This window comes from Cydia splendana, chromosome 7 (genome assembly GCF_910591565.1).
Source record: "Cydia splendana chromosome 7, ilCydSple1.2, whole genome shotgun sequence".
Classification (NCBI taxonomy): domain Eukaryota; kingdom Metazoa; phylum Arthropoda; class Insecta; order Lepidoptera; family Tortricidae; genus Cydia; species Cydia splendana.
The window spans coordinates 20,676,842-20,743,364 of NC_085966.1; the positions used below are offsets into that span (position 1 = coordinate 20,676,842).

Consider the following 66,523-nt stretch of genomic DNA (forward strand, 5'->3'; position numbering starts at 1 on the left):
TCCTATTGCATAATTAGTTAGCAAAATTAATAAGTAAGCAAAATTCCTTAGTAAATATTACAGTTGCGTAAGTGTTGTTAAAGTATGATGGGCTTCTAGTTTTATAGATATTTCCTATTTTCTATATTACCCCGCTTTCGAAGTGGGGAGTAAAATGCTTTATTGTTAAAAACAAAGAAATAAATAAACATAATAAAACTTAAAAACCTACAGATTAAAAAAAAATTGGCCCAGAACGCCGTCAAGGGACAAGGTGCCCAGAAGGCTGGCCGTATTTCCCCGCTGTATGGCGATACTAATACGCTGGGCGAAATAGTGGCCAGCCCTCTGGTCACCAGTACGTCTACCATCAGTTTTGACATTGACATCTACGTAACTTACTTTCTATGCATCTCGCTCGTACTCGCATATTAGTGCAAGCGAGATGTACAGAAAGTAAATTACGTAGACGTGAGCGTTATGTCAATGTAAAAGCTGGTGGTAGACGTACAGAAGCCTCTATTAGGCGCGCCGACAAGTCTTTGTACATTATCGAAGATATCGCAATGCAATTGTGTTTAATTTAATACCGGTTGTGGTATCTATAGTTATTACGGTTATTACATTGCCATACTAAAAGCTCTCACAGCGTTGCGACATCTCACTCACGCTTATCAATTACTCTAAAATAATTACCAATAAATATCTCGAAGGACGCCCGTGTATGTACTAACATCTTAAAGTTACCATCGGAGAGCCTTAAGTCTTCCCAATACGGTTCAAAAATGTTCATCAAGTGTGGACTATGGGACAGTCGCCATCTGATATATCGGAGCAGCCAAGGTGGTCACAAAAATATAAACACGCCTCTATTGTCAAGGCGCTAGAGTGCGTGTTCAGATCTTTTTGAGCGCCACGGCCGCTCCGATATATCTAATGGCGACTACACGTCTATAATCATAACCTGTCACGACATTTTACAGGTTAATATATGCAAATATGCCTGCGTGTGGGTACCATCGTGATTTTAACCATTCGTAGACCTTATTAAGAAGATTTAGGGTATATTTTTGGTCAGTTCGTATGTTATAGAGGCGATAGGCGACACTGACCCACAAACCTATCTACTTTCAATTAACGTTTACTTTTTTAAGCCCTTGAGTGAGGAATTTAATCGATAATATAGTATGCCAATTAAAAATATGTTTACGTAATGTTTAATACTTGGTAATACTCAGCCGTGCATACTTTACGTTTTAGTATAATTATTTATTTTTACGAGAAACATAGAACGTTTTTTTGATTTCATATAAAACATCTTCATATAAAACTCTCAGATATAAACATTGGTTGGTGTAGCTAAAAATAAAATGGCTAGAATGTGAGGATGGCAACGATGTACCTAGTACCAACGAAAAGTTTACAAAATTGCGTAATTACCATATTGAAAAAATTTAAAAACGTTTCATATGTTTGTATGGGGATCGACATTTTCCGTTTCTAAAATGAAAGTTTCCTTAATTTCCCATTAAATTTCCTAAAATTGTTAAGTTTCGTATTTGTTTTGAACGCCTATTGTCATTCGATAGCGTGACGGACGTACGCGTTTGCATTAAATCTAATTTTGTGTGGTGCTTCGCGCTAACAGCGCACCAAGCGGAACGTTTTGGAAACTGAAAATACCATACAAAATGACACTTAACGCAAACGTGTACGTCATGTCACGCTATTGAATGAAATTAACACTAGGGATACAGAACTGTGCTATTCTAACACTCTTTGATAATCTAATATAATAACTCAAACTATCTCCATACCAATTTTCATGTAACTGCCGTATTTGAACTTCAAGGTATTCACAAGAGACGACACGTGTAAATCCATTCTAGATACGTTATAGTTTAGATTTCAACTAGTTCTCTTTTGCAGCTCAATTCGGGCAACCAGTGTCACTTTTACGTTAGATAGAGTAAGATATCTATTAGATGTGAATTGGATCTCTAAGTCATATCTTGTGGAAATCGTTCAAGAGTATCTCCAGAATCGCATAAATGTCAAATTTGACAGGTTAGATCTTAAACATACCGTTATCGTATCTTGGTGACGTCTAAAAGATATCTAGCAGATGTCTATTTCAAAATCCGAATCGGGCCCTAAATCTGTTCAGTAGCATAAACATGAAAATGTAACACATGCAGATTTTGGTATTTATAATACCTATACAAATACATAGTAGGGCTGTGACCTCCAACTAAATCAAACATAACCACACACCCATCTAATCGATAAACGAGATCAGCTATAATCAAAGCAAATTTAAACGTTTTTTACGCGCATACGCTTAAAGTATAGATTATTAACTAATGGACGTAACAGCCCTGAAAATCTCTACCAACATAAGACGTTTTGAAAGTAAACATGTTGAATACAGGCTGCGCTAACAACTCAATTAAATTCGATTTAGCTAATAACTTCCTGTCTTTGAGCAATCGGACGGCAAACAAAACGTATCCTTATTTGGTATTGCGAGAGCGAGACGGATGTGTTGTTACTGTCCTGTTCTTTGGATAGTTGTTTGTAAAGGAAAGACGTTCGCTGCCGCGGTTATGACTTTTTTTTTTCTTCAACTTACTGGGTCAAGCAGATCTTGTCAGTAGAAAAAGGCGGTAAATTTGAAAAATGTAGGCGCGAAAGGATATCTTCCCATAGAAAATTTGAATTTCGCGTCTTTTTCTACTGACAAGATTTGTTTGACCATCTATAAATCTGCAATCGGCTGTTCTAGCCATAATCAGATGTTTTTTTTTATAAGTTGCTATTTAGGCTGGTGTTCCACTGAGCACCATCACCAGTTTACGTGGGGGCTTATTGTCTCTGGTCTAGCCCTAGGATGTGCCATCTTTTTAGCCTCGGTATGTAGTCTTGTTCGTTTAACAGGTTTATGGCGGTTATGACATGACGTTCAATCCGTCATTCATATTATCAAGAATATTGACAGATACTGCGGCCGCATCAATGCCACCACAGCCACAGTAATGGTAACATTCCATTTCTAACCGCAGCTGCACTACCAGTACTGAACGCGTCGCTGTCATTGTCAATTTCCATAGTAAAATTGACAGTAATGCAGCTGCGGTTAGAAATGGAATGTTACCCTAATGTCGCAACAGCAATGCGCAGTTGACATTCGAATGGCACTTTAAGTGCGAGCGAGACCCTTTAAGCCCCGGCTCGCAATGTATTTCGCGCGCGGCAAATAAGCGATAGTATTCGTATCACACAAATATCAAAACCTAACATTTTAAATTCTAAACACCGCTGTAATTAACATTTAGGTACGCCGTTTTTCTACATATATATTTATTCATATACTCGTATATATTTATTGATAATGGTTTGCAGCTATCCTTCATTTTGACATTTATGTAGGTTGGTTAGAAAAAGGCAAAATATAACGAACATGCTAAGTTTTTTGAATAGGTGGTTAGAGTACCTATACCAAAAAAGTAGGTTTCTTACGTGGGAGTAGGATCACTTAAAATCATAAGTAGGTAACTCCCTAAACTGTTTAGATCATGAAAATGTATGCAGGTACAAGAATTTGAGCGTAAAATATTCACAATCTGTATTGGTATGTTAATGTAACATTTAGCCGGGTATGTTTAGCTCCTAATGTCACTTGCCGACAGTTCAAAGCGTATTAAACAGGAATGTTGTTTTTTTTTTCATTAAATTCCGAAAGAAGGTAAAATAGATCGATATGTGTGGGAGTGGTGTGGGTAGACCACAATAATAACTAGCAGCTTATCACTTAGGTACTCTGTCTTGATGACATTATTGTTGGTAACAGTGCCAAAATAGCGAGAATTAAGCCAAATAAACACATTTATATGGTAAATACTCCATAGTAGTTAAAATGTAATCGAAGTTATTTTTTATTTAAAAAACAGAACAAAAAAATAATACGAATAGAATAAATAAATAATAAATAAATATTATAGGGACATTTTCTTACACAAATTGACTAAGCCCCACGGTAAGCTCAAGAAGGCTTATGTTGTGGGTACTCAGACAACGATATATATAATATATAAATACTTAAATATATAGAGAAAACAACCATGACTCAGGAACAAATATCTGTATCATCATACAAATAAATGCCCTTACCAGGATTCGAACCCGGGACCATCGGCTTCATAGGCAGGGTCACTACCCACTAGGCCAGACCGGTCGTCATAGAAACACCAATTTACTCGTAAGCTAGGTACCTCACATACAAACGTAAGCTGGAAATATATTTATACTTTTACAACAGTCAAGTAGCTTACCAAAATGCGGATATTTACTTCGATTCTATCTTTGTATAAGTTTGTATTTTACTGACGGCCTCCTTTGGTGTCAGAAAAAAATCAATCACTCGCTGACAACGCTCGATAAATTGGAATAAGGAGCAAGAGCCTCGTTTTCAGGCAGAAGATAAAGATAAGAAAAAGATAGTTTATTATTCAAGTAGGCATATTAAAATGCGCTTATGAACGTCAAATAAAGCTGCACCGGCTCCAACCCTACACCTCTGCCTCGAGAAGATTTAAATCCTCCCTCAATTGGAGGAAGGTATCCCAACATGGAACACGTCTTTTCAAAACATTACATCTTATAATTAACATGCATTACGAGTTACGAGTAAATAAAACAAAATACAATTTAAATTACTATAGAATTCATGTGCGATTATATTAATACCTACAGTAGGTATTTTTCTTTATAGAAATTTGATTTAAAAATGTATGTATATGTGTATCAAATCATACAAATACGTAGCTCTTTCAGAAAACATATCAAATACTTAGAAAAGCAAAAAAATAAATAAAAGAAATGATATTAGATGAAATATATTACCTACATATGTATATATAAATCTGACTGATTGTTTGATTAGATTGATTTAGTTATTTTTGGCCTTTATTCGACTCACAACTAAATTCAAACTAACATTTTGACAGCTAAATGATATCTAAATCGTATTATTTTGTTCCCATTGGCCAATTATTTGACGACGGATCCTATTCGCTAAACTAACGAGTCTGACCTAATTACGATATTCAAACGTAGCTTAAATATCGCGTTAGTATATCGTCAAAAGAGAACGAAAATAATTTGTCATCGCCTTCACCTGTCACTGCCGTATGTCATCGACTCGAGAAGTTCACGGCCGGGGCGCGACCTTTAGGCACTCGCCTTTCAAACTCACTCGCTCTCTGCATACGAGCTAGGTACATTCCTACTTTAAACATCTCAAATTAATTTTATATGAATTTAAAGTTCCTCAAAATGGTCCCGGGACTGAATTTCTATGACGATAACCCGGCTTTCCCATTCCCTTACCACTGTCACTGTCATGCGTCACTTTCGCACTTACATACTTGTAAAGCCCCCTCCACACTCGTGCGCGAATCGCGGCGCGAAGCCGCGAACGCGAGTGTGGCGTCGATGTTCGCAGACAGCGAAATCGACTCCATACTTGCGTTCGCGGCTTCGCCCGCGATTCACGCGCATAGTCTGTAGTTAAGAACGTGACAGGCTTGATGACAGATGATAAAAAACTGACCATCTTAGCCCTACTGATTTTGTATATAAAACAAAAGTGAACTACAACTAGCTGGTCAAATGAACTGCATTCATTCGAACTGCATTAAACATCTCAAATTGATGTCATATTGGAGGTTAACACTGAATATATGAGAAATTATGAAAATGTTTCAATCGGTCTTCTTTTATCTCGGCATTTTGCCATGGCTCATGGGAGCCTGGGGTTCGCTTGGCAACTAATCTCAAGAATTGGCGTAGGCAATAGTTTTTACGAAAGCGAATGCCATCTGACATTCCAACCCAGAGGGGAAACTAGAACTTATTGGGATTAGTCCGGTTTCCTCACGATGTTATTCCTTCACCGAGCAACAGGTAAATATCAAATAATATTTCGCACGTAAGTTCCGAAAAACTCATTGACGTACGAGCCGGGATTTGAACCCGCGACCTCCGGATTGAAAGTCGCACGCTCTTACCGCTAGGCTACCAGATCTTTTTTTTTTTTTTTTTCAATCGGTAAAAAAATTATATGATTTTAAACCCGCTCACAAACGAGAATGCGTTAAAAAATGTGACCTGGGCTACAACCGCGAAAATCGAAGTTCGCAAATTGCGGGCATTTTTCTCTGGCACTCTAATTACGCCTTCATTGGAATAAAAGTGAAAGATCCCCGCAATTTGCGAATTTCGGTTTTCGCGGTAGCCCCTCTGTAGTGGAAAACCAACTTAAGAGTTCGAATGAAGCTCTCAGTGTGAGGCAAGCGGCGCGATTCGGGAAATGAATAAGAGATTCTCTAGATATGAAATAGTAAAGATATGTGACGTTCCACGGCAAAAGGTACCATTGCCCCGGCTGAATATTGGAGCGGCGTTAATAATAGCGTAAGCGCCAGCCGCCATAAGGTACCTTTGCCGTAGAACATCACATATCTTTACTATTTCATATCTAGTGAGTCTCTGAATCATTTCCCGAATCGCGCCGAACGAATATCACGTTATGCACGGTTACGACTTACGACATTTGTAAGCGCACTTCGTTCTCTCGTGTTACTAATGATAGTGTCTACATCTACAGTTTACAAGCCTAAACCAACATTAGCGCATTCAATATACAATTATACACTATTATACACTTGACCAACGGCATTGACCCTTGACCAAAACCTTTTGGCCAACGTTTTGATATGGCGGTTGACTTATGTCAGAAGTGATGAATGGGCTTACATTTTTAGACCTGGCTCCAATTTCACCACGGTGACAGGTGCGACAATTGTAAAACATCACTGTTGCTGACGTCACAGGCATCCGTGGGCTACGGTTGCCGCTTACCATCGGGCGGGCCGTATTCCTGTTTGCCACCATCATTGTTTTATTAAAAAAAACTTTATTATATCGGAAAAAAACAGATATTTCTCTTGCTAAGTTTATGACAATTGTCACAAGAAACACTACAATTGTCACGAAATTCCGACATATAACTCATTACCTGTCAAGAATTACCTACAATTCTTCTAAATCTTGACAATTGTCAGAAACTTCGCAAAAGAGATATCTGTTTTTTTCCGATATAAGTAATAAAGTTTTTTTTAATAAAACAATGATGGTGGCAAACAGGAATACGGCCCGCCCGATGGTAAGTGGTAACCGTAGCCCATCGATGCCTGTGACGCCAGCAACAGTGATTTTACAATTGTCGCACCTGTCACCGTGGTGAAATTGGGGCCTGGGGTCGCAAACCGTGCCGCGCGAGCATGCGTCTCTTTTGACGAATAATTGCTGGTCTTACAAAAAAGTTACTAAGGTTAAAGCCTGATTGGATCAACATTTGTAAATCTTTATACAATCCCGTAAATTAAAATGTTTATACTTGAGTGTACTTCGTCGTAGTTACGTAGTAGAAGTACGGGAAGAGATATTAAAGCGGAATTTGCGCGATTAGCGAAATCATCCAACTCATTGAGGGTAGTAGGTGTAAAAATATATAATAGCTTGAGCCCGGAAATCAAAGAGGCAACTTCTTACGAGTTGTTTGTCCATAAACTAAAAAATTACTTGATTGATAAGGCCTTTTATAGTATTAGTGAATTTTATGGGTATTAATTAATTTTTAATTTATTTGGTCATTATTATTATCGTGTAATTGACTTGTGTATATGTACAGTTGTAGGTTTAAATAGTTTTAGGTGTGTATGTGATTTTATTTTTATGTTTTTGACATGTATGTTTTTACCGTATTAAACGCTCTGAAACTGAATCTGAATCTGTTACATATTTGTTTAGGTTTTCAATAATTTCGATGTACAGATGCAGTATTTCCACGGATTATTTGTGTATTTATACGTGTTTCTATTTTTTCCAGGTACTTTTTCTCATGAAGATATTTTGCCGAAGGCTGTATGTAAACATAATAAAATATAATACGTATGGTGAAATGGTAAATATAATGGTAATGATAAATTCGGTCAGCATAAATATCGGAACATTATTCAAAGATTTAGTAGTCTTTTTTCTGACTCGTCTTCAGGTTTTGATTTTACCAAACAAATAAAATAAATTGCGGGTCAATTTATGTTTAATCATTATACTTCTTTGTATGAGGAAAAATAAAATACCTACCCGACAATCCATCACAAATAAGAAATACGGGACAAAAACAAAATTAAATAACCAACAAAAATTGTACTCAGTTTGAATGGATAGAGGTTGCATGCCTGTCGCCTGTGTGTGACCTGTTTTTCAATCAACTTGTGTGTGTATGTAACATCATTATATATACAACATTTGACGTCATATTTAGGGTAATTCTCTTGCCAGTTCTGTACAGAACTATATAAACGTAAGGCAAATGTAGATTATTTTAGTTTGGACCACAAAACAATAATACTTAAAAGGGGATCTCGACGTAAAAAAGGTTGGACACTCCTGTATTATAGGCTTCTACTTCCAGCCTTCAAGGATTATGTCTTAAAAAGTGATAAATTTAACAAAGTTGTTGTTTATTGGTTAACATAACATTTGAAACATAAGAGTATAATAAATACTTCATAATGTTACGAGAATCTCACTCTCTTTTGAATACTACTCCCAGTACGATCGTAAAACAAAACAGTCATTTCAAAACATTAGCAGACTATTTTAAATCCAATTCCAACGTGTTAAGGTTCTTTTTAGTAATCATTACGTTAACGACTTAATGCACTTTGGTTTTGGCGAGGTGTTGTACTCCCGTTGCGTAGCAACGCTACGTCGCAGGCTCCCGTAGGCGTAGGCGGCTACGCGTGACGTAGACGGGCTACGGATGACGTAGTTGAAATTTTCAACCTTTTTGAAGGTCACAGTCTATATTTAAAAAATAAACTGCACTTATAATATGTTGTGTAACAAAAACAAAGCATCCTTTCACGCGGCAAGGTCAGCTTTGTTACTAAAAATCGAAATCTGCGTGCAAAACGATAACGCGATACATTTTATCAAAACGTATCAAGTTATTAGAGTTGAGACGGATATATATAATTTTTATAGGTGTGAGCAGGACGGGAGTTGTAGCAACAAGTCGCGTTCGCGTTATCGGCAGTGACGTCACGACCCTTTCACTGGCGCGAACGTTCTCACGACGTCAGTCCACGCGGCTCGGTCACGGCGTCCACCCGTCTCGCTGTGTTCCTAAAACGACTGACGCGCGTTCCATATTCAAAAATTTAAAAAGTTTTGACGGACCTGGATTCTAGGGAATTTCGCCATGGGTGTTATCAAGGTGTCCCCCGATGCTGCGTCTCTGATCTCCGTGTGTGACATGCTCGACGATATGAAGGTGAGTGCGTATCATGTAATGATAGGCGCGCGGCCAATTCCGTATTAGTGAAAAGATTTTTTTCCGATGGTGTAAAAGGAGCCATACTCGAAAAAGCCGGGTAGAATTTAATAGCGACCTTTAGGTAAGATGCACAGGAAAGATAAATTTCTGTGGGCGGTTGCAAACTTGTTTTTAAGAGTTGCCGATAATTTAAAGTTACAATAGTTATTAATTAAGTTGATATAAGGAATAAGGAATGCAGTTTCCTCGCCATCTGCAATGCTGCTATATCAACTAAATTTACTAACAGAAGAACACTACATAATATTAAATTTTATTGTGCAAATTGTATTATATATCTGTGAGTTCCTGTTATTAACTCTATATTGCAATTTAAAATGTTAAATGTATCGTTTATACCCGTCATAATTCCCTGTATAAATAAATAATATAAATAATATTCTATTTATGTATATAATCTACCTACCTACAAAATAAGTAGTAGTGTTTGTGTAGTAAATAAGTCTGTGTTGGCGTTGTGTCGCGAAATCTAGACATTTTGCGCCGTACTGTGTCCTTCAGTGTCCAATCCAATTGTTTTATTCCTACCCACAGAGTGCGAAAAGATTGTGTAAATCGATTCGCGATCGATTTAAGTCTGCTTTGTCTTTGTACATTGTTTTATCAGCTTTTCACATCTTGTTTGTGACAACAATTAAATTAATAATGATTGATTGTAATCTTTATATTATACTCGTATCTCGAATAATAAATCTTCGTTTCCAAGGTTATCAGTGTGCTATATGTTTTCTCAATGTGTTATTTTATTTCATTAAAGTGATAAACTACCAATATATATAAAATAACACAGGTAACAATACCCTTTTTTTCACACACCTCCGAAAATTTAATATAATTTATCTACATACAGTACACTAAACTATTTATTGTGCAAACTCCTAGGAATTCGTATAGGTTAGTGAGTTCATATAGAATTCGTATAGTGTTGCGTGTTATGTCAGGTTTTCCCACCATGTTTGAAGTCCGATTGTTTTTCGTCGGTCTCGCGGAAGTCTGACTTTTTCGTGTTTTTCACGCGTTTGTGATCTCCAAACACGGCTGTTTCTATGTTTAATGCATTTTCCGGACGTGTCGGCGAATTTAACCGACTTCCAAGGAGGAAGTTCTATCCTCGTAAGACCCAGAGCAATTTTTGCGCTTTTCAATTTGAAACTTCCCTTAATTTTTAACTAGCGACCCGCCCCGGCTTTGCACGGGTTAACAAATTATTTAGGTTCCTAAACCTTCCTCAAGAATCACTTTATTGATAGGTGAAAACCGCATGAAAATCCGTTCAGTAGTTTTTGAGTTTATCGCGAACATACAAACACACAAACAGACAGACAGACAGACGCGGCGGGGGACTGTTTTATAAGGTGTAGTGATGAGTTCGAAACTCGAATTTAATTTGTCTTGTACAAGTACGCCGGGACTGTGTTATTAGTCAAGAGTAAAATAATAAAATAGGTGACCTACTTATTAATGGGCCGTTACTAAATTTGTAAGATTTTTTTGTCTATAATTAAGTAACCCCAATTTTTGATGGCTGAGAAATATTGTTGTATTCTCGTTTTGGACTGTTTAGTTAGAGTATTACGAGTACCACACTACCTACTACCAAAGACATATGTAACTTCGTATAAGACGAATAAAGTCTAAGGAAAAAACGTGCCTCGGAATTCAAGTAAAAGTCATTCTCGAATAGATGCCGCACACACCTTTAGCCTATCCTCGGCTAGATGGCGTGACGACACCGTTTCATATTTAACAATTTTAACACATAGATATCAGTGAATGAACATGGATCAAAATGATATAAAAATAATAAAATCATTTATCCATATATATACATTTTTTGATAACTTTATACGTTTTCATTTTGAGTTTTAGTCGTGTGTCGATAGATGGCAGTAAATTTACAGTGACTACAAAATTTACAATGACAGGACCCCTCTATACTATCTATTCTTTTTGTCTGTAGGTATATGCTTAATCATTTAAACATGTAAGCGTTAAATGTATGAATCTAATTCGCGAACGGTAGAAAGTTTATAGAAACGAAACTCATTTGCGATTTTAAATATGAAATGAGGTAACAAAGAAAATGTTAACTTTCTTTACATAGACTGGTATTTACTGATACCGGTTCTGATTAAGGTATATAATTCGTAATATAAAACTTTAAATTAATAATTGTTTTTTAAACTGTTAAAGAATATATAGGTATAGATTTTACTAGCCGAAAAAATGTAACTGGATCTAATCTGTAAATACGGATATTATAATGAGGATCATTTGTATCCACTAAACATTAAAACGCTATTAATCAGATGAATTTAGATTTTCTATTCCGGTATTTAATTTTTGTGCAACGATTTGCTAGTGGTAACTATGTTATGCTAGGTCACACAGTTTTATTCTTCTATTGGCCAGACGTATTACCCTCTTTATAAATTCTACGATATTTAATCTACTTCTTCAAAATAATGGTATTTCATTATTTTTCGTTCATGCATTTCACTCGCACTTTTTCGTACATAATTATATATACGTACGAGCGAGACGCACGGACGAATGATAACAAAACGACATACTGCCCGATTCGAACTTTAAGATACGTCAAATAACAGATCTAGAAACGATATGGATTAGATGTGTCAGTGTCAAAAGTGACGTTTTTGTTTGAAGAAACGTCACATTTGTCACTGACATATCTAATCCATGTCGTTTCTAGATCTATTGGTTGAGGTATCTTAAAGTTCGAATCGGGCCGATAATTTTGACATCACAATATAAGTATAGATTGTTAAGCTTTACACAGTGTCAAATAACAGTGTAGACTGTAGACGATAGAACATTTAAAGAGTAGGACCCCCGTGAGAAGCCTAGTAACTAGAGCGGAGTGATGGTATGCTTTGCATTATTCATTATTCATACTTAGTTATGTCACCTAAGGTTACAGAAGTTAAATGAAAGTTGTTCAAGTGTTTCGTTTACTAAAGTTTGATGAGCGAACATTTAATTTATTTTAATGCTATTGTAGACCCACATAATCGCGTAAGTAAGTATTAGTAAAATAATACACCTATGAAGGATCTCTGATAGGTATATTCTACTACTACACATACGTAATTTATCTTTGTATTCCAGATAGGTACTAAAATTTTCTCAAATTAGTTCAAACCTTCTGTCGTTTTAGTAGGTACCGTAAAATGGGGTGAGTAGGGTTCATGGGGAGAGTTGGGTTATGAATGGGGAGAGAAGGGATGAAAGGGGGCTGAGATCGGATTTTAAAATGGAGCTATAGTAATATTCATAATAAAAAAAAATCGATCCAACAATCTTCCAAAATCACCTTTGTATGAAAACCCATCTCACCCCAATTACGAGAGACTACAGGGTGGGGTGGGATTTCCTGTTTATCGTCAAAGTTATGAAATGGAACTACGCAAAATAAATTAAAACTAAAATACAAAAGTCCGGAACACTTATTATATACAACATTCAGTTTGCATATGTAAAAATAAAATGTTATCGAGGTTTGAATGTCAGTTTTGCGCCTACTCACCCCATTTTACGGTATAATACTTATTGGTGCAAGCAAGATGATTGGGCAGTAAGTGTAGTAACTTAGCAACTTGAACTGTCATTTTAGTATCTGTCCGATTAGCATGACTTGTGTTGTCGCGCGCGACTCCGTAGCGCGATTTTGCAGCACATATTTTCACAGAAAGTATAGTCAACAACATTAATAGCTAGACAGGAATATTGAAGGAAAAAAAAACTTAATAACGTGTAAACAAGAACGTGTGTAACAGGCCTATTCGGATTTCGAGATAATCACAAGATCTTGAGACGATTTAGAGATCAACTAGATCTACAGTAGATATCGACTAGATGTGACTTGGATATCTAAGTCATTACCTACTTGTCCAAATCGTTCAAGAGGACCTCCAGAATCGCGGAAACGTCAAATTTGACATATCTATCTTACAAATATCTTTAAATTATCCGTATCGTAACTTGTTGAAGTCTAGTAGAAATCTAATTCATTTTCCGAATCGAGCCGTAAATAATTTCTAACACCTCGCCCGCTTACTATAGGTATTTAAATTTTAACAACAGAAAAAGGGCCCAACCCAAAAAAAACGTAACCTGGTTATTGTTTCTCAAGCACTAATAATTGTTTATTCTCATTTTCGTTCCGTCACGTGATTTGCTGAGTGTTAATGGCATTATTAATGGGCAAGTTTATCGTATCGGTGACGCCAACAATAAAGATAACTATAAGAATAGCGTTATTATACCTACTACATGTTTGTTTACTTGAAAGTTAAAATAATATATTCGACGAGTAGGTAAACTAGGCTGAACTGGTGTTAATAAACTTTTATTTACCCGTAACAATAAGAAATAAACAATATTATGATGTGAATAAATGAAAATTGTTGTTATAGCTAAAGAACTTATTTATTTTAATCAAAAATTATCTTCCGATTCGTTATTCTATTATTTACCTACGTTCTTTATAACAATCTGATTAGATATGGTTGATATATTCATTCGGTATATTTATTTACTTATTATATCAATATATTTATTTACTTATTATAATAAATAGAACATAGTTCGGACGTTTTTGGACTCACGCGGAATATTAGCGTAGCAAAGTAGGTTTGTTACAGTTTAGTTCACAAACATCTATACAAGCCAACGTTCCAAAAATATATTTACACGCCCCTAATATACTGACAATAAGTTCGTGTCAATATATTTTTGGAACGTTGGCTTGTATAGATGTTTGCGACCGACCGTTTACAACTTTACAACAACAAGCCAGCGACAACATTGTAAGTGGAATAGTACGGATGCGGTGTACTTATCGCCGAGCGTGTCGTATCTGTGGCTAGCCACTTGTTAAAAAAAAGTTAAATTGGCCATGTTCTGTAGGTAAACAAAAATGCGTCGTACACAATCGTATTCAAATTGCTACAGTTAGCTTACTCATCTATTCAATTTTGCGTGGGTACCACTGTACTTGGGCACATACAAATCACTTAAATTAAAAGTTCTAAATCTGTGTATCCTCCACTAAACTCACTCCTATAAAACAACTTACCTACCAAGTGTATACTTATGGCGTTATTCATAAACGCGTTACTGACCTGAATTAGCTATGAATCGTTTGTCTTTATCTGTCATTTTGACTTATGTATTTGTTAGAAAGGGATATAACATAATTTAACTAAATCAGGCCCGTAAAGAAACGAATAACCGCGGTTACACAAACTTCCTAGTGCTAGGTCAACTTTATGTGCTGCCAAGAAGACATATTGCACTATCAGGTCACTATAAGAAATCCCAATTTCCATATCATATTTGCGTTTACATATTTGTCAACACGACTATGTGGCAACTGTGCCTACAGTACACAGCAGCACAGTTCTTTGTTAGGGAGGGAAAACCCCAATTATTCGGACTGACCATCATGTGATTCATGTGACATTCAGTTGAGCAATTTGAAACACGAACCTCCAAATAATTTAGAATATTATTGCCTTGACATAACTAATTTTATGCTTTGTGAAAGCTGGCAATGTTGGAATCCTTGGGGGATGCCTGTCCCCTTTGTCTCGGCTGAAGTTGATGGGCAATGGAATTTTTACGATGGAACGTCAAGCAGAATCCAAGACATTCGTTTTAATTAGATACCTAATGATTTCTTGAGTTAGGTAACGTTTCTGGTCCAGGCGCGATTTCAACTGTTTTTTTGTTACTTTTAATTTATAGTTTAGTTTTTGAACTTTTCTTGCTTATACTCGTTAACTTTTCCAATTAAAAATAATAATTATAAAAGTCCTCTATCTTACTATAAAATTGTGTTAGTTTTAACTTAACGTAAAACCGGGTAAGGTATGTGTCTTAAACATCTAGGAATGATAAAGGAGCATTCCACAAAAAAGTTTACCTTCTCGGGGACGTGACGCGTATTCTATTAGTAGGTAAGTACCTTAATAACCTGTAGAAATTTATAGTACGAGTATATACGGTTGTATTTATGGCTAAGCTATCAAACGTTATCATTCCAAATACATATGTATCGGCGGTTGTAGCATTATTTGACATTCATACGCGCATGATATGCATTCTTGAAAAATAAACTATCTTTTTCTTATCTCTTTATATTTATCAAAAGTGCATAGATAGATTGGATAGATGTCGACCGTAATGCCTTAATATTACGGTTGAAATGAAACATCTTCATGCACTTTTGAACGCCAGTGTACCTGCTCGAATTTTTCTGGATGCTCCCAAAGTGGGTCGTTATTCTACTGAATATAATCAAAATAGAATTTAGAAAAGCCCGAAAACAATGGTATTCAAGAAATTTAAATTCCCTTGATTATCTCATGCATTTTATTGAAACGTTTCTCGATTGAAATTCAACGATATGAGTAACGTGCCTTCCAAATTACATCACTTGAATAATAACTCTGTGCGTAAATGTTCGAATTTACATTTTTGTCGGCGTGCGAGGATGTTTACATGGGCTAACAAAGAATTGGAGCGTCTTTGTGCCTTGTTTATTAAGAACAATGTTTTTATTGTCTTAAACTTTGATATAAACGTACTTGATTTTTTATTTGCAGTGATTATAATCAGGTTTTTAGGTACCTAGTGACAGATGTACCCCCTTATTCATAAACGTCTACTAAAGTTGACAAGCCGATAGGTAATAATCGTTTGTCCCTTTCCATTATACCAATACCTCGGAAAGGTACAAACGATTATTATCGGCTTGTCAACTTGTATAAGGGGGGTAGTGCATAACTATTTTCCTTCATATTTTCACGGAAACGTACGTGCGTTGCTATTCCAATCAGTCAGTCTCGGTACAAAAGATACCGAGGTTGATTGAACTAGCATGACATATATGAACGTTTCCGAGAAAATACGAAGGAAAACAATTTTGCACTAAATCTGTAAACAATTGTTCATACTCTAAAATTGTTCTATAACAAAACTATCTCAAACTGATTTAAACCTTTGTTGCAAGACTAGTTAAAATTTGCATAGAATGTCAACAAATATTTTGTTGTTATAAACTTTTTGATAACAAGTCCCGAGATGGATGTGATCTACATTTTTTATACCTTAAGTATGATTATCGTTTGCTCATCCTCAATTGAGATAATAAGTATTGTATGACCATGATTCAACTGTGTTTAAGTGCCTTAAACACAGGAAAAAAGTGGCATTTTTTACAACTCATCTTTGACGGTTTACTGTGCCTAATTACTAACTATATACTTACCCATCCAGTCATTTGGCGAAGTTATTACTGGCCAATTTTCTTCGTTGCGCTATCTCGTTTCGTCATATGGCTTTCATTCTTTAAAGTGTGATAATGTCAATATACTCAATATGTACATTGTATGGGTAAGTGTGGCTGTAATGTGTGAAAATTGCCCAAGTTATTAATACTTAATACAGAAAGGAAAACGTCAACAAACATTGACCAATAGCTATTGCTAAATATTTTCTTGATACATCTTCTTCGCACCTATAAAATGGTGCGTATAACATAACGAAACCTACTCTAATACCAATTTTCACATTCAAATACAAAATGCATACTATGGCGCATCATATTTAGGCATTAAAAGTCAAGCAAAAATTAAACTTTAAAACGATGGTATAAAACCGATATTGCAATAGCACACATTTGTTTTTTAGCAAGTCACATTTTCGTTACGTCGTAATAGTTTAATAGCGATCTATGAGTCATGAAGTTGAAACTGAAATGGTTCCAACTCATACTTTTGCGTCTTTCTAATTTTGACTTTATTTTCACTTGTATAAAGTTTATATTCGGTATTTATCTTGGTTGATCTAAATCTGTATGCTATCAAATGCCTGGCCTGTGAACTCTGACTGTGGACAATGTATTGCGAAATACGAGTACGATTTCCACACGTGCAAGTGCATAGCTACTGTTTCTTTCTAATAGCTGTAGTATGAGTATGATAGACATAGACCGCGGCATCAGCTACATCCATTTATTACCTGTATGTGTTACCATTTGTCGATCATATCAATTCGTCTCTTAAAATGTTTTAATTTCAATAACAAGAACACTATAATTATAGTTATTTCCACAAGCATAGTTATTCAAGTAACACGATCTAAATTTAAAGGCAAATATAACATCTTCAAGTCTCGTGAGTCTCGTGACGTTAATTTTGGACCATTAACGTTTTCCAACGTCAAACGTTATGTAACGTCAACAGTTTTATCAATATTTTTATACTTTAAACGCTCGGCTGACCTTGCTCGTCGATAACGGCCATTATTAAATTATCCGAGAATAACTGGGACAGAAATAAATTGGCTCATTGTTTTACATTTGACAGGACAAATATTTGTACTTTTGTCTAGACAACCAGCTTCTGCCTGCGATTTGGTCCGATGGTGATCTTACGCTATCTTATGTCCTTCTTCGGGACTGAAACTATATCCATGCCATGCAATTTCATCTAAATTTATTCAGCGGTTTTTGCGTGAAAACGTAACAGTGTTACTTTCGCATTTGTAATAATATATCTTATCTTATTGTATTTATTGTATTTATTTATATCTTATATTTTTAAACGAGCAATTCTTGTATACCTATATATTTATTTATACATTTCGGGGATCTCGGAAACAGCTCTAACGATTTCGATGAAATTTACTAATTCGGAAAAGTTGCTAGCCATGCATGGAAATGTGGCTTAAATGTACGTCTGATTATTCATTTTCTTATCGATTTATAAGAACTATATACATTATCGGGTTGTTAATTCGTTGCATATCGGTATTCAAAATATTTAAATCATCTGGGACGAGAATATATACCTATTCCAGAATATTAAAGCAAAAAACTTGCGTAAAAACCATTGAAATACATTTATTCCAGATTTCAAAGCAGGTTACGCCTGGTTACGCCTAAGCACATACCTACATATGGTTTATGTTTTTGATGGGTTAGGTACTAATAATAGGGTAGTTTAACCCCACTGTTCTACATTTTTGAACAAAAGATGATGCCATGCTCAACAAACCAATAACGGCGCGATTCGGGAAATGAATTAGAGATTCACTAGATATGAAATAGTAAAGATATGTGACGTTCCACGGCAAAAGGTACCTTATGGCAGCTTGCGCTTACGCTATTTATTTACGCCGCTCCAATATTCAGCCGGGGCAATGGTACCTTTTGCCGTGGAACATCACATATCTTTACTATTTCATATCTGGTGCATCTCTAATTCATTTCCTGAATCGCGCCGTAATTCGGCAACAATGTAAAGAAAAGCGTAAACACATTGTAAAAGTAATGTATAGGCGCATCGTGCGCATATCGGTGCGCGCACGCGACATTTTCACTGCACGAGGCGCGCGCGTGCGCTTGGACTTTACGTTTTCATTGCGCGTAAAAATCACGTCGGAAGGTAGATTGATTTACGTACACTCGTACTCACAATTGGTGTAAACTGACTGCTAGTGTGTATTCCATGAGATTATCGGCGTTATTGTATAAATCTTGTACTTTATATGACTTACATTCGTATTTAGATTTTAATAATTAGATCTGTTTCAGTTATGGATATGTTCTAATTACTTATTAAAATCCGAATAGGTACGCCGGTTACGGTTGCCTAATTAAAAGTCAGTTTACAGTATTAATTATATTTTCACATAAATACGGCTAATTATTATTATATAAACATATTTTTTCTGCCGTTATTTTACTTCCCCTATAGTTCCTATACTATACACATACAGACATAATTAAGCATAGAGTGCTCACTCCATACATTTGTTTTGTTACCATAACGCCTATTAATTATTTTCGTAGTCGACATATAACTCAACAATATATGATGATCTTCTGGGCTACGTAGACCCACCTACATAGGGGCTGTTCATAAATTACGTCATCTATTTTTTGACCCCCCCCCCCCCCCCCCCCGCCTAAAATCATCCAAAAATCATGCTTCGAATGACACCGTTTCCTCCTACGTCATGCTACCATCATCCGATGTCCAGACCCCCCCCCCCCCCCCCCATTTGAAATGACGTAATTTATGAATAGCCCCCTGCCTGTATAACTTGTATGTTTTATGTAATTTTTTCATGAATAGACTATGGACAGCTGACATACGTAAGCGAAGCTTTCAGCATGTATTTTACAACCGTAGCAAATCGTAAAACAATGAGGTACCTCATTCGCTTTTTTCTTCCCGTGAATAATAGTGAATAGTGACTTTGGAAATACGGCAATTTGCATGCATTCAGATCAAAACAGCAATTTTTGTAATACGGTACTATTTTTAAGATTTCCTCTGTAAGTACGGCAATTTAAGACGTTGTAGATGGGCATTTTGATACAAAAAGTGGACCCTTCGGTTGAAATGGAAAAAGTGTCAGTTATGTGACGCCTTTTCACATACATTTTCTATTGGCCGTCACAAAACTTACACCCAACATTTTTACAGAAACTGGGTACACTTTTTTTCTTTGTTTTAATCAATAGTCCTCGTGATTTTAAATCATCGAAATAAACCAAGAGTTATACTTTTAAAACTTTCAGAAACACAGCAATCTCAAAATTCTACAGGAACAACACTGAATTCGAATTATTTACTAAATTGCATTAAATTCAATCGATATTCCGCCAATATTAAATGTTCGCGACAGGTAGAACCAGCGCATGTTTCATTCATGAGCGCCGTGCATTCTGCTCTAAATATAGAATCGCATGTATGACAGATTCCACTAACACGACGAAATGTTGTATTATAGGTACATCGATGTTATTCACTGTAGAACATTTATAACGCCTAAGACCAATTTGTACTTTGAATTTGACAAATTGACGTATCCCAAAAAACATACTGAAACCGTACCTACAGCGCCATCTGTCAAAAACGGGGTACGATTTTATTTTACACTTTACAACTCCACTATTAATCAATATAATATGTCTGGGATTTGTCACGCTACGTTTGAAATAAAAATCGCTACACGTTATAAAACAAGCAGGACTTTGTTGCCACGTCTGTCCGTTTGAGTATTGGTATGTTTGTTCACGATAAACTCAAAAACTGCTAAATGGATTTTCATGCGGTTTTCACCTGTCAATAGAGTGATTCTTGAGGAAGGTTTAGATGTATAATTTGTTTTCAATTTGTATAACAAATTATACACCTAAACCTTACTTCTAGCGAGCTTATTACTAGCGAGTAATGTTTATGACAACCATGGAATATGTATATCTTGGAATAATCAGTCTCGGTCAAAGTGTATCATATCATAATAAACCATGAACAAGCAATCACTATGATTTTTAAGTTTACCTACTATTAGTATAGGTATGTAATTCGTAATAAAAGATTAGGTTTTTTTATATTCTTTTTTTGCTCATTATTGTGGTTTAAGGTGTAATATTGATGCAGTGAACTAACGTAGAAGTATGTGGACCGTTTAGGAATACAGACAAAATAAGAAATTGACGATAAATATAACAATGTCGATGAGTTAGGAATTTAAGGTGACGATTTAGGAATTGTATGCTGAGGACATGGTACTGTGGATGATTTAAAAAGGTGACGAAATAGGATTATGATCGGAATCGCCTGAGCCCCCACCAATACATAGGGCTGATTTAGACGGCGCGCGAGCTCGCATGCGATTTTAGTTACATTGCGGACTGTTGGTTACGTCCAATTCAACTCATCGATCAAAAACCGCAATGTAATGGATCGCATGCGAGTTCGCGCGCCGTCTAAATCAGCCCATATCGTGAGTAACATGTAACCTAACGGTACCCAAGCAAGGCTAGCTCTAATTAAACGTTTGGTCTGAGCCGCGATCTTACCTAATCGTCGTGAGCATCCTTGATATTAACAAGTGTAGTATTTTCGGTGGCCCACATTGCATTCCGACTGCAAGGATTTCAATGAAAGTTATATTCTAACTTGACTTGATATTAATTTGACATTTATACTCGCAGTATAACGTGCGCGTGAAATACACTGCAAGTGTCAAGTTAATAACTAAATTATGTTACAATTTTAAAACTTTGAATAGGTAAGTAAGTCTCCTAAACATCAAAATTTTAAACTAAGCAACTCTCGTGTAAGACTCAAACGTAATACGAGTAGGTAGGTACGAGTAGGTAAATCGTTTAAAATGATTTTTTCGACATGTTTCGTTCCTAGAAATATTTGGCCTAAATTACACGAGTGACCTATATCATATTTTAATAGCATCAACAATGTTTGAATAAAAATTTTATTATCCATAAAATAGTTATATTGTATCAAAATAGTCAAGAAATCATTATTTGTTCAAACAAGTGTACGCCGCCCAATTTTATATACCTATTAATTGCGTATAATTAAATCTAAATTAATTCCAGGTAATTTCGATCACGGGTAATCAATAAACGTTTTATTGAAAACAAAATGGCTTCTTAATTCGACCAATCAACTCTTAATTTTCCCTTTCCGTCCCTTTTATATTTAGGTCAGTTATCCGTTATCGTTCCAAATTCAAATTAGATTTGCATCAACAGGTCTAAAATGCAGCCAAAGTATTAGCAAGAATAGCAAGTAAAGAAACGGAACAGAGTAACAACTTTAAACAATCGTGCAGTGAGAGTTCACCAATAAAACTTTCATTATCGCTCGTTCACGTACGTACACGAATGGCCAGCGGACTGTTTACAAAACATTATTTGTCCGACTATCTCATTTACAAACCTTTGTGTAGCTAGAACAAAAGGAACTCAAACGCGTGATAATGGACATTGCTCATAGCAAAAAAACTCGAGGTGGCTGTGAGTGCCGTGATATTAAGTGACCCTTTCATAGTCATTTTTTATTACACATACTGTTATTAAGCTCTTTCATTTCCGCATTACATAAAAGGTTTCCGCATTACCTATGCTCTATTTCCAATGTTATTGTAATAATAAAATTAAGAGAAAAGTAGTTTTCCAAGTGATATTTTTCGAACAGTACTGCGCGCTTTTATTTTTATTTATTTACTTTGCTCACGAAACAAATTTCAGACAATTGCAGGAATTACAATACTTATATGTATACAGTTCAGATCTGAACTGCAACTTTAAACATAAAATTGAAGTGTTACACTAGAGAGATGAGATTTCTACGCTAGATTATGGACAAGTAGATGAAATAAACAGTAAATATGTAGTAAGATTTTAAATCTAAACAATAAGTCTAAAACTTAACTAAACATTTTCATAGGGTAGGTAATATTTGGTAATATCCACGTGTTGGTATGTCTCTTTGCTGTGTCGTTGATAATCTGTTACTCTGCTCATTTTCCCGGCTCCCGTGCTCTTAGCGTATGTAAATTAAAATAGCAGATGGGTCCTTTGAGGGAGATTTTAGTATGCGGAGCGGCGGGGGCTTTAGAATAAATTATTCAGGCGATTATTAATATTCCCCGTGCGTTTGTTTACTTGAGGTTGCGAAAAATGGTCGAAGTAAGTCAAAATAATGTTAAATGCGGTAGGTACGAGCCGGGTTCGAATCTGGATTACCTGGATCTCGTATTTGAAAGCCAGTTGCTCCACTGCTTGGTTATCAATGCATTGTAAACAATTTAGTAGTGTCCGACCAAAGGTTTCGGCATAAAAATCAACTAGAGCAAAACCGAATCTTCGGCTCCGGCTTCGATTTCGGTCGCAACATATATTATGTATGTTGTGTTACAATGTATGCCTTGACATACATTTCAACTTACATAATATTACCAAATGCCCTTATGACAGTCAAAATTTGATAAAACGAGTGAACATAGCTTAGTTATCGGGCTAAGAAAGAATGCACGTTCTACATAACATAGGTAAAACATTTCATAACGGATTTAGATGTTATACAAGATAAGGTACTTAATTAATTTTATTGATAAAAACAAAGAAAGAAACAAATAAACATAATAAAACTTAAAAAAAAACCTACAGATGCCTAGAAAGGTGCCTAGAAGGCTGGCCGTATTTCCCCGCTGTCTGGCGATACTAATACGATAGGTTAGATAGGTTAGTATTACGATTAGTAACATTAATATAGTCATTATCATCATTAGCATCGCCAGCTTGTACCAAGTGTGTCGCATCTCCCACTGCTGGGCACCCGTTTCAACCTTACCTACTTAAAAGCAGCAATGATGACCTTCTTATAAATAGGGGCTAATGACGGTCTTTTAAGGTCCAAATCATTGGGTAGTGAACAACACAATATTTAACGGTTTTCTTATTTAAAGCATAAGTATAGGTAAATCAAGAACTTAAGCTGCCTTCCCAATGAGGTGGAGATGAGAGGAAACGAACCGATTAGTTATCTTCTCCATTCTGCTTATTACAACCAATGCTATTGATTGATTCCTGCATGTCTCCTCTCTTCTCCTGCACAGTGGAAAGGCAGCCTTAGATTGATTACCTTCTTCCTTTTAAATTTAAATCACAAAGTCAATCCAAATTAAACAAAATAAATACTTATAGTCTTGAGAAAGTGGGTAATGGAATGTAGGGCAGACTAGTTTAGTAAGAGTTATCGCACATACCGCAATCATCACGTAGGGTCTTTTAATAGCTTACTGTAACAGTGTTGGGCAAAACTGATAAACATATTACATACTTATGTTACGCCCAAAGGCGTCCTCGTTATTTTTGTTTATATTTCTTGCTTCATACTTCAAAATCAAGCTTTATTTACCGCCGTAACATGATTGTTATAGGGTAATTCGCCATAACTGGCCACCCCCAACTAAAAATGAATTCTATTCACCTATAAATAGAATTCATTTTAGTATAAGGTTATTGAAAGCTGACCAGTTATTGAAACCTTATACTAAAATGAATTCTGTTTAATAGGTGAATATAATTCATTTTTAGTTTAGGGCGGCCAGTTACTAAAAGTGGCCATTTACTGGCGAATTACCCTATATGTACTTTACTATGAAAATATTGCTATGCTGTTCCGCCAATACTTGTGTTTTGGTTTGATTTCCTTTTTTTAAATAATTTCTTTCTTTTACAGGTAAATGCTATGCTGATGAAGCCGTTTGGTATAAATTATCATCGAAATTGGTACAGGTTTGATACATTATAAAATATTGGCGCTAAAACTTATTTTAGTCTGATTATATTTAAAAAAAAGTAAATCTGGTGTATGTTCGTGATAGAAGTAAAACGGGTATATTATATACCTTGTAGGTATCTATTTTCATTATGCTCTATAAACATAATCAAATCATGCACCTTTAATCAATGTCATTTATTCGAAATAAGTTTATTTAATTCGAGAATTAATTTACCTACTTTACTTGAAGTAGCTTCGGCGGCTTGTGAAAAGGTTGAGAAGCCTTGACATAAGATAATATAACCTGGACCGAGTAAATCTCATTGGCCAAAGTTACCCGACTTTACGGTATTAAATTTTTTCTAGGGCAATTTGCTTGTAGGTAACTTTGGCCAAACTATTTATCAGTTGAAACTTTCTCGCACAGTGTTATCAGTGATAAGCGGCACTAATGGCCCCTCGGAAAACCTTATCAACTTCCGCTGTGATAAGAATACTTTTCCATAACAACACGTTAAATAATTATGCCAAGTGCGGTACGATAACGCAGAGTATGCAAAGTAGGTATTATGCGCTGCAAATTAAAAGAACCTACAGCAAAATTTCCCGAAAGTTGAAATTTATTTTAGCATGTATTTTTGTGAAAATAAGTAAACTCTATATCAATATACCTCGCAATTTACCTCTAGTTTTAGGTCAACCTAAATGTACTATCCTAAGAGTATTAGAAACATATAAAAAAAAATTACAAGTGCGAAATGTCACGGACTGTGTAGTGTGACTTCCCCAGATTTTGTGATATTAGATTAATTTTTGAAAAAATATGAAGTGATTTTGCAATAATTTAAATCAAATATAAAACACTAATCCTTGTTCTACAACCCTGTTTAAAAATTGTATGGATTTATAGCGATTTTATATAATTTTAAACAACATATATTTTGTGATTAGTTTTCGCGTCACCACCGCGCGTGGTAATATAAACATGCGGTACTCGGTAGAAAATTATCTTTACTACTGGCAGCCTTATTAAAGTTTTTTTTGAACAGCAACACTGTGTTGTGGTCAGGTTTACAAATGGCTGAAGGGAGAAGTTTTGTCGAAAATTATTTATTTGTGTTCATTTGAAAAAAGGGTCAACCTTAACGCGTCACCGCCGTGTTAGAATTTTAAAAGTAAGTTGCAGTTTCACGTTATTGTTTGTAACATAAGATATACCTCATACATTGCAGATTATGCTAATTATTTAACATTTGCAAAATCAAAGGAAATGTTTATGTAATATCGAACATGTTCCAAATTATCACGACCGTGGCCTCAAAAATCTGTCACCACCACGGACTTTTGAGTCCACGTTCGTGACATGTAGACACGTGGTCGTGTCATTCTTAATTCGTTTGATTAATTTCGAGGCACATGCACTTTTCAGAAATGCATTTTTATTAGCTATAGATCATTTGCTAATTATTGCCTGACTGCCAAAGCAAAAAAAATGTTTTTCGCTTGTATGTATGTATGATGTGTATCGAATTCTTTGTCACGCTCTACAGCCTTTATAGTTTGACTGATTTCAACGTATGAGCTGTCATTAGGTTTGTCGTAATCATAGGAGTGACTTAGGCTAACTATATAAATCAAAATAGCCGAGTTGGCCACCAAAATGCCGAAATGTCACTACTGAGGGACACTTTGTCACAACCGTGTTTATGTACCTACTCATTTTATTTACCTTTCCTGAGGGTATCAAGCTTGACCATATGAATCAAAAAATTGCTTTTTGTATGTACATACTTTTGATATATGTAATAATATGTGAAAAATTAAAACGTTTATGAAAAAAAATTTTTTTGGACACAATTTAAGAATCACCCATATTGTAATAAATAAATAAATAAAATCACCGTACTCAGACAAAGACGCAGGATAGAAGCTAGTGTATTTACAAGATATTCGACAGCTGGCAACACGGCCATTGTTGTAATTCAGTTATAAAGCACCTAAGTAAACATCCTTAAGGCTGTTAAGCCCATCAATAACAGTTCCATTTGGGCCCGAGCTCGGGTCCGTAAAACGATGTCCTTGCAGCACCCAAACGTCCTTCACCCAATTTTCACCCAAGGCTCTGTTTAGCTGATTTTGTGACTTCTTAAATCACAATTTGTGAGTTTCTCAAAATTCCTTTTTATGTTACCTCGAGAGTCTCACCCGTATTAAAGGAAAACCCTCAAACTACCTATATTTTTCTTTGTATTATATTACCAGGATATTTTTGATTTACGGATCTTCAAGGTTTTTTGTTGTATAAGTAGGTTGGGTTTCATCAAAACTGGGTAATTATTAGGGCAAGGTCGATTAAAGTCTGTTGTTTATTTTGATTCGTTAACTGCAAAATAAATAACAGTACATAAGTATCTTATAAAGTGTTTATATACGGCAATAGTATGTTTATTGCGCTTGACATGCGATCAAAACACGTGTTTAAAACACGGTGTGCAAGCATTATTCATTCTCTCAAATTTTAAATCCATTGCCTGTGTTGTGGCATGGCAACACCATGATGCACTGTAATGTAACACACGGAATATTTACATAAATAATATCGATGTAAATATGTTATGTCTGAAAAATATTTGTACAATTTTACTGTCAGTGCATAGAATTGCAGCACAGATAAGTTTTATTTTTGTAATGCCATAAAGTGTGTTAGTATAATGTTGATGTCTCACTATTTGCAAACCTTACAAAAACAACTCATTTATCTGACGTAGGAATTTTATATACACTACAACCTCTTACTGTCTCGCTATTGTTTTTAGGGTTCCGTACCCAAAGGGTAAAAACGGGACCCTAACTAAGACTCCGCTGTCCGTCCGTCCGTCCGTCCGTCTGTCACCAGGCTGTATCTCATGAACCATGATAGCTAAGCAGTTGAAATCTTCACAGATGATGTATTTCTGTTGCCGCTATAACAACAAATACTAAAAAGTACGGAACCCTCGGTGGGCGAGTCCGACTCGCACTCGTCCGGTTTTTTATTTATATACATTTAGTGGTCTGTTATAAAAAGTAATGGAGTTACCGTAAGGCGAGAGTAGGGTCCAACCTGAAATAAGGGCTCATTTAGACGATGCGAGAACTCGCATGCGAGTTTCATTACATTGCGGTTTTTGATTGGTCGGTTGAATTGGACGTAACCAACAGTTCGCAATGTAACTAAAATCGCATGCGAGTTCGCGCGCCGTCTAAATCAGCCCTAAGCGTCAGATTCCTGCAGCCAACTTGTCTCCCCACGTATCGCCTTTCCTGTGCGATAAACAGTGAACCCGAGAGGGTTATGCAGGTGCTGGGCATCCCAGCGTTTCCTTAATTCCGTCCCAGGCGGTGTAATGTGTTCATAAATCGTCTGCAATAGGCGCAAAGGCCAGTGCGATAAAATTAATGCAATGAAAAAAAAAATACCGCAAAACCAAAGGCTCTATGGTCCAAAATTAACTCAAATATCTTCCTTCAGGTGTGATTGTCATTTGAAATTCGTAGTGCTAAGGCAACAATTTTTATAAATGGAAGAAAATATCATAAAAAAAGAACATTCATATTAGTACTTAAATATATAGGTATTGAACTTGTGGACACAGTTGTATTACTAGACTATAGTTGGGTGGGGTGGTTTGGTACGACGTTCTGCACCAAATATCGAACAATGAAAATATTTCTGATTAGTAGCAGATTACGGCAATAAAAATTATACTGTACTTTACATTGTTAAGAATAAATTGGCTAGGTACATCACTCACGAGACCGGGCCAAGGATAGGGTCGTCGCGCGCATACTAACGGCGTCCTAGAGCTCTGAGGCAACGCTTGGCACCGCGAACACTCAAGATCAAGCGTGACAGTGACAATCCTGGAGGCGTGTTCGGAGACATGAAATGTTATGCTCTTTTTATCGTGAAATTGTTATACCAGTGGAATGTACCTGTCTAGGTTTTCTCAAGGGATTATCGTGTGTGATTCTTCAAAAACCAGACAAGTGCGAGTCTGACTCGCCCAGTGAGGGTTACCTACTTTTTAGTATTTGTTGTTATAGCGGCAACAGAAATACATCACCTGTGAAAATTAAAACTATCTAGCTATCACGGTTCATCCTTTGGGTACGGAACCCTAAAAGGGTCTGTAGGGTTTTTAAAGGTAGGATAACGTGCATTTGATACATTTGACATAACATAACTACGCGGCACATTTTCGATTCAGATTCTATGCTTGAATCTTAAGTAAAGGCCTATATAGTCGCGAGGGCAACGTTGGCCCATATAAGCCAAATTTTGGCCCGCATTTATCAAGTATAGTGTGGCCCTCCGATCAATAATTTGGACCCCGGCATTAGTATAGGAACATAACAGATAGATTGGGGCCACATACCCAAGCAAGCTGCCTCTTTCCTATGCAGACCGTACCATCGTCCACACTATAAACTGATATTTCAAAAACCTTGTCCCAAAGGCCTAAGGTCCAAAATTACTCAGTTATCGTGTAGTCCATTTAAAAAAGCCACGGCGTAGTTTAAAATGAAATGCCAGCCATTTTTATATAATGCAACGTGAACGAGAATATCCAGTTACAATTAATACACGATTTAACCTTCATATGCTTAACTTGCCTAGATATCAACATTATGCAATCGACATTCAACCTTAAACTGATAGACTGACAAAAAAAGACACATGTTATTGACACCTGAGACAGGTGAATGAGATACTTAATTAAATAGTATTTAAAAACAAATGAGAGATATAAGCGACCTATAGATGAATATGATTTAGTTATTTATGCTAGACGTATTATAATTATTACTATTTTTATTTATTAAGTTTCATCAATATATAAGACCGAATTAGATTCGAATTCAAAGAACCCCGCACAAAATGATCAGTAATAGCCGTTCGGTCGATTTGGCTGAAATTTTGTGAAAACATAGCCTCTAATACTCTGATCAACTGTGTGAAGGTGCAACTTTAATTAATGACTAGTTTTTAAAATATGACTATTTTTACGTTCAATATTTTTTACTTACATTATAATTCTTATTAGTTAACGTACAATGTAGCAACCTGGATTATTATTATTTACGTGGCAATATCGAGATAAAAAACATCATTCGAAGGTTCAAACTATCTTCACACCGAATTTCGTCCGGTTCCGTCCTAGTGTGAGCGTGGAGAACTAACAAACTCGTAGCTACATTACGGTGCTAATCTGTACTAGTTACAATTAATTGATATCTGATTGGTTTTACAGGGCTACCTTTGTGCATTCAATGCATTAAGTATGGTATGAAGCGAACTTAATGATGGATACTTCACATTTTCTTCGTATCGGGCAAAACCTAAAAACCATTAGATTGCTGTAACGTGACCGCATGCACCAAGGTTCTTGCTCCACTTTTATACGTGCAAAAATAGCATAAGATTGGATCATCACCTCTCCCGTTATTATGTTCTTCATCAAATGCAATCCACACATAATAAAAGGTTGCGTTTCGGAATCTTGATGTAGCCCTTATTTTAATAAATCCTGGCTCATTGACGTTTTGATCTATGTCGAAAACGCGCTCGTCTTCTTTTCCGTATGATTTCGACATCCCATATTCCGAATTTAAACACATTTCTTTTAATAGCTGGAGCTATTATAAATAAATACTATGGACCTATTACAATTCCAGATGGTAATGTCCAGTTAGCTAATGAAATGCTACAACTTGTCGACGACATTAATGTTGTACAGGCACGAATTGAAGCTGAAAACCTTGGCCGAAGAAGAGCACGATGGACCCCACTAACTGCTGCACAAATACCATTGTTTCCACGGTTAGACCTGGCGTATTTGCACTCGGTCACATTTGGAACATATCAAGTGAAACTGTCTCCAGGATATATTCAAGACAGTATATTGCGTCATAACGACTTAGCAGCGGAAGACGAAGACGAGCGATATTTCGACATATATCAAAACGTCAATGAGCCAGGATTTATTAAAATAAGGGCTACATCAAGATTCCGAAATGCAACCTTTTATTATGTGTGGATTGCATTTGATGAAGAACATAATAACGGGAGAGGTGAAGATCCAATCTTAGGCTATTTTTGCACGTATAAAAGTGGAGCAAGAACCCTTGGTACATGCGGTCACGTTACAGCAATCTTATGGTTTTTAGGTTTTGCCCGATACGAAGAAAATGTGAAGTATCCATCATTAAGTTCGCTTCATACCATACTTAATGCATTAAATGCACAAAGGTAGCCCTGTAAAACCAATCAGATATCAATTAATTGTAACTAGTACAGATTAGCACCGTAATGTAGCTACATACCTACGAGTTTGTTAGTTCTCCACGCTCACACTAGGACGGAACCGGACGAAATTCGGTGTGAAGATAGTTTGAACCTTCGAATGATGTTTTTTTATCTCGATATTGCCACGTAAATAATAACAAGCCAGGTTGCTACAGTGTACGTTAACTAATAAGAATTATAATGTAAGTAAAAAATATTGAACATAAAAATAGTCATATTTTAAAAACTAGTCATTAATTAAAGTTGCAACTTCACACAGTTGATCAGAGTATTAGAGGCTATATTTTCACAAAATTGCAGGCAAATCGACCGAACGGCTATTACCGATCATTTTGTGCGGGGTTCAAATGTAAAATTCTATAATAACGTTCAGTTTTTTGATTATTTGAGTGAAATTTACTCAAACTTTACTTTTTAGTGAAAGAGAAAGATAAAGATATCTTGATTTCGAGATAATAAGTGAGGATTCGAGTACCTATATAAAAAATCGATAGCTTTAGTAGTCCTCGAGATATTTATCAATGTAACAGACTTACGGACGGACAGAATCGCATCATAAGGGTTCCTTTTGTACCTTTTTGGTACGGAACCCTAAAAATGATATTTGGATATGATAGCGTTCCCAGAGATGCGTTTCGATAAAAGGCCTATTATTCTACCTTTAAACAATAAAACGTTTCGCAATCGGTCACCATCTTTGCTCGTGCTCATAAAAAGTAAAAGGTTACTGACACCTGCACGTGGAAACGAAACGCAGCCGCTGAACAAAACGCCCGCGAAGCGTGAAACAGTTTTCCGACGTTAAAAAAAAGAAAAAAGGTTGCGAACCACTGGTTTTAGATCAATTAAAGGATCTAAAACCAATGGTTCGCAACCTTTTTTGCCCCAGAATGATGAAAATGCCTTTTTTTCCTTTCGAAGCTCCTTTTTTTTAAAGAATAAAGCCAGATCAGCTACCCCTTTTCCTATACCTATCTATTTCGATGAACATAGTCCCATGGGTAGGGCATTCGCAGTTTAGGAACTCCTGACCCGAGCATAATAATCATTATGATTTTTTTTGTTTGAAGCCACAAGATTCGAAATGCTGCCAAAAAATATGACGAATATGATTCAGGCTATTTACGAACAATCGAAAATAATGCTCACAAAGCGTGAAACAAATTTCAAACGCGATAAAAAAAACAAATACAAGAGTCGTGGGATATAAATGTCCATTATTATCTATAGTTTAATAGGGTATTTTCCTACTAGTCAAATCAGTTACTTTTTTAGAACTGTCAAAACGATTTGCTATTATGGAATTTATATGAAACATAACATCGTGACGTCACGGTCAACTCACTTACTTTTTATATTTCAATCCTATTTATTAAATAGAACTTGTGTTTAAAAATAACTTCTATCTGTGTTGTTCTAATAATTATCTGGTGCTTTATTTCATGCATGGTGTAAAATAATTTATTTTAAATACAGTATAATACCCTATGGTCATTTTAAAGTTCACGGCCATGCAGCAGGCAATCCTATAAAATAAAATTACATTTAACCCCATAAGTTATCACCCATGAGTGCCTCCTGAAAGTTTCCTATGGTCTGCAATATATCCCTTCTCGTTATTAGGAACCGTATATTTTTGGCAAGTCGATTAGTAGTGATTTTTTTACTAATACTACCGTGTCGCCGGAAATTGTGTAAAATTGCGAAATTTCGACATGGAAAATTTTCAGAAAAATCTCACAATTTCTTATTGCGATCGAAATTTTCCATTTCCTAAATGAACGTACCCTTTATTTCCTCTGAAAATATCCTGAAATTTCCCATAACTTTTCAAATTTTTGGGAACTTTCCGCAATTCTCGCAGCGCAGTGAATAAAAACGACGTCAGATCGACACTTGTGTTAATATCGCCTTTTCTATTGATTCGCGCCGCATTTTTATTCGATACCTACTTTGCATAGTTTGTATTGTAAATACATGTGCATTATGAACCTTTATCATTTTTAATTTAAACTGTTGCGAATAAGGAATCAATTTAGTTTATGATTAGTTCCAGTTCATATACCATCATGTACTAGTACAAAGTTTTTTAATATCAAACAACATTAAAAGCAGCTAATATGTATGTCGCTTAAGATATTTTTATCGATGCAGTAAACGCTTGTCGCCTTATTCTTAATCGACCACAAACTGTTTTAAAATTGTAATTTAACTTGCTACATATTAGTAGTTATGCATTTAAAAACTCGTTATAGCTTTGAAAACGTCTTATTTGTGTTTTATTTGTTTCATATTGAGTTGCTGAGACCGTTAAAAGAACTGGTCCGTATAGCCTTAGGGAGTAAGGTCTTAATTGCCTTTTTCATTTTATTGTGATTTAAACTATAAAACTTTGATCATAAGGTAGTTATTCCAATGAATCTGTGCACGCTGCACCATCGATTGCGTTACCACGCCAGATATCAAGGTCAACCTATATTGTTTACTCTGTTCACCGAGAATGTTTCGAGCTAATTATAGGTATATCTTCATATCTTAATTATATCGTGCATTCACAAACGTGTTTTAGAATTTATGAGGAACATAGAGGTCTACCTGTCTATACATTTTTTGAATTAAATAGATAGATAAAAAATCTTTGAAAATTTTAGGACGAAAAGTAAGCAGGTATCTCGGAGATACCTACGGAATGCCTATGCTTAATGTACCAAATTATGTACAAAAGGTACAGATTTAAGACTAAATTCCTATGCGATGACGAAGGATGAGTATGAATTTACAATATCGATTACAACAGAAACATTCCACAACCTTTAGCTCAAACGGCACTGACATTAATATCAATCGGACCCAACGTTCTTTAGGTGTTAATTTCCCCGACACCCATAAAATAAAACGTCCTAACCTAAATAAAACTATTGAAGTAGTTACGACCTTCTCAAAATTAACCGTCGAACAGCTGACTCGCACGCCGTCTGCATAAATCAGGTCGAATTTAGAACGCTCAAATAATTTAAAAGAAAGTGAAAATGGCTTCCTTCCCGAGTTGAGAATCCGAACGCTCCCGCAGTTCCGTTACGCGCGCGTATGCTTGGCCCATGTTAATTGCGAGCGGCACGAAATCGAAAGTAGTCGTAGAATGGAACGTTACGTTTCTTTGGAAATGTGACCTAATGAGGAATATTTTGAGTTCAATGGAACGTGGACGGGGAACATGCAAATAGGAAATCTATGGGCTCTTTCGTAATCTCTTTATGTGCCAACACTGTATTATTTATAACATTAACAATGGTTCTTAACCTGTTGTGGAGGGTCCTCCAACTGGTCAGTTGTACCTATTCCGTGGAGTAGAACAAAGTGATCCGATTTTAAAAAGTCAAAATTATTTAAACACTCTTGTTTTCGTAGCAGCTTGAATGTGCTCGTAAAAGGTCACTTTTGATTTACATAAACTCATTAATTTATTTCTGCTATACTTATCTACAATTCACTAATGTATTTGATTTTAAAATGTCACCAGTTTAATTAATTCAGAACGCGCCGCGAAGCCGGCTCGTTCCATTCAGTTCCATTGATACCGTATCACCGTGCCGTACCGTGTGTGTTATTGCACAGATAAAATATTCGAAAATATGAAACTGACCTTTCCCATCGATATTCCTGACACTTGTCGACTAATGAAATTCGATATCGAAATCGTAACCTCTCTAACATCGATAAATTCGTTTCGAATACGAGAGTTAGCGGATTTCCGAATGGTATTGCGTAATTCATTCGAGTGGTTCAGGTTTCCGAACGCGATCAAGGTCGCCGGTGTCAAGTACACATGCCATTGTTGTGGCGGGAAAACAGATTGTTTACCGCTTTTTTTAAATAGGAAAAAAAACTGTATGAATGGAGTGATGCAAACTTTACAAAATACCTAGTGTTTTTACCTATTCTTATATCAGCTATAATGTAACTTATAGTACATTTAAAAACAATAAGTTAGTCATTGTCTTCAGTTTTTATGTTGGTATAACTTTTCTCATAATTTATATGTTTCTATAGAGCCGTTTAATTTATGACAATTTTCCTAACATCAAATACAACGTTATTCCAACAATGTTTCGGTAATCGTTTTCGATATTCGATTGTTTCAATCTAGTGATATCCGATACCGGCGGAGCGTGAAGCTCGATTCCAATGCATATTCATGTACATTAGCATAAACATTCTGAACGCACCCTCTCCGTGGAAAAACGTCACAAGTGTCTTCAAACTTCGTAAATCCTTGTGGCGTTTCGTTTTTGATGTAACGAGCGGACGTTCGCGATTTCGTTTTCGTCATAACTCTAGTTTATTCATTGAGGACATGTTTAATTGTCGTGCTTAGGAATGCACTGAGATGTATAGCGAATACCAGCGGAGTGGCTGACGATGGCATTCTTAGCCGTTCCAAGTTTAAATTCATCTATAGATTTTAGTTTAGATTAGGGTATATGTCATGGGACATGATGGGGACAATTTACTTATTGGCGGGTACACCGGGACACTAACCTTCAAACAGGGACATGTCCCTGCGTACGGGGACGTATGGCAACCCAAGCTTTACTCGTAAATGCGTGTTATTTTAAACGTTTTTTTTCCTGATTCCAGTTTCATGATCGCCTACGGAACTGTAATGATTTTTCAACTGATACATATCAGGTGTCAGCTGTAACCTCAACCCATTTTTGCATTTTAAGGTTATAAATTGTATGGAGATGACAGCCGCCACCGTATCCATACTACCTATGTGAATACTATGTATAATTCAAAGTACTCGTAATATTTAAACATAAATGGTTAAGATAGAAAAATAAGGTTGCCTAATATTGGAATGAGACTATTGTATTGTATCTAAATGACTCATTCAGAATTGAATTGTGTCACTATTGCACCCAAAGAGCGTGTGGAAAGTCCATCATTGTTATTCAGTGCAACAAAGTTAATTGCTCTTTCGGTTCGCAATGTGGGCGTAATATTATTGCGAATTTTTCATTTTGATGTACCTAAATCATTAAATATTATCGAAAACAAGATAATTGCGTAGATAAGATAAGAGTCTACTTCCTTCATTATATTATTTAGATGAGTTTTAAATACACGGTAATTAAAGTGTTTGCGTTGCGACACTATGTAGTGACCATTTGAAATGTTTTTTATGAATGTATTTTACGCTGACGCCTTCCTAGTTGGTCTAATAAAGTAATGACCCGGTACCCGGAACTAAAAGTTTGAATTACAGCGATGAATGGAATTCATTCAAAAAGTCGGTATGCTCTTTTGCAGCTGTGTAGATGCCACGCTTAATAAAACAATTGAAAACTTGCCTTAATCATACTCTGTGAAGTGAAAGTTATTAGTATGTATAAGTAACCCCAAAATAGAAATAACTACAATATATAGATCTGGAGTCATACATTTCATTTGATCAGGGTGCCTAGCCAAAATGCCAATCGTTTGCGTCTAATGTCTCTCTGTCGCACTCATATGGAAGACTGATAGAGAGAGATTACAGTTTCGTTTGCTGCGGACTCAAACGATTGGCATCTTGGCTAGGCCTGCATATGTAGTTTTTTCTATAGAACTATTCGCCTGTTGGAAAGCCATTACTTACCGGCATTTAAGATAGGAGTAGGTTACGGTGATTCACTTTTGTATGGAGAAAAAAAAGTTGTAATATTTTTCCTGACTTTGCTCACCAATGGAGTCTCCCCACACTAAAAGCTACCTATTTCAATTTTCAAAAGAATCGAATAACGTTTAGAGGTTGCACAAGTTGAAAAGGTAGAGTGAGAACCCCATACATTCCGTGAAAATGAACTATGTTCTAAAATGACAAAATATAATGAACTGATACTAAAATCGAATGAGAAATTGAATTTTGCGTCTAAAACACGATAAAAGCACTTTTCCTTTGGAAACAGGTGGAAAAACTGAAAAATCTTAATTAGAACATTTATCGAGTAACCAAAATCCAAGTTTACTACTAATTTTAAAATTTATTTATATGTAGAAGGTTCAGTATCACACTACTCTCCGCTTTGATGGTAGCCGCTTAAACCATTTTCTACCCTCCGATGTAGAGTCGTTGGTTATTTGAAAAATCTTTGTTGATATTGTGCAACCTCTAAATGTTGACCGATTTGATTTTTTTTTAACGTATAATATTTTTTTATCAGTTAGAACAAGAATTCGAGCAAAGTCAGATGAAAATCGAAAATTCGGAAAAATGAAACACCCTAGAGTAGGTACGCTCTTTTCTTGAATGTTTGTAGGTACCAACTTTAAAAAAAAGTCACAATACTTTTTCGTCACAGCGACGACGTCTAGACTCCGTTCAGCAGACGATAGCGACCGAGAAGAGCGAAAAGCGTGACGTACCAGCGTCGACGGTTAACTGACCGATTATAGACCTTATATTAACGGTATAAGGTCTACACCTACAGATAGTCAGCTAAGTGTTGCTGTTGGTACGCCGGCTGACACTTTGACTAACGAGTTAAATCCGGTACACAATGCGTACGACTTTAGTACAAAAAATACGCATGTACGACATGCGTAAATGCGTATTTACGTATCACGTTTGGAACAAGGACCGGTCCGGTATCATCTTCGAAGGTTTTGGAAAGGGTATTTCGTAAGGCTTTTCTTAACCAAAGCTGTTGCTAACTAAACCTCTTTCATTTGATTTTAAGCGCTTCATAATACGGGAAAGCTGAATAATACCCGTACCTGAGCGCTAACCTATTGAAAGGATATCGATTAAATATAAATTATAATGCTTAAGCGATTTTAAACTTTCTCTTCGTAAAAATAGAATCAAATGTGGCAGAGCTTGTAATATGGTAACTCTAATAAGAGATATCACAATTTTTGCATGGTGTTTGGCTTAGCTAGCATAACAAATACGGACGCATGGTATAATAATATACTCCGCCTGGTACTCCATTCCCGTCTTTTCTAGGTCACCTAACTGACACGGGCCTACGTCATCATGCGACAGCGCTATATGATAATATGCGATAGCGCTATATATAGCGGCCATGTTGTTGTGACGTAGGCCCGTGTCACTCTGGGAATGGAAGACCATGTTTTATTAGACTATGTACGGACGTTTCCGAGAAAATATGACGGAAAACAATTATGCACTACATTTATCTTCGCGTGTAAGTATAACATTAAACTTATACGTCTTTCTGTAGTTAATGTATGTAAATAGAAAGACAATGGCGTTTAAATAAATTTTAAGTTTATTTGTATTTAAACAGCAGGAGAGAAATGTGTGTTTTGTTTTTAAATATGTACATATTAGTAAGTCGAACTACATATAATTATCGATTCGGATCGCTAAGTTCTTTTATTTAAGATAATGCAGTGCTGAATGTTATTTTTAGTATATAGATACTGGGAGTTTTTCGCCATTTATGAAACTGTCTTGCCGCCGAACTATGTAATTAAAATAATAGTCACACCAAAACCATGATATTCAATTTAGTTTTGGACCATAGTTTGAACTATAGTTGGGTTAATCAATCAATCAATTAATCAATCATTTATTTGCAGATAAATACATAGTAGGTATAATACATGCTAATACAATTTATATTGAAACACTGGGTGGTTTTATGTTGGTAAAATAGTTGAACATATAACTCGTATTTGTCAAATCACAATGATTCAAAGTAAATAACCACAATTGGTTAACAATGGGTGTCGTCATAACTTGGAGGAACCGTTGGGATAGCCCTATTACACATTATCATTCAATGACTTTATTGTCGACGGTCTCACTACGTGATGTGTGTCTTTATTTCTTTTTACTTTAGCACATAACTGTGTCAGTTGTATTTAAATAACTATAATCATCTTCTTTTTAATAAGTATTTCAATACCTATAACGTTTAGTTATCAGCAAAAAACAAGTCCATTTGGATCGTGGGATTCAGGCTTCGTCAAGTGCTTACAAAAACAAATCATCATAATATAAAATACTTATATAGAAGAGAAGTAGAAAGAAAGAAAATCTCTGTTCTACCCTTAGAGCATTTAGTAACTGGAGACGTCATGGCTGTCATTGAGGCTGTCATTTTCTGTACGAAACAGTCTGCCGATTTATGCCGGTGCAGTGGCATAAGTATTGCCAAATTATGCAGTGATTATGGTTTTATACCTACTAACATCACAAAAAAAAATTACAATCATAGGTTATAGGTTATAGGTAAGGTACAGTAGATATTTATTGTGAAATATCCAAAAGAAGTCTATAAAATTCATGCTAAAACAGGTGATTTCTGTAACCTGCTGATGCTGATAAATTACGTCATCGATTTTTGACAATTTTGAACCCCCCCCCCCATCCCCCCTAAAATCATCCAAAAATCATGCTTCGAATGACCCCGTTTCCTCCTACGTCGTACTACCGTCATCCGATGTCCAGACCCCCCCCCCTAATTTGAAATGACGTAATTTATGAATAGCCCCTTATCACCAAGTGACGCATTTCTATATTGTTATTGTAATCAATGTGTTTGCGCTGGTTTTGTGTAACGTGGTAATGAACCAGCAGAGTGACTTGTGTAATCTGAGGAATTACATTATATGTTGGGGGATTTTGAGGGCGTGAGGATGATAGACCACAAGTTGGGGAATCAGTAGGACAACGATATAAAAATACTGATTTATACAGAAATTAATTGGTTTAAGTATTAGAAAACACAATTGCCCCAGTGAGGGCGCCACCGGACGGACGATGCAGTCTTAAATAAACTATAGTCATATATTTCTTGAAATAAATAGCACATGTCTTATGTACTATATTTATTTAAGTAACATTATGTTGCATTTATTACCATAACTATGACAATAATGAACACACCTTTGTCTAAAACAGTAAAATAATATACGAATGGAATGTACCTACGTAAGAACAAATATTTGACAGTTATCACCAGATGGAGATACCAAGGCACGATAATAATAGTACAGTGGCGTTCAAAAGTGCATGGATAGATGTCGACCGTAATGCCTTAATATGACGGTTGAAACATCTCCATGCATTTTTGAACGCCAGTGGTGGTACAAGAGTTCTAACAAACTGTCCTACTGTTGTCGCCTGACTGACGGGACATATAAATAAATAAAAATAAGAAATTATAGTTGAATCACTCTACATTATACCTATTTAAATTTAGTGTTAAGTATTGCTTGAGTAACTTTGTTAGTACAGGAATGTGAACAAATTAGTTTCAACAGGCTGGCCTTCCGCCCGGATTTCCTGCGATGATCTAAAACAACTCTCGGCTAAAATAATAACGTCATTAAAGTTTCGTGATGTTACAACACGATCTATTTAGTGCACATAACTTCAAGTAGGCTTTATAATATATTTTATTGTATGCTTCCTTCATTCCTTCATTCCGTTCGTATTTAACGGTCGTTTCATCATCCCTATTAATATTATAAATACGAAATAACTGTGTCTGTCTGTGTATCTGTCCCCCTTCACTCTTAAACCGCTCAACCGACTTAGATGAAATTTGGTATAGAGATAGTTTGAGGCCCGTGGACAGGGCAGTTTTTATCAATCATTTATCACCACCATCATCATCATCATCATCATCGTCATCGTCATCGTCATCGTCATCGTCATCGTCATCGTCATCGTCATCGTCATCGTCATCGTCATCATCATCATCATCATCATCGCACGTAGACAAAGTCGTGGGCATACGCTAGTTATATACATATATGTATTATATTCAGTTCCATTGCATTAGTTACTCGTAGTACGTAATTAATTGCAAGCATCAAAAGTATAATTAAAATATAATGTAAAAATATTTACCTATAATCAAACGTCCAATAATTAATACTTAAATTATAATAATAATAATAATAAATATTAGGGGACATCTTACACAGATCAAACCTAGCCCCAAACTAAGCAAAGCTTGTACTATGGGTACTAGGCGACGATATACATACTTGTATAGATAAATACATACTTATATACATAGAAAACAACCATGACTCAGGAACAAATATTAGTGTTCATCACACAAATAAATGCCCTTACTGGGATTCGAACCCAGGACCATCGGCTTAGCAGACAGGGTCACTATCCACTAGGCCAGACCGGTCGTCACTATCCACTAGGCCAGACTGCAACTAATAAAATTATACGTATATTTCTGGGTTTAGAAAGCCAAAAATTGGATTTAACCTAGTCTAGACCTTGCACAACTCTACCCTAGGCTTACAGCAATAACCTAAACGTCACCGATAGCACCTTGACCTCGAGGAACCTTATATACCCATCGATAGAACTGAGTTCGAGCACCGCATCGACTAACCGATTAATTTCTATTGCTTATTGTTCTAAAAAACACGCAAACGCTGACCTTGCCTCGGGATTTCTCCTAGAAAACCAGATAACAAAGCGTCCACGTAAACTCTTACGGCATTAACAGAAAGTCTATTTTACCTTGATTGGTCGGCAACGTTTTTTGTGGTTCTGACAGTCTGGTTGAAAAGTCCATGATCGATTCACGATTGTTTCGATTTGTCGGGAATTATAATACAGACGACATAACGAGGACGTCTCCTTGGCCGTGACACTGGCCGTTTGTGGCGTTTTAGAAATAAAATAATTTAAAACTATTAATTGAGCTAGCGACCGATTAATCAGTTGTATAATAAAATTAATACTCACTAACTAGCGCACTAGGGGGAAAAACGTCTCTATCACTACTTTAAGAGCCACACGAGCCTATAGCTGCCGCTATACAATTGAAATTACGCTCTCATTTTAAAACGACTTGCTTAAATTACATGAATCTTGGCACGAACATTTACGAAGCTTATATCTGCCTTGCATATTGCCTAGTTTGCAAAATGTTTTCATCAAGACGACACCAACTCAACTTTAGTTAGCCCTGAGACAAAAATCGCTTAAAGAATAACGAAAATCTCAAGACTTCTTGAAATAAACACTTATCCACCTTTGCGTTGGTTTGTCGGGTAAAAAATTGCATAAAAGCTTTTAAAGGGCCTGTAGCCTACGTCGTCCTTAATCAGGTGGGCCGTACGCTTATTTCCTACCAACATGTGTAATAAACAATGTTTTATTTTCATTCTGATCATAGTCAGATACATGTTAATTGGAACAAAGCTATGTCCATTGTACTTAACCGTAATAACCATAAATCCGGCATACCGTAACTTGGCCATAATTTTCTTTTAACATTTAACTTGGTGCGACTACCATCCTTCGAGGTGTTGTTAAGCATTTCGACCTCGTGTAAAGGCCACACAAGAGAATAATGAATGATATAGACTGCCAATCTGTAGGGACCTTCCAGAAAAGTTTCGGGTACGTGACGCTATTTTTTTAAACGCTTCTGCTAATTAGCATTTAGCATGATAACGTTTGATAATTTAACTATTTACAGTATTTACACAGTTCCGAACCAACGTCTCAATTCTCCAGGAACTTGGTATTAAACAACGTCTTTCTTCCATCGTCCAGTGTCGTATTCTCACTTTCTTTGGACATATTACGCGTCGAGATTATACATCTGTGGAACGACTTGTAGTGCAGGGAAAAGTCGAAGGCACAAGGCGCGGTAGGTCACCAATGCGTTGGTCAGACCTAGTCAAAAGTGCATTCAATGAACCACTCCATGAATGTACAAGAAGGGCTACAGTACGGGAGGAATGGCGACGGATTGTGAAGCTTGCCACCGGCCCTGACATGACGACCACGACCACTCTGACAAGAGTGTGACGACAAAGAAAAAGAAGAAGAAGACAGTATTATACTATAGACGTTTGCGGGTTATTAAGGTGGCGGCCATACGCGTCACGTCCCTGACAGAGTAGACCTTTTTGTGGAATGCCCCTGTACAACTTCACACTCCTCATCAAAATATAGGTATAGAAAGGTCATATACAACAACAACAATTCGCCTCGCACGTATGTACGTAAAACTGTCAACTACCAGTTTAATTAGAGTTATTATGTGGGGCGGCGTAATGTACATTTTTACCTTTTTCTTTCAATTATTTTTATAATGCCAAATTTTTCGAGGGTTGAGATTCAGCGAGATTTGAAAGGTGAAAGGCTAACTATAGGTATTATGTTTATTGATTTCTGTGATTTGTCCTCAGTCTAAAGCCTTCTAGTAAGCTGAGGAAGCAACTTGGTATTGTAATTAAAGTGAAGGTTAAAGAACGATACAAAATAGGAACTTGCTAATAATATCACTTCCAATGATAATTAACGTTACTTTGTAGGGATAGTCCTCATTAATTTCTTGTCTCTGGCCAGCACAATGCACTTTTATCACAAGTCCGGTTTACAAGAAATAACAGAACTAGCTTGACATATCCTATTGTCCTAGTTCGTTGGTCATTCAGAACTAAACCTTGAGTGTTTGTCAATACGGATGTTTTTAGATTAGTCAGGGTATTCCTGTTTTATTTGTGGGCTTGATTGGGGGCAATTTGGTACAAGATCACGGAATACGGAACTCATAGCGGAAGTCGGTTTGGTAAATAGAACCGGATATAGGGAATTAATAGTCGATAGTTTGACTATTAATTCCCTATATCCTTTGTACTGGAGACACATTCGGAGTTTAAAAACATCTATTTAATTTGTTATTGATAGGTATGATACATTTTTCACCATGTACCACGTATGTATGTGTGTATAATTTTTGACGCCATCGATTGTACCAAAGAAAATCCGCTAGTGCTCAATTCTAAACTCTATGCTGTTGATATAAGATCCTTCAGTAATGATCGAGACATTTCTGCAGCATGGCTCGGTCGTAGATGTTACGATCTTTGGTAACGGAAACACTATTGTAGATCAATTTGAGAGCTATTGCTTCTGGTCGTTGAACTTTGAAGAATTCACTAATGTCCATAAACGGTCAGATATTATAAGAGTCTGACAGCCTACTGAGAAACTGATTTACATCTAAAGCAGGCCACTGACGAGCCTTCCAAATGGATGCCGTTACAATGGATTCATCCAAATGGACGGCATCCTAATATTAAACATTGTATGTTTTTCACATTTACGGACCGATTTTGGATTGCAGCCACGCTATTTGGACTGTTGGAAGGCTCGTCAGTGGCCACCTTAAGAGCAGAGGCGAGTGGAACTCGACGGGAAGCTTGAGGTGTCAAAGGCTAGACCGCCTGCGGTCATAAACAATTTTGTCGAGGGGTGTTGGCCGTACAATCTGCACATTCACTGCAAGAATAGGGTACGTCAGCCACCAGACAGCGTATCATCGCTCTCACTAGTCTCACCACTCTGGCCAGTACAAAGTGCATGACTGAAGCCGGCCAGGACAGGATTAATGCTGACTGTACAGTACTTATAACTTTATTTGTAATTTGATCTTCTGCGGCTAATAGTGTACTTTGTTAAGCCCTTTATTACTAGGTTACTTAAGATAACAAGGCTTCTAAAAATAGAACGTAATAATCTTGCACGATTCAGTTTTTTCGCCAACCTTGTGAGCAGTGGGTACAATAATGTCCTAATTATAGGACAACGGGCTTCATATTACTGAATACTTCTTCGTGCAAATACACATACATCGCGACTCCATGGCCTATATTGTTTATAGGGGTGGTTTAATGTACCTATAATATACAGGGTGGCCAAAAAATAAGTGCATTCTCGTTGCCATCCCGGTTTTGGGATTATACTGAGCAACTTTTGCTGTTTGGCTGGTCCATTTTCTATGGGACGGTAATTATTTTTTCGCGATTCGGGGATGGTCCCATACTAAAAGTTGCTCAGTATGATCCCAAAACCTCCCTGGCAACGGGGATGCACTTATTTTTTGGCCACCGTGTATAGTGACATAATATGTATCGGCCACTATAACAAACATCATATTTTCTTAGTACATTCGCGTTTATGATGATACTTTAACACTCTCTACAGTATTTACAGCTTGCACTTACTCTACACATATATTTATTTTACAAACATGGCAGTCGAGGTAGACCAAGCTAAGTTGGCAGCGATTTTGACAGCCCAGACTGCGTTATGTGTTATTTAAACGTCGTAATTTCATAAAAGTTTGACGTTCAAAATAACCCATGCACAGTCTGAGCATTCAAAATCGCTGCCAACTTAGTTTGGTTTAACCTTTTGGACGCCAATGACCGATGTATCCGCACCGTAGGTTCAACGCCAAAGACCGATTAATCGGTCACATATCACAGAGCAACATGGACCTACGTGCATATGCATAAAGTTCAATTTCAGGTTTGACACTTCGGTGACGTGGCGTCAGCGTGACAGCTTTTGTGTTTGACACGGCGTAAAGGTTAACTAATAGCTCTAAGAGATATCAAGCCAAATAAACAAACACTTGACAAGTGTGTTTAGCTCTATCTTGGCCTCGATTAATTCAGAATGCTACCAGATTACTCGTCACCGCTACTTAAACAAGAATAAACACGTCAAAACATCCGTTACTAATTGAAATTATTTCCTCTCATTTGTGTCATAACAGATTATGATGATATGTATCGTTAAGAGCCAACAGGAGTGGTCATTTCTCCATACAAACGTACTCCTCGTTTTCCTCCGTGGTTTTTGAAGCTAGAGCAATGATTTTTTCAACACAGATTAATATTATCAATATCTGTGTCGGACCATTTTGCTTTTTTTGATATTTTTGTTTTTTAAGGCGCTAGAGCCCTTCAAAAATGGCCTAATTGACTATGCCGCAATGAGAGGCGTGGCATTCAAAACTGATATCAATTAGCCAAAAAAGCAAAACGGTCCGACACAGATACTTTCATAATCATTTATATTTCCAAATTTGGTTACGATTGGTTAAGTTTTGGAGGAGGAAACAGAGGAGTACGAAACCTCGATTTTTGAGATTTTTACGCAGGATTTTTCGCCTTGTCCTTATCGCACTACTTTTAGGTGCCGCTTCCGTTAACGAGACGGGTATATTTACCTAAAATATTTAAAACTCAGCTCCTGTTTCGTCTTAAGCTAAGGAGCAAGTTTTTAAGAGGAACATTCGTAGAAAATAGCATTTACTCGGAAATATCCGATATATCTATACAAATATTAGAAAGCGTAGCTTATCGCGTGACATTACAATATCAGGCGAATTAATACTCGTTGTTTTATACATAATTATATAATTAGAGGGTTAAAACGCCCTCTTATACATAAAGAATCGACCCGGTTTTCTACTTGCCTGAAATATTAAATAATCGTATTGTTGTATCGGCTTATCTCAATAAGATGCCTTCTATGCATATTATAATTTATTATTAATGTACCTACCTACTCTTTCATTAGCTATTAGACAAGAAAATAGCCTCAGAAATAGATGGCGATGGCGACTGACTAACGATCTGCCAAGTCTGTGCTTTATTTTGCTACGAATTGCGCTTCATTCCAAAATTTACATAACAATTTACTAGGAATCGGAAAATACCTATTCCTATGGTTACTTTGAAATATCGTTCTTGAACCCGCTGTTACAAATCACTTTGTTTTCAAATCAATACTCGTGTCAAACAATTTCAAAGAGCTGACGAATCTTTGAAAAGCGAACGGATTGTTTCATTTGCGACTGACAGTAACATATTTTTCTTGGAAACGACCATGACACTCGACAGTGTAAAAAAGCAAATACCTACAATGCTTTGGAATCATCAATTGTTATTTAGTTTAAGTACCTTATTCTTGGTGTTCGTAATATAAGTAATGGTTTTACCGATTAACGTTGTAAATTATACGGTCAGACTTAGATGTTTTCTACGCACGCTTTAACTCGTACGTATGGTCGTATGCTGTCGTACATAATTAAAGTTTTCCACAGTTAGTTACAACATTATGCATAATACCTACGACCTACGTTGCAATAACTCCCTACAGCGCACTGCTAGACTATTTCGAACCCTTTCTAATGTTGTTTCGTTTGGTTGTTACAGAGCGAGTCGAGCTACACATCATCGGAGGAGGGATGCGGCGGCGGTGAGCGGCACGCCGTGCTGAGTTACGAGCAGGTGTCGCGGCTCAACGACGTCATGGACGAGGTGGTGGCCATCCACGGCCGCGGCAACTACCCCACGCTGCACGTGCGGCTGCGGGAGCTGGTGGCCGGTGTGCGGGCGCGGCTTGAAGCCCCCCAGGCCGTCGGCGGTGCCGGCGTCGCCGTCCGCGATGTCCGTCTGAACGGCGGAGCGGCTTCTCACGTTCTCGCCGACCGCCCCCAGCCCTACTCCGACATCGACCTCATTTTCACCGCCGACCTCCCCACCGCGCGCCACTGCGACCGCGTGAAGGCCGCCGTGCTCGGCCATCTCTCCACCCTCCTACCCCCGGCTACCCCACGCCGCCGCGCCTCCACTGCCGGCCTAAAAGAAGCCTACGTCTCCAAAATGGTCCGCGTGAGCTCCGACGGCGACCGCTGGTCGCTCATCTCCCTCGGAAACTCCCGCGGACACAAATCCGTGGAGCTCAAGTTCGTGGACACCATGCGACGTCAGTTTGAGTTCTCCGTGGACTCGTTCCAGATCGCGCTAGATTCGCTACTCGCGTTCCACGAATGCGCGGCGCTGCCCATCGGCGAGAACTTCTATCCGACCGTAGTCGGCGAGTCAGTGTATGGAGATTTCCGCGAAGCTCTGATCCACCTAACGGAGAAGTTGATCGCGACACGCCAGCCCGAGGAAATCCGCGGCGGCGGCCTGCTCAAGTATTGCGCGTTACTGGCTAAAGGATACAGGGCCGCGCGGCCAGATCGCATCAAGACGCTAGAGCGATATATGTGCTCGCGGTTCTTCATCGACTTCCCCGAGCTCGGCCAGCAGCGCGCCAAGCTCGAGGCGTATCTACGGAATCACTTCGTCGGGCGCGAGGAGGAGGCCCTCAAGCACCGCTATTTAACGCTGCTGCACGGTGTAGTCCGCGAGTCGACAGTGTGCCTCATGGGCCACGAACGGCGGCAGACCCTGGCGCTGATCGAGCACCTGGCGTGCCGGGAGCTGTGCGCGCGGACGCCGGTGTTGCTGGCGCCGGGCGTGGGCGTGGGCGTGGGAGTGGGAGTGGGAGTGGGAGTGGGTGTGAGCGGCTACTACGTGTGCGTGTGCGCGGCGTGTGCGGCGTGCGCGGCGTGCCCCGCCTGCGCCGCGTCCTACTGCCAGTGCTGCCGCCCGCAGATGTGCCCCGCGTGACCGCGCTAGACCGCCGTGATCAGAGACACGTGATTCTTACCTTCTTTATCGATCGATGAATTTAGTGCCAAATGTATATAATAAAAAATATATGTATATGTATGATTCACTGTCCTATAGGCGAGTGTATATAATGTGTTATTAATTACGCTTCGTATTCTTGGCTGGATTTTTATTAGGAAAAAAATGGGAATCACCAAAGCGAAAAAGACAGGCCGGTAGACTTACACTTCTTTGGCGATTGCGTATATTTCAGTAGATATAATCGAGTGGGTCTCGAGCACTGACGCCGAGCCGGCTCGACTTGCCATTGAACCTCGCGGCCTTCTGAGCCATATCGGTAGCTTCATGTGGAGACAATTTACCCTGTGTCAATTCGAAGTTGCTCACTTTACTAGTACACAGATCAATTCTCAACAGTCAATTCTCCCGCAAGGCCTCCATGGTAGTAACCGGGAATCTACTAGCTAGTCACTACTGATCACCAAAGCGTGGTGAAGAGTTTAACTAACTCTGATTGGTTATGATGGCAGTATTACTGACTATACTATTAGTGACCTAGACTACCAACCCCGCACTCGTTTGCTAATAATTCTAATCAACTATTGTAATGTTAGCTAGAAAACTAAGCAGAACGTATTTAGCCAACGCTTGAGGTCAAACGTGAAATAATTTCTAGTCGTACTCCTTTCGTGTTGATAATTTAATATGTTAGCAGTACGAAAATTATTTTCCACGAAATATAATGGATGCATTGTTAGGAATAAGTCCGAGTCGATGGTCTGCCTATAAAAAAAAGACTAGTTAGTTATTATTAAGCTTTGTATGTATAAAATTGTCTCCATAATTTTAGTGGCATGTCTCTCAAAAACCCCGCTCAAATGTCAAAGGCGTAACTTTGACTGGAGCTTCAACTAGACTGCTTTGGAAGATAACGATATTTCAGTAGCAACTAAAAGCTAAATAGAAACAAGTCCGGCCTTGTCATTGGCCTTTAGAAACGTTTAGTCGGGTCTAGGGACGAACGAACGTTGTTAAACAAGGAATCGCAAATGCAGACAAAGAATTAGGCATAAACTGTCCCTGCGTGGACGGCAGGCGCGGCCGGGACGCACTTTACGACATGCCTACATATTTGTGAAGCGCAAAGGAAACGCAGAGGAGTTTAGTGCTCGCCCGGCTGCCACGCGAGATGTACTGAAGACGTATTTTATTACTATGTATTTATATAATATAACGTGTATACATTTGTCTTGATCGCTCTAGTATTGTATACGGCTTGGCATACGAGAGTAACAAATTAAGTTAATTATAAAAACAAAAAAGAGAAAAAGCAAAAAAAGACTAAGGTGTGTACAATATTAAAGTCCACTCTTGTTATTGATAGAGATCCATTTATGAATATTTTAAGAATATTTACAAGTACTAGAAGTCACGTCGAGAGCGTACTTATATGGCGTTTCAACTTTTAACATTTCATCAATTACAGTAAATATTGTAGGTGGTATGAAAACATGTGATTTAATTGTTGTAGAGTAACATACTGTTGTCGATGATTATACTTACATACATTATAATGTAGATTAAATCCAATAGAGAGATGTACTATTATTGTTGTATTTTAATGATATATAGATATACGAATGATTGTGTAAACTGTGTCCGGCCAAACGTGCATGTCTTAGATATTTTCCAATGCATATTCAAATAAAAAATATATGTATACACATTATTGCATGGAACTCTTGAATAGGAAGTAAGATGTTTACATATTTTTGATTAGTCGAAACGACATCCAGAGGAATCAAGTACAATGGCTCCTAGAGTCACTAATGTTTCGGGCCTACTCCGCGAGGACGAATCCGACTTGCTCACTATCGAACCAAAATTTGAGATCTCATTTTTTTATTCCCTCAAAATATTTCGAAAATGTAAGAACATGTTCAATTTATTTTTAACTCGTACTTTGTACTGTCCGCGGCCCTTGTTAGGGTCAACACTGGATTCATGAACTATTGATCAGTTTGTTTTAAAGTGGTAACTCCTAAAATGAAGTGTAACCTACCGCGAAAATCAAATATAGAAATTGCGTTACCTGCCTCTCTATTATTCTTGTATACCTATTCGAGCGATAGAGAGGTAGATAATGAAATTTCGATTTCGATCACAAACTCGTTAATACCCATCAGAGATCTACTAATATATTAAGGATAACAAAACTTAGAAAATCTCATCGAATCCAGTGTCCCGTGGCTTTTGCTCTTGTCATGACTTAAGAATCACGAATTATAAAACGCTTTTCAAATTCTCAACATTTTAATTTACGAGAGGTGTATTGATATTATAATATATCAAGTATTTAGAAACGTGTATATTTCCTAAGTCATTGAGGGCGAAGTGGAGGAAAAGGGTCCGTTGTCTCCCCGCGTTCGTGTCATTTCTCAAGTCTAAAATGTCATTAATATTTGGTAATAATAGGATTTTCGGTTGAACTTCAAAATGGCGAAGGCGTACGAAGAATACTTTCTTCTTTTCTGCTCATTAATGTTGTTTAAAGTGTAATATTGATAGCTTATTATGCAGAAATCTAACGCGTCCAGCGTGCAGCTAATGAAGAATTTTAATCTTGAAACGCGTTTAACCATTATTTAGTCAACACCCGGCAATCCATTGTAGCTATTTGTAAAGTCCAGAATATTACTTTACTAAGAGCAATCACCGTATAACGTCATGCTCAACGAACACACTTTTGATATTGGCGAAATCGTTGTATAAATTGTATCTTCCAAACTTGACGCTGGCAAAATTGTTCCACTAGACAGATGCCATTTTTTTTTAACTGAACTGAACTAGGTAATGATAAGTTCATTACGCAGTATCTTAGACTAATAGACGAACGCAGTGGGACGTCGGACTAGTCTGTACTTAGAAGTAAAACAAGTACATAATTATAACTAACGAAATCTAAACCATATTCCATTTGTACCTAATAAGAGTGAATGTAAGTTAATTATATCACTAGTTATACCTCTCGGAATCGAGACAGGCGTCTAAGTTGTGATTTGTAGTCTTTTCGACAGGTCTTTTAACGTTATATATATTGAATATTATCATATTTTTAATAACTGTGATTATTATATCTATATTGTAATCTATTATTGGCAGTACCCGGTATGAACTACCTCCTCGCTTAAACTAAAATTCTGATAAATCGTGCTTGTATTGTATTAGAAAATATATTTTATTACCGTTGTACAGATTCAGATGATTATTCCATACATTGTAGGTTTCAAATAGTACAACTTCAGTCTTTTTGGTACATGGCGAAGTGAAATTTTAATGCAGTGCAAAAAATTATCAATTGATACATAGTTTGAGCCGATTTAGAGAATATTTTATATTCAGGAATTACTGTTGTTTAACTGAGAATAATGTATTTGAAATTATATCTAAAAGAACAAGTAATTGTGGTATTTTTGATTAGATGAATGAGTTTACGAACGGCGAAGTCAATGCCATTGTTCAAAAACAAAAAAGAAAATACAAATTATTCGGCCAGTATTTTTAAAACTGAACTTTATCACTTTGACTTAATGATTACATTCTGTAATACATGTTGTGAAGGTTGATTACAGTAATCAATTTTCAAGGTCATATCTGGCACTTTGCACTAGATTAAATTCAGCAATAGCTCTTCCGTAGAAATATTTCGTGACGCTTCCATGAAACGGTCTAAATATTTTGGAAATGTTTTTGCAAACGAGAGACATTGCGGTTTATTATAGGGTTTTATTTTTCTAAAGTTACCATCAGTTTTCAGCTAGCCTTTCTGTGTATGGTTAATTTTATATTGTGCACGTCACGGGGCGTCTGCGTACTGAGTTTGTTTGATTATTTGTATATATTGTAGGGGTAGAGAGAGACGAGGCGATATTTGTTTGATCTAATGTGAGACGAATTGTGTTTGTCGATTTCCTTCTAAAATGGATTGGCCGCTCTGAATATGTTCATTTTCCGCAATCTACGTCTTTATGTTTGATTATAAACTTCAAATAAATCAAGAATATTACTGGTAAAGTAATATTCCGTATATTTCTCTTGATCTGTGTCGTAATATAAAGGCGTACTTTGTAACGCAAGCACGTTTGACGTGTAAACCCGGTTTTGCATTTAAAGTGATATGATATACGTTGGAAAACGCCATTAGCTCCTTAACCGATGCATTTAAATCATTTGCTCATTACGCAAAAAGCTTTGCAATTAAAATTTAGAATTCTCATTAACTTAAAATTGATTGTTAAAGCCAGTTTTGGAACTGGCCGTGATGGTATTTGATCTGTTGGGCTTTAAACAGGCTAATGATGAATGTTTAAATCCGCTAGGTAAATACGGTATTGGGTTAGAGAAGGGTTTGCGAGTTATAAAAGTATTCTTTAGTAGTGTAAAGTACGCAGGCGCCTACATAAAGGCGTGGCTACGTGGAGTTCTTCATTGAAACAAATGGCAGCGACACGGTGAAAATCCACTTTGTTAAAGACATGGCACAGATCGTATCGCTGTCGTTTGGCACCTTGGCTGGGTTATTCGTACTACTTTTATGTTAGTGTTGCTACAGTATAAGGTCAGCTAGGGCAACTAGGGGACAAATGCAACTCATCATCATCATTGGCCTTCGAGTTATTACAGACTATACAAGCAGTGTCAGGTAGGAAGACAACGTTTTTCGTGGCTGTGTAAGCCAATACGGGAGCGGCAAACACGACCACAGGCCTGGCAGGTGTAATGTGCCCGTGGCGAGCAGGTGTCGGGCTGATGACAATACTCTAAAAATACAAGAAGTGAGTCTAGAGCTAGAGTACTTATACCATGGGTGAACTCTCTTTTATGACTGGCGAAAGTGTACCATGAAAATAAGTGGCTCTAGCTCTAGACTTGTATTTTTAGAATAGTTGCATTTGCCCCATAGTTCCAATTGTCCCGGCTGATCTTACCGATTTGTTTACCACGTTTTTAATATATTAACACAACACAATTGTAATAACATTTCACACATTTGATCTGGATTGTTATGTATATGATTGTCAAAAGTGACGTTTTAGGGTTGAAGAAATGTCACTTTTGACACTGACAGATCATATTTATAACAAACCCAGGCCATCATTATAATCTGTTACTCAAATCAGATTATACCTCAAGGTCTTGTTTGTCATAGGACGTATAAAAGTGTACAGATACCCAACTCGGTGGTTCCGCAGGCCACGCAATGCCGACTAGTCGCTCATATGTTACCCGCGCCGGTCGGCATACAGACTCTCTTTAAGACATACGAGTAGCCTAGCATATATAGCCTAGTTTTATCAAATATATTTACCTAGTTATTAATTTCTTCCGTCGCCCGCTCCGGGCCGAGCTACACTGTTGTTGCGATGTTTAATATAAGTACTATATTTGTGAGGAGTTTTAAGATTGTAAATTTTACAGAAAATTAAATAAAAATGTTGTGAAAATAAATTATAAAAAAGTGATAAACAGTGATGATTGTCTTTTATTTTTATCCCAGATATGCACGGAGCTTATTACGAATGCCATTACAAAGTACTTACGTACTAATTATCTTCACGTTAATTAATACGTTGTAAAACGGTTTTGTTTATATATTTCTTCTTCATAATAAGCTCCTTAAACGATAAAAAAAACAATGAACTTTAAAATCGGGTAAGTGCGAGTCGGACTCGCGCACGAAGGGTTCCGTACCATATAAAAAAAAAAAGCAAAAAAAAAACGGTCACCCATCCAAGTACTGACCACTCCCGACGTTGCTTAACTTTGGTCAAAAATCACGTTTGTTGTATGGGAGCCCCATTTAAATCTTTATTTTATTCTGTTTTTAGTATTTGTTGTTATAGCGGCAACAGAAATACATCATCTGTGAAAATTTCAACTGTCTAGCTATCACGGTTCGTGAGATACAGCCTGGTGACAGACGGACGGACGGACGGACGGACGGACGGACGGACGGACGGACGGACAGCGAAGTCTTAGTAATAGGGTCCCGTTTTACCCTTTGGGTACGGAACCCTAAAAACTACAAATAAAGCATAGTTTCTGTAATAAAACTTTGCCCTCAGTTGTCAGCTAAAGAAAAGGTACATTTTCATACTAAGATAGTATGACAAATGGAGTACATAGTTATAACGTATATGACCATGTTAGCTTAAAATCATACATTTATGTAGGGTCGCAGTTTGAAAATTGTATTCTTGTAAGTACCTATCTCGTATCTGTTAGCTTCACGGTTCTGACCTAACCGTTATGATAACTTAACTATTATTGTTGAATTCGCAATTCAAACCTGCTACATTACTGGTTACTAATTCATGGCCACGTTAATAAGTAGCCGATTAGATTATAGTAATTATCAAACAATGCATTTTATTACCAAGCGTTGTTTTAACATTTATAAACGTTTATCAAGTTATGCGTTAATAGCTTTGCGTATGTTAACACTACTGATAAAACTAAGAAGCTGATGTTTAGCGTGAAGAGTTTGATAACTAAGCTTTTTAAATTCAACGTCCTATAATACGAATTTCTACAGGTAATTAAGAGGAAAGGGGACGGCCGCATCTCCATACAAACGTAGTCTCCATTTTCCTCTTTGGATATTGACATTATGGAAAATATTTTACATAATTTGATGTATATTAACTATAGCTATGCCCCTACGTTTGACTTTTTTAGATTTTTTGATTATTGTAAAAATTAGGGAGCGAAAAACAGATTTCATTACATATTTTAAATGCTGCTAGCTCTTATAATAATTGAAAATTCGAAAAAATTCAAACGTAGGGGCATAGATGGTGTTGATATACAACAAAATATATCAAAATATTTTCAATAATGTTAATAGGTATCCAGAGAGGAAAACGAGGACTACGTTTGTATGAAAAGGCGATTTCGCGCGGGTCATCCACTTTCGTCTTAAGGCAGCTGCCATACGCGTCACGCCCCGACAAAGTAAACCTATTTCTGGAACTATCCTTTCGATTTAGCCTTAAAATAGAGTTTAGCTAGTCTGTCACTACACCGCTAGAAAAGTTCCACAAACTAAGACCAAAACAACCCGGTGAATACCAAATGCAAGCACTTATGTCCACTCGCTGCATAAACGGTCCAGTGACGTCAACTCTCCTATTTAGTGGCCGATCGGAATATGGTAAATAAACATGGCAACGGGACCGCGGCCTAAATACAAAAATGCAATAGTTATAAGCTTAGAACGAGTGAGTTGGCACGTAGCAACTTACTCGGGCATTTTTTTTAATCACTCGCAACATGTTTCGGAGAGTCTAGGTTCCTATTTTCAAGCACTAATAATGTACCGCGCTGCCCACGATATTGCGCAACTCTCTTCGGCTTAGGCGACAATCATAGGTTGGAGCGAGGCACAGCGATCGGACCTATCATTCCCACTTATGGTTGTTGCCTTAGAAGCCAGTCGCGCAATGTCGTGGCCGCGCACCAAAAATATGTCGCGCGATTGACTAAAAATATCTACGTGAGTTAATCCGAAAAACCTTAATCTTAGATAATAATTACTCAGGACAGTTTCAATTCGACCCAGTAGTTTAGAGGTTTTCAGAGCGAGTTTTATTTCTTTCCGGTGCATGCGACACTAAACTCAAAATACACCAATCCTCAAATACTACCAATATTAAAAAAAACTATTCCCATAACGAATGAAACGCAAATTAACTTAATGCCAAAATGAACCGTTCTCGATTTGCACTTTCCCCAATATGGGCCAATTCCAAATGGACTGAAGCTCATAAAAACCGATACACAAAAGGCTCTTTTCCCAAGCTAAGTTGGCAGCGATTTTGATAGCACAGGCTGCGCATGCGCAAGTGTTATTTGAATCGTCAAACTTCTATCAAATTATGACGTTTACTTGAAAATCTATTAAGCTGCCAACTTAGCTTGGACTGACTCAATAGGTTGGGGCACAAGGGCACATCCAGATTTTTAAATGAATGCTCTCTTTTCGTTTTGAAAGGAAGTTAAACAAGCAACTGTAATAATTTAATGTAATTTTAAAACGAAATTGTTTTCATATTACTTTATTTCATTCGTTCAATTACCTTTTATAAATTAGTAAAAGTTTGCCTACTTGTTACCTCTGTAGTAAATGTTGCATCATCCCCTACCCCCCCCCCCCCCCCCCCCATCCATCTCCTCTCCGTCCATTAAGTATGTTTGAGAGTCCTAGCTTCAAATGAAAAAATACCTACTGAATTATACAGGAAAGAAAATTATGGCATATTTAGTGTTTTTTTTTTCGGTTCAGGTTCAATGTTCTTTTACAAAACAGGGACTGGTTCTGTTTGGTGACATTTGGCACGGGCTCCAGATAAATATTAAAGTTGATCGTGAAATATTTTTGAGGAAAAGTGAACATCTACGCAGTAACATTTCAGACTGATAACACTTGTGATACTAAAATCCTTCAGGCCGATTAAATTTATCTAGAGATTGAAAAAATTATATGAAATTTGGTGAGGAGGTAGTTTGAGTCCCGAGGAAGAACATTGGATAGTTTTAATGAAGTGCACAGCAGGTGCTAGAAATATGTACCTATTACGTATACAAGCCTAGATTGTGTCATGAATTGATTTTAAAAGATTTTTAAATCAGCCTTAACTAACAGAGTGCAATAAATTTTTGAAAATTTTTCGAACGGCAATGGATTGCGTAAGGTAAACGTACCTACTAGTGCTCGACAAGCTAATGCCCAATAGATGACACCTTGCTGTCACCTCTATTGACTTACGTTTCAAGATGACATCAAGACATTTAGGTACTGGGACCGCGTCGAGCACCAGTACGTTTACGTTTGTCATCACTTGTGACAGTTACGAGTATGAAGTTGCGTCATTAAGTACGACGCGACGTTTTGAATAATAACATTATAATACATTGCGTGGTGAATTAAGTATTTTACAATGAAAATAATTCAAAAAATATTTTTTTAATTCATTTGGGCCAATAGAAACAACCCTTAAATATGTGACCCTTAGAATGTAATGTAATTTTGTAGCCGTATAAAAAATACGCGCTGTATGAATTCGCTCCCGTGCGTACAAAGCGAGCGAATACAACTCCAATTTAAATTCAATACTCCAAATCCCGAAATACCTAGAGCCTCTATTTGGCCGTTTGGCGTAAAATTTTAATTAGAATAAAACGTTTATACCAGGTACGGCAATAATCATCGCAACACCAATTAATTGACCTTTGCATGGTTGTAAGGCGAATCAGGTAACGATAACGAACACGGGTTTGTAATAACAAACACTTCCACTAATCACTCTAAACTAGCTCTTATCACTTAGCCACATGGTCGGGATTCGTTTTAGGTACGTGTTGTGGATAAACAATAACAACGGAGCATCGCCTGAAACTTGCCCTGTGCGTTATCGAATGAAAAAAATAATGAAAGTGCCTGTTGTCGTATTAACCCGATGGGTGGCGTTGACTTTCGATATGTCAATATAACTTTGAACCTGGGTACCGTCAACCGGGGTGAACAGAGATAACGGGGTTAATAGAGATCAAAACCGGAAATAACATTTACCTGTCAATTTCTTAAAAACTAGCCACACAAATTGTACCATGCAAAATCTACTCTTTGTATAAGAATCATTCAAGGCGATATATACCTACTAAAAAAAATATATTTGAAATAGGACCTTCCCAGTAAATTATTCATCTGAATATATTTACGAGAGTACAAGAATAATCTTAATTCTGAGAATATATGTAAAGGCATTAGGTACCTAATCTTTTAGAAAGACATATTTTATCCCACGTACGTGTTTAGATTTCTCCTTGCTCTTTTTTTTGTTTGTACTAAGGTTGTAGCTGACTAGTTATTAATAGGTTTATAGCTTATCTTTGAATACATATTTCTTTAAACAGTGTATCATTAGTTGTATTTTATAGTTCGTTAGTTGTATTATATAAAATTGTTTATGTCTTGTTATTATTTTTGCTTGTATGTAAATTCAATGTTGACGTGTAAAAGTGCCCTTGTGGCCTATTTGCTGAATAAATGTTGATATTTGATATTTGATTACTAAAATATATTAAATAAGATCTTGATAACGTAAACAAATGAGAATTTAATGTCAACGGACCAGGATTACTTGTTTATCATATAATTATGATAACCAAGTAATTTCAAATTATGTTTTTTTATCAGTTCGTCCCTAAAAAATCAGCCCTTGTATCATTCACGCTATGACAGCACAATATTTTTTTAAAGCCTGTACAATAGGTAATGTATTTGTTAAATATTATCCCCGCTACTTTTTGTCGTTTAATACTTATTACTCCGATAAGATTTTATTTAGTCTTCGTCATGTTGTGGTTTTTCAGTTGTAGAATCTGTGCGGAAATAGAAGAGTCGTGGAATGTACGGGGCGCGATAGATTCCACAACTCTTCTCTTTTCGAACAGACTCTACTAACTTATTTTATTTACTTTCAGCTTCAACGGAAATCGGAAAGTGGATCAAATTTAGCTTCCAATGTTTGACCCACGCTTACTAATAACATAAGTACATACTCTACTAACAGGGAAAGTTAAATAAAAGCTTGCGAAAATTTCGCGGTTTAACACACAAAAATGCCAAAAGAGGTTGTCAAAGATGTTTTAAAATTATTTTAAAAACATTTACATCAACAAAAGGACGAAGGATTGCTGAGCATTCGATAAATTAGTATGTTACTGAAAATCTGCAACTTGGTAGGCAAAATTATATTTATATTTATTAAATACTAGCTTTTGCCCGCGGCTTCGCACGCGCAGTAGAGTTTTTTTAATAATCTAAATCTATGTACTTTAATGGTTTTAGGTATTTTGAATGTAAACAAACCGTTTAAGATGATAATTATTTTAAAAACGATGTTTGTGTACTGTTCAATTATTAGAAGGTATTTGTAATCTTATAATTTTGTAGCTCAAAAAATTTACTTTAAGGGATTGAACTCTCAAAAGTCTGGATGACGTGTGGCTGTAAATCAGCGTGTATGTTACAACCGTCTATGCTATCTTCGTAATTAGCATTCCCCACCAGGGGCCATAGTTCACGTCGGCTACGTTATATTTTAATTTTGATCCCATTTTTGTAATTAGCGTCCCACAAAACCATGGAAATGATACCCATATTGATATATTTTGAAATTTCAACCCCATTGCACCCCCACCAGGGGGATGATTGTTCACTTCGGCTACGTTAATTTTAATTTTGATGCCATTTTTGTTATTAGCGGCTCAAAATACTATGAAAACGATACCCATATTGATATTTTGAGATATCAACCTTATTGGGAACTTTTCCCCCTCTTAGGGGTTCAATTTTCAAAAAACCTGAAACACGTGTTTACTCATTTATCTTTAAGAATACTCCTGTGAAATTTGGAATAAAATAGTCTAACTTATCTTGTTTCCCCATACAAACTCTGGACCCCCATTTCACTCCTTTAGGGGATGAATATTGAAAAATCCTTTCTTAGTGGACACCTAGACCTTATAATGAATCTAGTTGCCAAATTTGGACTTTCTAGTCCCAGCGGTTTGGGCTGTGCGTTGATTTAAGTCAGTCAGTCAGTCAGTCAGTCAGTCAGGTCTTTCACGTTTATATATTTAGATTATATATTTAAGAGAAGGTATTTGTAATCTTATACTTTTGTAGCTCAAAAAATTTACTTTAAGGGATTGCATTCTCAAAAGTCTGGATCACGTGTGGCTGTAAATCAGCGTGTATGTTACAACACTTACAACCGTCTACGCTATCTTCGTAATTAGCATCCCACCAGGGGCCATAGTTCACGTCGGCTACGTTATATTTTAATTTTGATCCCATTTTTGTAATTTTTGTAATTAGCGTCCCACAAAACCATGGAAATGGTACCCATATTTATATTTTGAAATTTCAACCCCATTGCACCCCACCAGGGGATGATTGTTCACTTCGGCTACGTTAATTTTAATTTTGATGCCATTTTTGTTATTAGCGTCTCAAAATACAATGAAAACGATACCCATATTGATATTTTGAGATATCAACCCTATTGGGGACTTTTCCCCTCTTAGGGGTTCAATTTTCAAAAAACCTGAAACACGTGTTTACTCATTTATCTTTAGGAATACTCCTGTGAAATTTGGAATAAAATAGTCTAACTAATCCCACAAAACCATGGAGATGATACCCATATTGATATTTTGAAATTTCAACCCCATTGCACCCCCACCAGGGGATGATTGTTCACTTCGGCTACGTTAATTTTAATTTTGATGCCATTTTTGTTATTAGCGTCTCAAAATACTATGAAAACGATACCCATATTGATATTTTGAGATATCAACCCTATTGGGGACTTTTCCCCCTCTTAGGGGTTCAATTTTCAAAAAACCTGAAACACGTGTTTACTTATTTATCTTTAGGAATACTCCTGTGAAATTTGGAATAAAATAGTCTAACTTATCTTGTTTCCCCATACAAACTTTGGACCCCCATTTCACTCCTTTAGGGGATGAGTTTTGAAAAATCCTTTCTTAGTGGACCCCTAGACCTTATAAGGAATATAGTTGCCAAATTTGGACTTTCTGGTCCCAGCGGTTTGGGCTGTGCGTTGATTTAAGTCAGTCAGTCAGTCAGTCAGGTCTTTCACGTTTATATATTTAGAATAATCTTGTCAGGCTATACACGGTATGACAACGTCTTAGCTTAGCTGCCTCGTTTCTCTGAAGGAATACATGAATACAAAACTATCGATTGTAACTTTTACAATTTTCCGCCATCGGTTAACAAGGTGCGAGTTTATATATATAGGTACGATACGAAAGTTCTTAGAACGTGCCACTTAGAGATCATTGATCCCTCTTCTTGGTAATGTATATTATAGGATACATATTTTTAATTGAGGCTTGAACTCACGAGTTTTTATTTATTTGCCGAGATAAAAGACAATCAAAATAAGTATATAATACAGGGTGAAATTTTAACCACCGTTTGTACTCTACCTAGTGACTTTATAGGTCACACCGAACAACTTTTATTATGAGACCGATGCCGAAATTGCGAAAAAAAATTTGGCTGCATCATTCATACATCCCGGCTGATGAGATGCCGCTGATTTCTATGGGACAGATATTTTTTTTTCGCGATTTTGGCATTGATCCCATAGTAAAAGTTATTCAGTATTACCTATAAGTTACTACGCAAAGTATGAACGGTGGTTAAAATTTCAACCTGTATTTAATAAAAGCATTTGATATTTGCGGCAGCATTTGCTCGTGAAGTACCTACAAAGTACACACCTAATATGACGTCAACAAGAAACTAAGTGATACGTTGATATTTACAAAATAAGTATCATGCAGAGGGCCTACTGCGAATACAGAAATTCACCAGATACACGCAAATTGCGGGCATCTTTCTCTGTCACTCTACGTACGCCGTAATTGGAATAAAAGAGAAAGATACCCGCAATTTGCGAATTTCGGTGTTTGCGATAGGCCCTCTGACCACATAACTCCAAGTGCCTATAGGTTACTAACCTACCAAATACATACCGTAACAAGAATCTCTTTAAACCAGTGTTCTCGACTTCTTTACATCGTCGTCTCTAAGAAAAGCATAAAAAAGACATGACAAAAACCTTTAGACAAAGGAAAAGAAACCAAAGACAATTCGTATTTAATTAACTTCGTCGTAATTGGGCTCTTCATTTGGTTTCATTAATTTGCAACAACGCAGACGGAGGTAGACTACGACAGACGTGGGTGGTGGCTCTTTGATTAATTCTTAAAAAACCGGGTAAGTGCGAGTCGGACTCGCGCACGAAGGGTTCCGTACCATAATGAAAAAAAAAACGGAAAAAAATGCAAAAAAAAAACCGGGCAAGTGCGAGTCGGACTCGCGCACGAAGGGTTCCGTACCATAATGAAAAAAAAAACGGGGCAAAAATGCAAAAAAAAACGGTCACCCATCCAAGTACTGACCACGCCCGACGTTGCTTAACTTTGGTCAAAAATCAAGTTTGTTGTATGGGAGCCCCATTTAAATCTTTATTTTATTCTGTTTTTAGTATTTGTTGTTATAGCGGCAACAGAAATACATCATCTGTGAAAATTTCAACTGTCTAGCTATCACAGTTCGTGAGATACAGCCTGGTGACAGACAGACGGACGGACGGACAGCGAAGTCTTAGTAATAGGGTCCCGTTTTACCTTTTGGGTACGGAACCCTAAAAACGGTCACCCATCCAAGTACTGCTGACCACGCCCGACATTGCTTAACTTTGGTCAAAAATCACGTTTGTTGTATGGGAGCCCCATTTAAATCTTTATTTTATTCTGTTTTTAGTATTTGTTATTATAGCGGCAACAGAAATACATCATCTGTGAAAATTTCAACTGTCTAGCTATCACGGTTCGTGAGATACAGCCTGGTGACAGACAGACGGACGGACGGACAGCGAAGTCTTAGTAATAGGGTCCCGTTTTACCTTTTGGGTACGGAACCCTAAAAATTACCGTAACCCTTTGGTTCGCGGGGTAACTTTAATCAAAAAATTACTATGTGATTGGCATGCTTAACAGATACATACATAATGAAAGCGTTTTTTCCCTGAACTATTTAACTCTAGGTACTGCATTGGTCAGACATGGTAAGTATAAGTATTACACAGGATATTTTGCATGATCACTTGGATACTCAGTAGATAGACTAGATAGAGTCTGTTCGGAAAGAGAAGAGTCGTGGAATTTATTGGGCCCCATACATTCCACGACTCTTCTCTTTCCGCACAGACTCTATTAGGGGTGATTCATGGTTATCATGATTCATGAAACGTGAGCAGGATCAACCCTACGTACAGTCGCCTTCAGATATATCGGAGCGGCCAAGGTGCTCACAAATATCTGAACACGCACTCTAACGCCCTGACAATAGAGGCCTGTCCATATATATTTGTGAGCACCTTGGCCGTACATATATTCAGTAGATGATGAGCTACCCTTTCGTACCAGTAAAATCACGCCCAATAAAATCACTAATCGGTTGTACACCTTTGACTTTTGACATGGTAGGCCCAGGAGCATATTCACAATACATAGTTACGATGAAGTAAGAAAGTACGTATATTATACTCGTAATATACTTATCTGACATAACCTACACAGTAGAAGAGAACAGAGGTGTAAATAAAGTTGTTTGCACGCACCTAAACATTTAAGTAATTATGTTATATGTTACCGTTCTCATGTAATGTGTTCGAGGCACGCGAATGCAGTGGCTGTATCATAATTAAAAATAAATATTAAACAAAGGATTATGATATATGAACTTCTTGCTTCATATATCAACTTCATATTCTATATGTAGAAGGGTGTGAAACAGTGATGAGGAAACCGATGCAAGAAGGAAGAGAACAAGGGTAACCTTTCCATTAGAATCCAGAGAAGGCAAAATAAGCAAAACGATTTATAATGATCCTGGACATAGCGAAATAATTAAGCAGAGTGCTTACTCCATAGGCGAGCGAGTACAGATGTATGCATAATTATTTTCCATCATTTTTTTTGAAGTGAAAACTTCTTTAGCGGCGCTGAGCACTTTTTGAGGTGGGGAAAAAATGATAAACTCGATTCAGCGTAACGCGTAACGCGTGACGTAACGATGACGTCATGTGTCACGGACAATGTTATTCACCAAAGAACTTTAGTCATAACGTATCATAATCAGGTCAATTATTTAAAACTGGACTTTTATATATAAAAGTCAAGTTTTAAATCATTAGAACATTGAGCTTTATTGCTTAATATATTAAGCAATAAAGCTCAATGTTCTAATCTTGTACGGACTGAAATACGAGGATCTCACAGTTACATTCTAACTTTATATCACTCAAATATAATTCAATAAAGCTACATCTTGATGAAATCGATAATAAAAGTGAACTCTAGTACTGGTGAATAAAACTCAAAATATCATGACCAAATATATTTAGATGCGGGGTCTGCAAGGTAACTTTACAATTTCTATTCGAATTTTAAACAATTAACGCTATAAATTTAAGCTCACTGGCCAGCAATTTCGGAACTAAAGTTTTTCAATAGAAAGGAGGATGGGTCAATTATACATAGATAGTGATGCAGACATTTTGGACTAGTCATTGAGTTTTCACTTCTGCCGGCACTCCCGGAGTGCAACCCGTTGTTTTTTTTTCACAGAAACGTACGAACGTGTCTTGCTATTACAGTCAGTCTCGGCGCAAAAAGTATTGAGGTTGACTGAAGTAGCATTACAAATACGAACGTTACCGAGAAAATTCGATGGAAAACATTTATGCACTACATCTGTATGTAGGTACCGAGCTTTTCATAAACTTATTTGTAGTTAAATTTAAGTTTAATAGGTAAGTATTAAGTTTTAAGCGAGTTTAAAACGTACCTTGAACCCTTATTATTTATTAAGTAAGGAAACTGATGTAAAGAGAGCCTTAAGGCATTAAGTCCGCCATTTGTACCTTCATGTATTGTGCAATAAAGATTAAAATAAATAAATAATAAATAGAGTGGGCACTCTAAGGTCTCAAGATTACTTATTTCTTTATGCCCTAATATAATAGGTACCGCAAGGCCACACAGACTGAGAATACCAAGTAGACCAACATTTAAATTAGTATGAAATTTTGAGCCTTAATAGAATTTAATTTCGAATAATTATTAACGTCTATTTAAAAAATCCTAAGCGAATACATGATCGAAAGTTGTCCGAAGGCCGTAAAGTCCGGGGAAGCCTCCGCAGTCTGGTTTCAGTAAGTAATGAATTTCACTTCCAACTTGTCGAATCAAATTAAAAAGTTCCGTTTAAACAAGGGCTTTTTTGGTATTCATTTGTGTAGGTATTATTATTAATGGTTGCAACAGAAAGCTTTAACAGACCCTAGGATATTTAGATATCATTATCTATTTTCCGACGAAAATTAGAGTTACGGAAAAGGAAATACGAATAGAATTACACGTTTTCTTGCTACTTCATATACAACATGTCCCAAAATTCAACGATAAGCTGGCACCAGAAGATGGACCTGCTCATGACTACTCGAGGAAAAAAAAATAAAAAAATATATCTCAATTTATATAATTACAAAAAAATGAAAATCGACACCCCTAATGGTATTTTTAACGACCATGTCTACAATTTTTCAAATATTTCTGTTTTTTTTGTATCGGCAACCTAATTAGCACTGCTATCCACCACAACCCTTAAAAATACCAGAATACATGTAGTTACGATTTTAATATTTTTTTTGTAACTCCATAATAAATTGAGATATATTTTTTTATTTTTTTTCCTCGAGTAGTCATGAGCAGGTCCATCTTCTGGTGCCAGCTTATCGTTGAATTTTGGGACACGTGGCATATGTACTTAGGTAAGTACCTACTAAATATTGCTAGTAATAAGATATTACCGTAATACCTAATATTAAGTAATTGCTGGAGTGGATTGGAGCCCATAACCTTTGAATTGATAGTCGGACCCCTAAAACACTCGCCACTGCCGTTTTTAAGAATCTTGAATTTAACATATTATTAAAAATAAATAAAATAATAAATAAATAAATATTATAGGACATTTTTACACAAATTGACTAAGCCCCACGGTAAGCTCAAGAAGGCTTGTGTTGTGGGTACTCAGACAATGATATATATAATATATAAATACTTAAATACATAGAAAACAACCATGACTCAGGAACAAATATCTGTATCATCATACAAATAAATGCCCTTACCAGGATTCGAACCCGGGACCATCGGCTTCATAGACAGGGTCACTACCCACTAGGCCAGACCGGTAAACTTTGGTATTTATCCTTATTTTAATATTACATGTCAAACGCTTCCACTTAAATAATAATTTGATAGCGCTTAATAATAGTTGTTAGAAAGGTTCGGTACCTACGGATAATTGCTCTAATTATATTTTTATACCTAAGGTATAAGTACTCTTCGATTATCTTAGATAATAAAACTTGTTATGTAACGATTATTTGGATACTTACATTCAAATTAACTATTGAAAGGGTTTCTAAAATTCCAATTAGCAATTTAGTGCGTGTTCTAACGTAAAATGAGGTGGGTCGTCGGTGGGAACCCGGAGCACCTGCCGCGATAGCAGAGGACGCTGCTTTGATTCCAGCCCTATACGGATATGATGGTCATTCTTGTCTACGTGACAGCGTGATAAAACGG

General features: G+C 36.8%; 1 protein-coding gene across 1 annotated transcript; it reads left to right on the forward strand.

Annotated features, from left to right (window-relative positions):
* Positions 1-8,768: 8,768 nt before the first annotated feature.
* On the forward strand, positions 8,769-52,488 carry LOC134792386 (terminal nucleotidyltransferase 5C). The gene is made up of 2 exons (XM_063763679.1): positions 8,769-9,382; positions 46,952-52,488. The coding sequence occupies exons 1-2, from the start codon at positions 9,311-9,313 to the stop codon at positions 48,194-48,196; spliced, it is 1,317 nt and encodes a 438-aa protein (XP_063619749.1). The 5' UTR covers positions 8,769-9,310; the 3' UTR covers positions 48,197-52,488.
* Positions 52,489-66,523: the final 14,035 nt, after the last annotated feature.

What these genes read in the sequence shown, in the direction of transcription:
- LOC134792386 (XM_063763679.1), top strand. Translation starts at nt 9,311, where the DNA reads ATGGGTGTTATCAAGGTGTCCCCCGATGCTGCGTCTCTGATCTCCGTG. An exon ending in ACATGCTCGACGATATGAAG is followed by an intron (nt 9,383 to 46,951) that starts GTGAGTGCGTAT and finishes TGGTTGTTACAG; the next exon opens with AGCGAGTCGAGCTACACATC.